The sequence below is a fragment of the Aegilops tauschii genome, chromosome 7, assembly GCF_002575655.3.
Source record: "Aegilops tauschii subsp. strangulata cultivar AL8/78 chromosome 7, Aet v6.0, whole genome shotgun sequence".
NCBI classification, from domain to species: domain Eukaryota; kingdom Viridiplantae; phylum Streptophyta; class Magnoliopsida; order Poales; family Poaceae; genus Aegilops; species Aegilops tauschii.
This window is the reverse complement of record NC_053041.3, coordinates 587,291,309-587,361,326: the sequence shown is the minus strand read 5'-3', so window position 1 is coordinate 587,361,326 and position 70,018 is coordinate 587,291,309. Positions and strand designations below refer to the sequence as shown.

Sequence of the window (70,018 nt, the reverse complement as noted above, 5' to 3'; positions counted from 1 at the left end):
ATAAATCAAATACTAGCACATATATTTTCTACCAAATTACTGAGCTCATAAATTAATCACTATACAAAGCATTGCAAGAGCTAATCTAGCAATGAGAGTTGAAAGGACAAAGTTGCTAACCTTTGTGATCATTTGAATGGATGGGGGCCTTCAAATCTTCACAAATTTTGAGCAAAATGTGTGATGAGCTCGAGAGGAAGCGGGGAAGAACAGAGAGGAGAGGGGAAAGGGGAAGAACAGAGCGAGCTCGGGTGGACGAAGGGCTTATGTAGGACGACCTTTAGCACCGGTTCGTGCCATGAACCGGTACTAAAGGTGCTGGAGGGGCCCCGGACTGACAACATCCTGCCACCACTCACTTTAGTACCAGTCCGTGGCACGAACCGGTGCTAAAGGTCGGCCACGAACCGGTACTAATGAAAGCGGCTGGCTAGCCGTTGGAACCGGCACTAATGCACACATTAGTGCCGGCTCAAAAGCAAACCGGCACTAATGTGCTTGACATTTGACCCTTTTTCTGCTAGTGCACCCCCAACCATCTACACCAGCGAACTCTAGAGAACCTCCCACCGCCACATCGGAAAACCAGCCACAGTCAGGTCCGATCTACCTCTGCACCACGCCGGCGAGGTAGTCGCCACACGCCACCTGAAAATACCCGCATGCAGGAGCACTGGAGTACCTTGCTCGAGCACGCCGGGATGCGCTATGACGCCACCAACACGAGCCATCGGTCGCGGTCCGCCATCACCCACCGCACCCAGCCCCGCCACCAAACGCCTACCCGCACGCGCGACGAGGAACCACCAGCCGCCGAAGCCTGCCCGAGCCACTTGCAACCGCCAGCCAGCCATATCTGGATCGGGCCAAACCTAGACACTGCCAAGTGCAGGTGCTCCAACGCCTCACAACCTCTCACGCAGCTTCCCAGCACCCACAGCCCCGCCGCCACGCCCTGTCTCAGCACACAGCCGCCGCCCGTCGCCCCCAGTCCGCGCTGGACGTCGCCGAGAGGGGAAGAGAAGGCCCCGCCGCCGCCAGCCAGGCTTCGCCCAGCAGCGGCGAGGAAAGGAGAGGGTGGAGAGGAGGGCTAAGTCGATGGCGAGGGATCCCCCTCCCCTCCGGTCGCTCGCAGGAGTTGTTGGTGATCGTAGCAGAATTTTAAAATTTCCTACGCATCACCAAGATCCATCTATGGAGTATACTAGCAACGAGGGGAAAGGAGTGCATCTACATACCCTTGTAGATCGCGAGCGGAAGCGTTCCAATGAACGGGGTTGATGGAGTCGTACTCGCCGTGATCCAAATCACCGATGACCGAGTGCTGAACGGACGGCACCTCCGCGTTCAACACACGTACGGTGCAGCGACGTCTCCTCCTTCTTGATCCAGCAAGGGGGAAGGAGAGGTTGATGGAGATCCAGCAGCACAACGGCGTGGTGGTGGATGTAGCGGGATCTCGGCAGGGCTTCGCCGAGCTTCTGCGAGAGGGAGAGGTGTAGCAGGGGAGTAGGGAGGCGCCCAAGGCTGTTGTGTTGCTGCCCTCCCTCCCCCCCCCCATTTATATAGGCCCCCTGGGAGGGGGGGCGCCGGCCAAGACCCATCTACATGGGGGGGCGGCGGCCAAGGGAAGGGGGGTGGCTTCCCCCCCAAGTCAAGTGGGGCACCCCCCCCCCACCCTAGGGTTTCCAACCCTAGGCGCAGGGGGGAGGCCCATGGGGGGCGCCCCAGCCCACTAAGGGCTGGTTCCCTTCCCACTTCAGCCCATGGGGCCCTCCGGGATAGGTGGCCCCACCCGGTGGACCCCCGGGACCCTTTCGGTGGTCCCGGTACAATACCGATAACCCCCGAAACTTTCCCGGTGGCCAAAATTGGACTTCCTATATATAATTCTTCACCTCCGGACCATTCCGGAACTCCTCGTGACGTCCGGGATCTCATCCGGGACTCCGAACAACTTTCGGGTTTCCGCATACTCATATCTCTACAACCCTAGCGTCACCGAACCTTAAGTATGTAGACCCTACGGGTTCGGGAGACATGCAGACATGACCGAGACGCCTCTCCTGTCAATAACCAACAGCGGGATCTGGATACCCATGTTGGCTCCCACATGTTCCACGATGATCTCATCGGATGAACCACGATGTCGAGGATTCAATCAATCCCGTATACAATTCCCTTTGTCAATCGGTATGTTACTTGCCCGAGATTCGATCGTCGGTATCCCAATACCTCGTTCAATCTCGTTGCCGGCAAGTCTCTTTACTCGTACTGCAATGCATGATCCCGTGACTAACTCCTTAGTCACATTGAGCTCATTATGATGATGCATTACCGAGTGGGCCCAGAGATACCTCTCCGTCATACGGAGGACAAATCCCAGTCTCGATCCGTGCCAACCCAACAGACACTTTCGGAAATACCCGTAGTGCACCTTTATAGTCACCCAGTTACGTTGTGACGTTTGGCACACCCAAAGTACTCCTACGGTATCCGGGAGTTGCATGATCTCATGGTCTAAGGAGAAGATACTTGACATTGGAAAAGCTCTAGCAAACGAGCTACACGATCTTTGAGCTATGCTTAGGATTGGGTCTTGTCCATCACATCATTCTCCTAATGATGTGATCCCGTTATCAATGACATCCAATGTCCATAGTCAGGAAACCCATGACTATCTGTTGATCAACGAGCTAGTCAACTAGAGGTTTACTAGAGACACGTTGTGGTCTATGCATTCACACATGTATTACGATTTCCGGATAATACAATTATAGCATGAGCAATAGACAATTATCATGAACAAAGAAATATAATAATAGCCATTTATTATTGCCTCTAGGGCATATTTCCAACAGGAGCGACGCGGGTGGGGCACTCTGTTCTCGTCTCTCTTGGGAATCGCACCTGAACCAACCTATTGGTGTGTGATATATTGAAGGAAGAAGTATATTTTTCGTCCCTCAACTTTATCGATACTCCCTCCGTCCTTTAAAGAGTGTACTTCCAACTTTGTTAGAAAGTCAAACTTTTTTATGTTTGACCGTATTTATATAATAATAGACCAACATTTATGCCATCAAATTAGTAGCATTAGATTCATGATAAAATATATTTTCGTCATATATCTATTTGGTATCACAAGCATTGACATATTTTTGCACAAACTCGGTCAAACTTTGAGATAGTTTGACCCTCCAACAAAGTTGAAAATACACTCTTTTAAAGACAGAGGGAGTAGTTTAGAAATAGCCTCTCAACTCATAAACCAGCAAAACCTAGTCCTTCAACTGTCAAAACCGGATACTTTTCGTCCCTCCAACTACTCTGAGTGGTTTTGGGCTGACATGGACCGGGTATTGAACTTTGACCTCGCCAAATCAGAGCCATATCACACACACATGGGTCCAAATACCTCGCCACCATACCAGCCTCTAGCCTGCCTACCATACGCGGCGGCGCCAGACCAGCGATGGACATCTTTGCGGCGGCATCCTTCCAGCTTCCGTGCGAGTTCATGCCGGTCGACGAGAATGCCGGTGAGAGCGCCTCTGCCTTCATGGCAGGTGAGAGGTGAGGATCTGGCTCCGGTGCCAACACCGCCGTCGCCGTTGCCGACCGTCACTCCTGCTGCTGCTCGCTGCTATTGCAGATGGAGCTGTTGGCCACTATAATCTTGCTGCCCATCTTCAGTAAGCTAAGCTAGGTGTTGTTTATCTTCAGTTTCGTCAGAGAATAAGTATGCATGCATCATGAGCGTGTTCACATGCATATCCGTATGTAGTTTTTGCTTTCTGCATGTAGTAGTAGCTAGCTCGCCACAGTGCTCGTGGGATGGCACGAGATCATGGCGGACATGGCGGCGTTTAGGCAACGTGGGAGTGTAATTTCGAGTAGCCATGGGATGGCGCAGTCATTAGCTCAAACGTGGCTGGCCTTGTGGCTCTAGCTTGATATGACGGGAACGTCTTGCTGCATGCAGAGGAGTGCAGCTGCAGCTCCGGCGGGACATTGTGGCTGCTCGCTCACATGGCCAGCGAGAGCATGGACCTGTGTGAGCGGCATGGACAACAATAAAAGCTTGGCCACCCGGAATCCACCTCAGCCCAAAACCTCTCAGAGTGGCTTGAGGGACGAAAAGTATCCGGTATTAACAGTTGAGCGACTATGTTTTGCTGGTTTCATAGTTAAGGGACTATTTCTAAACTATCAAGAAAGTCGAGGGACGAGAAATATACTTTTCCCTATATTTAATTTAATCCGAGCCACAGATAGTGCCATCTCCTTAAGTTTCTGGAATATTTATGGAGCTATAACCGATTTAAGATATTTGAATATTCAATGATGCACTTTTCTGGTATTTTAAAGCATGCTAGGTTTGTGTCTCTTCTGGTATTATCCATGGTTTTGTCTCCATTCCTGATAACTGATTAGGTCCATCTAGACAACCCTGGACTGATTCAAAGCCTAAAATCTTCATGAGTGTGACCCATGTTATGGAAGAAGCACAATAGCTGTTCTTGTTATTTTACATGTTCCTCTCGATTATTTTAGGATTTCTCCACTAATAGTTCACCTTCGATGAAGATATTCTTCAGATATTATTCTCTAGCATGCATCAACTTGTAGCAGTACAATAAGCTGTAAGTAACCGACTAACTGGTAATATAACTCTAAATGAGCCCAAGTACACATGCTCCCAGCCATAGATTAAAATCGCGGGAGAAACGATTTCGCGGCGGCCTCTCCCAGCAGCTATAGCGGCCACCATAGCGGGCATTTGCGGCAAATAGCGGAAATTTTTGTGGTGGAAGAGATGATTTCTAAAGGGTTTTGCTCATTGTTGAGCCATTTAGAGGGATTTGTGGAGGATTTTGCAGCAGCAGCCATAGCGTAGCGGCGAGGCTCCCGGGCAGCTATAGCGCAGATATTGCGGCTATGCTCCCAGCTCAGATGAATATTTCTTTCTTTCAAATCAAATTTCACATATGAAAATACAACTTTTGTTTAAAGTTTTGCATTATTTTGGCATGTGCAAAGAAAAATTAGAATCACATAGACCTGCTTTTTTAGCTCCTTGTTGTTGTTACTTCTACATAAACTAGCAATGAGCGCATTTTCACTGAGATGACGCACACAACACTGTCTCTGAACGGTGTGCACTAAATTTCCAAACGTTCTTACCAAATTTGAGAACTCCCAAACCAATGGTGGCGTGCAAGACAAACAAAAGGACTGTGTGGTTGCAACCGAGAAAATGTGAATCACCATTCTCTTAACATCAATGAAGCAGAAGGCTCCAGGCTGGGCAAACGTCACCTTGTGCCAATATTGACAAGCGCAATCAAAGAGCAAGAAAGGTAGACACCAAATCTTGGACCATATAGCACTAAATTACATCCAATTGAAGGTGAAATGCACGCAGTAAGTTGCTCAAACATATATAAATGGACGCAAGTTTTCCTGACAGCGAAAGACATACACAAAGTTTCTACCAGAGCACAAATAAACTAGTACGCATGCATTATGCTATTAATAAATCTCGGACCTTTAGCACCAATGCACCATGGTTATCCTTCAAATCTTTCTACTGCACGCAGCCTTGAGAAGGTCAGTCACCACCGAAGGGCAGCTTGACGCCAGATGCTTATACCCATCCGTCGCCAACACGGCATCAAGAATTGTTGGAGTACTAATGATAAAGTCCACACACTTCGCCTTGAGCTGCAAAGAGCTGTGCTGCTCTGCTAAAGCCAACGTCGTTGCCACCGTGTTGATGCTGATGCCATTAGAAAGCTTATCAGAACATATGAGCTTGAGCATGTCAAGTCCATACCTGTCAGCAGCAGCAAATAGATGTTGCGCCATCAACGTCACATCCTCCTGATTTTCAAATTCCGGCACAATGTCGGTGTAGATGAAACAAAGCAGTGCCTTGAATACCTCAGCCTCCATGTCGTCTATCTTCAGACTTTGTGAGCACTTCTCCTTCATGTCCCCGAAGAACTCAGCCATGAACACCGGAGATCTTGCGGCCAATATGTTTTTATGCACGGCAAAAGACTCGCCGGACACGAGAAATGTGACGTCCGCCCCCGTCCCGCTCTGCAGGAGGTCGCCGAGGTGCTGGTTCAAGGTGTGGGATGGCACGGTCACTTCTTTACCGGGGATGACTGGTTCCGGTAACTCCTTGAGCACAGTGATGGCGCTCTGCACAGTCAAAGTGCCATCCCTGAGATAACCTGACGTTCGCAAATCACCTGTACGCATGAGCCACAAGTAATTTTTACTCTCTTCGGGGCGGTAGAATGCACTCTTTTCTTCCGATGGTTCAAGCTTCCCACTCGGATCTACGAGCCGGCCTGCTAGGCTCGCCCTGCATACGCGGGGCTCACTGAGAAGGTTCAGCTCCAGTATTAGCCACAGATCGGTGGACATCATCTTTGCAGGATAGATTCGGATTTCCCACTCATAGCCACCGACGCTCCATCTCCATGTGGATTTGATGAAATCAGGGAGGAATAGCGGAAGTCTCGCTTCCCCCCTAAAGCCTTCGATCTTGAGCAGCTGCACCAAGCGCACAGCACCAGTGAGGTTTGCGCAGGCACTCTCCATGGCGGAGGTGCACGCTGGAGACTCCGGAGAAGACGATACAGGGCGTGAGATCATACAGACGTACTGAGTTGTTTTGGTGGTGGGAATGGTTGTGGAGAAGGTGGAGGAGCATTGCAATTTATGCTGGCTTGCTTTGGAAACGGGCGATTGCTTAGGGACATTGGAACCAACAAGCGACCAATCGATTCAAGATAATCGACAGTCACAGCACCGGCCGCTAGAGTAATTACGCAACACGTGCGCTTCCGCGCGTGTGAACTGTGCAGAGCCTTCTCTCATAGGCCGCCGCTTGGTCTTCACCCGTTTCGCTCACACTAGTTTCTGTCGTTACCACTGGGAAACTCTCTCGCTCTCGATCAGACTACAGACGAAGAGCAGCTCAAGCACACAGAGACATGGAGTGGTTTTGCGCCGCCAACTGACTTGCGGCTTTTCTGTTTTCTCTTCCTCTTATTCTTTGTGTAACAGCGTCGCCCGATCCATGCGCCACCCCTGCTCTCGACGTGCCATCCCACGTTGAGCGGATCATGACCACGAGCGCGCTGCCACTGGCCCGCCGTGAACGGAGCACGACTCGGCCTCTTATGTTCTACGCAAAGGAAATCAAATGTGACGTTGTGCAAAGCTGTCACGTACACGAAAAACAAAAAGAACTAAACTGTGTCTAAACCTCAGCTAACACGACACAAGTTATTCGTAACAAATCACCCCCTTACTTGCGTCGTCCGGACTGCACCTCCTCGATGCCAATCCTCTTCTTCAGCTCCATGAACTGAATCCTGCCCAGGGACTTGGTGAGAGCGTCCGCTAGCTGATCTTCAGTGCTCACATAATCGATATCAATCTTTCCTGTCTCAACACAATCACGAATGAAGTGATATCTCAAGTCAACGTGCTTGCTGCGGTCGTGGTGCACCGGATTCTTGCTCAGCGCGATCGCCGACTTGTTGTCCACCAGTAGCTTGACACTTCTCGGTTCTGTGCCTTGTATGTCGGCTATCAGTCTGCTCAGCCACACCGCCTGCATAGCCGCTGCGGCCGCCGCCACGTACTCCGCCTCACAGGAGGACATGGCGATGATCTTCTGCTTCTGCGACGCCCAGGTGATCAGGTTTCTGCCAAGGAAGAATACTGACCCACTGGTGCTCTTGCGATCGTCCAGATCGTCACCATGATCGCTGTCACTATATCCTACGAGCTGCGGCTCATCTCCACCGCCTCGCTGGTACTTGCATCCATGATGAACTGTGCCGCTGATGTACCGCAGAAGATGCCTCACCGCGGCCATGTGCTGCGCCGTCGGTGCCTCCATATAGCAGCTGACGATCCCAACCGCGTAGGCGAAGTCAGCTCAAGTGTTTGCCAGGTACCGCAAACTGCCCACCACACTCCTGTAGTAGGTCGCGTCGACCACCGCCGGACTCCCGTCGCTCTTCAATAGCCGCAAGCGATTTTCCATCGGCGTCGAGCACGGCTTGCAGCCTGTCATCCCCGTCTGCTCGAGGATCTTGTGGGCGTAGCTGCTCTTGCATAGTGTGATGGCGTCGCCCTTCTGCTCGACCTCGATCCCGAGATAATAACTCAGGGGGCCGAGATCACTCATGCTGAAAGTGTGCTGCATCTCCGCCTTAAACTCTGCAATCTCGTCGGCGTTTGGCGCCCATGATGATTAGATCATCTACGTACACCCCCACAAGCAGGAGGGTGTCGCCGCTGTCGCGCTTGTACACAGCATGCTCAAGCGGGCTCGGTCGAAGCCAAGAGCCGTGAGCGCACTGTCCAGCTTGATCTTCCAGGCCCGCGACGCCTGCCGCAGCCCGTACAACGCCTTGCGCAGTTTCAGAACAGCTTTCACGTTGTTGTCGCACACTTCACGTCCATGTGATGAACGTGCCAGCAGCTGTGCGCGGCGAGCGCGACGAGCACGCGCACAGTCTCCATCCACGCTACTGGCGCGAACACCTCCTCAAAATCGATGCCTTCCCACTGCGCATATCCTTTAGCAACCAAACGAGCTTTGTGCTTGATCACATTACCATGAGGATCTTTCTTGATTTTGAACACCCATTTCAGCCCAATGGCTCGGTGTCCAGCTGGGAGCTCAGTCAGCTCCCAAGTCTTATTGTCGCGGATGGCGCGCATCTCCTCTTCCATCGCCTTTCTCTAGCACCCTTCAGGGAGTGCGTCATCGACGTTGCCGGGCTCCTCAGCAGCTAGCAGGCACAGCCCACTGTACTCGATCTCAACCGGCTCGACGTGGTCGACCACCTCCACCATCATGCGATAGCGGAGTGCCACCCCTTCCGTGTCGTGTGTCTCTCTAGTCGGGGGCGTCACGAACGGCACCGGAGATGGCTCTGGCGTGCATGGCTCGCTAGGCGCTGAGGGTGCACATGGCGTCGCCGGTGGCGTGTCCAGAGCGCAGTCGATGTCGCCGCCGTGCTCGGTGTTGTCGGCGGAGTACTCGATAGTGAAGGTAGCAGGCGCACTCATGGGCACTGCTGGGTCAGGCGCCGCTTCCCAGTTCCATGGACGATCTTCGTCAAAGACCACGTCGCGGGTGATGTGCAGCTTGCGGGCTGCCGGGTCGTAAACACGGTAGGCCTTGCTGCCGTCCTCGTACCCCAAGAACACCATGGGCACCGCGCGATCCGATAGCTTGGTGATGCCTAGTCCCACCTTCTTCACGTAGGCCGTGCACCCAAAGCTGCGCAGGTAGGCGACGTTCGGGCGCCGGCCGTGCCACGCCTCGTAGGGAGTGACACCGTCCAGAGCACGCGTGGGCGCCCTATTCAGGATGTGTACGGCAGTTTTTGCAGCCTCACCCCGGAACTCATCGTCACTTTCATGGTCTTGAGCAGGCTGCGGGCAATCTCCACCACCGTCTGATTCCGGCGTTCCACGACACCGTTCTGCTGCGGGGAGTGCGGCGCCGTCATGTACCTCTTGACCCATTCTCACCATAGTACGTCTCGAACGCGATGGATTTGAACTCCCCGCCCAGGTCCGTCCTGAAGGCCAGGAGCTTCACGCCGCGCTCGCTCTCGGCAAGCGCCTTCACCTTGCGGAAGAACTTGAACGCCTCGTCCTTCGTTCGCAGCATCTCTACCCACATGTAGCGGCTGTAGTCGTTGACGATGAGGAAGTAGCGGTTGCCACTTGGGGTCGCCGGCATCACCGGTCCGCATAGGTCGCCACGGACAAGCTCCAGTCCACGCTCTGCACGATACGATGACGCGCGTGGGAATGGCGCACAGTGCATCTTGGCAAGTGCGCACCCATCGCAGAGCTGATCCACCCGCGCGATCGGCGGCACCCCAACGACCATGCCCTTGCTGGATAGGTCATGGAGCGCCCTGAAGTGCAGGTGTCCAAAACGTGCGTGCCAGCGCCACGCCGCGTCGTCGGCCTTGGACAGTAGGCACACTGGTCCGGTGATGTCGAGTTGGAGCGTGTACAGGCGGCTCCTGGAGCGCCTCACACGCACAAGCAGCTGTTTCTCCTGGTAGAAGATGCTCATCTCGCCGTCCTCGACCACCGTCTTGCAGCCAGCCTCATCGAGATGGCCTATGCCCACTATACTGCTCCGCAGCCGGGGTATAAAGTACACCCCGGTCAGTGCACGATGCGTCTGATTCCTGCAGTTAAACAGCACTGTGCCGCGCCCATGGATGTAAACAGAGGATCCATCACCAAACTTGACAGTGCCCGTCACCGCCTCGTCGAGCATGGAGAAGACCGCGCGATCGCCGGTCATGTGGTTGCTCGCACCGGTGTCGAGATACCAGGCTTCACGTGACGTCTCCACCGGGATCACCTTCTTCTCGTTGAGGAAGACGTGCTCGTGCACCAGTTTGTCGTCGATCTGGGCGAGCCCGCAGCTCACCGCCAAGAGCAGTGCCGGCTGCTCCTCTTGTGCCTAGTTGAAGTTGGCCTCCTCCTTGTTAGAAGGGAGAGAGAGGGATTGTTGCGGAATATGATGGATGTATTATTGAGCCTCGAGGGCGAGTATATATTGAGTACAAGACTTGGAGGGCAAGACGCCTCTCCTGGAGATAAGGTAGGAGACGGATTACAAATCCTAGACTACCAAATACAAGTATCCCAAATATATTTCTAACATCCCCCCGCAGTCGTAGCGGTAGCGTTGCGAACAACAGGAGCGTCGCGGACGGTCAGACTGGAGTGAATAGCAGCTGACGGACTGACATCCCCCCGCAGTCCTAGCGGGAGCGTCGTGGACGGTGTCGCGTCGCGGACGCATTGACTGTAGAGGAAGCCGACGAGTTTCTCAAGCGGATGATAGCCCTTTGTGCCGATGTCGATGTAGCCGAGAGCGTAGGGTGGTGTAGCCGTGGTCGAGGTAGCCGTGCGAAGAACGCCGTGGTCGATGTCGAGTCGGGGTAGCCGGTGTCGAGGGAGTCGCCGTGGAGCCGCGGGCGCAAGGGGGTGCCGAGTTAGCATGGGCGCAGTGGTGTCGAAGTAGTGGTGCACCTGGAAGAAGATGTAGTTGACGACGCGTCGCGGCGGGTTTGCCAAGCCCGGGGACACATCGTAGTCGAAGGCACGCGTCGGTGTTGCCAGCACCGGGCATGCGTAGACGGTTGAAGACGAAGTTGACGAAGCAACGCACCAGGCTTGCCAGGCCCGGGGACACATCGTGGACGAAGGCACGCGGCGGTGTTGCCAGCACCGGGCATGCGTAGACTGGGACCTGCACGAGTTGTACGCCATGTCGAAGAGGTCGGAGAGGCCAGCAGAGAAGGACTCGACGACGGTTGCGGCGCCAATCGGCGCGGGGCCAATGTCGCCCGCGGTTGTCGGAGTAGATGAAGCGGTCGGGGTAGATGACGGCGACGCTGGCGACGAGCTGGTGCTGGACGAAGACGAAGTGGGGTGGACGGGCGGCGGCGGCAGCTACGGAGGTAGCCGCGGCAGCGGTCAAAGAAGAGCGGCAGCGGCGGCCTGACGGCGGCGGCGGCGGCGGCTAGGTTAGGAGTGCGGCGGCGGTGCTCGAAGTAGGCGAAGAACCCTGACAGCGTGACGAAGACCGACGCGGACGGTGGCGTTCCCGCGCCAAGGGAGACGGTGCGGTGCATACCACGGGAGGTCGACGCGCGGTGACGGCGGAGTGAACCGCGGGCCGCGGCGCTACGGCCCAAGGGGCGACGCAGCGGCGGTAGGCGGGTCGGGGCAACGGCGGGAAGACCTCGGGGCGGCGGCGGGGACCGCGTATCATGACACTATGGCCCGAAGGGGCGACGCAGCGGCGACGCACGAGTCGATGCAGCCGCGAGGAGAACCACGGGGCGGCGGCGCTGCGGCCCGACGGGGCGACGCAGCGGCAGCCCGATGCTCGATCGGTGGAGAGGCGCGCTGAACTCGGGGACGATCTTCACGGGACCTGCGGAGGCGCGCGTAACCGACGGGCCAGGTCGGTCGCGCGGCGTAGATGAGGCGGATCGCGGCGGCGAGCGGATGATCAAGCCGATCGCGCGCGAGGTCGGGGACGCCGCTCGGTGGAGACGTGGTGGCGGCGGAGTCCGAGATGAAGCTGGCAACGACGGACGGCGTGGGACGTCGTGCGGACGAGCTTGTCAGCACCGGCACCCGGGCTGCCAAAGCAACGCCAGCGCTCGGGCAGCGAGGCCCGAGCGACCAACGGAGCAGCGATGCCCAAGTTGAGGCAGACGACGAGCCTGACGCGGCCGTCCCGATGCAGCCGAGGACGAGGCCGGCGAGGTAGACCGCCGGGCCGCCGTGCAGACGCGGCGGAGGCGGATGGCGTGGATCGATTGGCGGGCCGACGCGCGAGCGGCGGCTATGATTGGCCGCCGCATGGTGCGAGGCCGCCGGGTGTAGGCGATGCAGGTCTCCCGGTCGGAGCAGGGCGGTGACGGCGGGCGCAGGGCGACGGGCGGGCCGGCGCGCGGACGACGGCCTTGAGGGCTGCCTGATGCGCGAGGCCGCCGGGTCGGTGAAGTAGCCGGCCAGTCGCGCCGGTGTCGGAGTAGAGGCGCGGGGTGTCGACGGCGGCGGTGGGCGACGCAAACCGATCAAGAATAGATCGGAAAACCACAAAGAAAAACGCCGATCAAAAAATGACCGGCGAGAGAGCGAAAAAATCCGGAGCAAGGGCTCGGGAAAAAGACTCTCTAGGGCAGCCGGCCAACACGGCCGGCGGACGAACCCTAGGTACGGGCGGCGCGGCCCCCGGCGGCGATCATGGAGACCGACCGCCCCGGGGCGGCGCGGAGCGGAAGCGACGGCGCGGCTAGGGTTTGGATCGGTTAGGCTGATACCATGTTAGAAGGGAGAGGGAGGGATTGTTGCGGAATATGATGGATGTCTTATTGAGCCTCGAGGGCGAGTATATATTGAGTACAAGACTTGAAGGGCAAGATGCCTCTCCTGGAGATAAGGTAGGAGACGGATTACAAATCCTAGACTACCAAATACAAGTATCCCAAATATATCTGTAACACTCCTTGCGCTCCAGCTTGGGCTTGGTGTAGTCCCGAGCCATATGGCCCTGGATCCCGCAGTTGTGGCAGCTGCCCTTGAAGCGGTAGCCTCCGCTCCACGGCCCTTGGCCGTCACCCGACGCACCGTCTCTGGGCGCGCCGTCCTTGCCTTTTCGACCACGTCCTCTGTCACGGCCGCCGGCGCGTCCACCGCCACGGCCGCCGTCGCGCGATGAGTCCTCGCCCTGCTCGCGCTGCTTGTAGCGCGCCAGCCACTGCTCCTCAGTGAGCATCAGGCTTCCATCGGCGTGCGCCGAGCCGCCGTGGTCATACCTCTCCTCAGCCGCTTTGAGGCGGCCTGTCAGATCCTCAATGGTCAACGTGTGGAGGTCGACGAGAGTCTCAATGGACAGGGCTATATGCAAGTACCGTGGAGGCCCCACGCGCAGGAATTTTCTTACCGCCTTCTCCTCAATTACCTTGTCGCCGAGGATGTTAAGGTTGGTCACCATGGAACCGGGCCGCATCGCGGAATCGTCCACGGTCTCATCATCGCGGAACTCGATGGTCTCGAAGCCCCGCGCCAGCGAGTCGGCCTTAGCTGCGCGCACACTGTCGCCGCCAATGCGCATGGTGGCGATCGCGTCCCACGCCGCCTTCGCCGTCGGCTTGATGGCCAGCGTGCCCAGCATCTTGGGTGGCACCGCTCCGAGAATGGCCTCCAGCGCCATTCGGTCCTCGTGGAAGTAGACGTCGCCGTGCTTGACAGCATCCCAGTACCTTCGCCTCCAGCTTCACCTTCATCGGGAGCGATCAGTCGTTGTAGTTCGTCTTCGTGAGCATCGGCCAGCTCGCCGATCCAGACTCCCGGATCACCTTTTGCACCACCGGCGCCGCCAGCTCACAGCCACGGATCATGCGACTCCGTCCACGTCGCGGGGGCGGGGGGAGTGGGATGGTGATCATGAATGGCGCGGCGGCAACTTCGAGGATGACTTCGACCCTGACCTGTCGCCCTTCTCCGTCTGCACCGGCTTCTTGCCGCCGGCCATGTCCACCAGATCTCCGACGAGGCTCTGATGCCACTTGTCGTTGCTACTAGGCAACTCTCTCGCTCTGGATCAGACTACAGACGAAGAACAGCTCAAGCACACAGAGACACGGAGTGGTTTTGCGCCGCCAACTGACTTGCGGCTTTTCTGTTTTCTCTTCCTCTTCTTCTTTGTGTAACAGAGTCGCCCGATCCATGCGCCACCCCCGCTCTCGACGTGTCATCCCACGTCGAGCGGATCATGACCACGAGCGCACTGCTACTGGCCCACCATGAACAGAGCACGACTCGGCCTCTTATCTTCTACGCAAAGGAAATCAAATGTGACGTTGTGCAAAGCCGTCACGTACATGAAAAACAGAAAGAACTAAGAGCAACTTCAATGGGCGATCCATTTCGTCCGCGGCCGTCTGTTTAGGTCGGTGCGGACAAAAAAGCCGGCCCAACGCGCCGATCCAAACGGACGCGCGTCCGCTTTCGTCCACCTGCCGGCCCATTTTCGGCCCATTTTTTAGCCTGATTTGCGTCGGCGCGGACACAAGACAGACGCACGCACGCTCGCCCTCTTTCCTCACCGGGCCCGTTGGTCGGTGGCACAGTGGATTCACACCCTCGCCCGCCTGCTATGTCGCCGACGCCGCCGGCCATTTTTTCAGTACATAGATAGTTCTAGCGTACACAGATAAAAGAAAAAGACCACTAGTCGTCGCTTTATGACTCCGACTCGGTAATGTCCTCCTCGGACGTCTTAAGGTAGGCGTCAGCAAGCTGCTCGTCTTCAAAGTCCCAACCCGACGTTTCTCGTAGCTTCAGTTTCAATTGAGCTGCCTGCTTCCGCGAACGCTTGTCCTCCCGATAGGCCGCTCGCTCCCTCCTCCTCGCATCCCTCTCCGATCTCAATTGCTTGTAGAACTGGCGCTCGTCGATGATGTCCTGCAGGTAGCCTCCGCACCACACCACCAAGGCTTTCACGTCCTTCTCTGCGATGGCGAGGCGACGCTGCCGCCTCCGGTGGACACGACGATCCTCGTCGGTGAAAAGCCGCGGGAGAGGCGCCAGATCCTGCGCCCGCTGGCTCGACACGTTGGGAAAATTCATATCCCGACGAGGCCTCAGGAGGCGCCACGCCGCCGCGTCGTGCACGCGGGCCGCCTCCTCTGCGGTGTCGAAGGTGCCGAGGACGAGACGTTTCTCGCGAAACCAGATCTCGGCGGAGAAGGCGCCGGAGCGGCGCTCGCGGACTCCGTGAAAATCCGAAGCGCCCAGGCGGCGGATCGACATGGTGGCGCAGAGGCGGCGAGAGTGGGCGGCCGACAGAGTGTGAAGGGAGCGCCTTCTTTATAGCGAGCGCCGGCCGCGGCGCGCGCGCGAACCTTTCCCACGCGCGTTGGAGCGCCAAAACCAGCACGCGCTAGGCCGCTTCCCCCCCCCCCCCCCCCCCCCCCGGCGCGCTGGAGCGCCAAAACCAGGGCGACGGCATGATGTTAAACGCGCGCGGTCATGAAATAGGTCGGCCCGTTGGGTGCACTGCCGACCCAAAACTAATAGAGGGCTGACGGCGGGCGGGCGGCCGACCCAAACGAACAAAAAGCGGACAAAAACGCCGTCCGTTTGGGTCGGCCCGTTGGAGTTGCTCTAAACTGTGTCTAAACCTCAGCTAACACGACACAAGTAATTCCTAACAGTTTTCCCTTTTTTGAACTATCGGCTGGAGTTCCGTCTTCTCATTGAGAGGAGGAAAATATTGCTGCCATAAACGTAGAAGAAAAAACATTTACTAGGTGCATTTTCAAATCATGTTTTTAAATATTTACTAGGTAAAATATTGCTGCCACAAGCAGATAATCATGTTTTTAAATGGAACATGCTCAAATACCATGACACGGCAAAATGGCTACACTAGGTGCATTTTCTGCTACACACTGGTCAAACGTGCCGATCTGTTATATGTCCTTAGTCACTGAATAACCTCAATATTGGCTAGGCTAGCTCTTCCATGAAAATACATCGGTCACGTTTCTTCCAGGCGTTTCACTTTCACATTACATAGATGATGTTACCATTATGTATATGCTTGAAGTTTTTGTTAGATTGGTATAGCAGGATGTGCCACTTGTGGTTTTTATGCCGTGTATCATCGATTCTCTAGCAGGATTTCTTTTGTTTTCCCTTGTCTTGATATTTTTCTTTTCTTTTGTGTCCTTGTTTTCTTCGTTGTTTCTTTCCTTTTTTTCTCTTGTGGTTTCATTCTTATATATCCTTTATATAGTGTGTTTTATCAATAAACATTATAATGCAATTTTTTAGGGAAATCCAACGCACATAGTATTAAATTTAGCGGTGCACATGCTATTCTGCTTGTACTGAACTATAAGAAAAATGAAATTCCCAAAAATTTAAATAATGTTTTAACACAAGGTTATCATGCTTATTTCTGCAATATGGAGAAAACATTAGTGACCTCACTACATCTTTATCTAAAATAAGGAAGAAGTGGAACATAATGAGAAAAAAAATCCATTCCAAACAGTTTTCTAATCAAATTTTCCAAACATTCTTTTACTAACAGGAACAATTTTCACGTTGTGTGTCAATATTTTATTTCGTATACATTTGCATTTTTCTATTGATGGTGGAACATATTTTTTTAAATAAGTTTCGTAATCAAATGTCGATGAGTCAAGGTCTAAGAAAAACTGGCTTAACCAAAGGTATTTCAAAATAGTTTTAAAAAGAGAGGTCACTTTCTTTGGAAGATATATTTAAAATTTGGTGTATATTGCTACAGAAAGAAAGGCCCAAGGCCTAGTCTGATAAAAAAGGAAAATACAATTGGGCTTTCTACTTAATGGAGCGGCAAAAACGCACAACTTTGAGTTCTCTAATGGCGGATCTAAAAAATGTTCTCTAATGGCATAATATTCCCCTTGTTTTTCTCCCAACACCAGCCATAGAGACGACGCAAGTGGTGGACCTATTTAGCCAAACATAATCCAAAAGACAAGAGCTCACACAAAGAAATAGATACTGAATCATAGACATTTTAGCGTTAAATTACATACACTAAAGGGAAACACAAGTTATTACTACGAGATGATACCCAACACAATGTTGTGGAATTATTTTGCAATATAATTCAGTTGTATTTGATTGTATGTGATATGAATATTCAAAGAAATAATATGATAACTAATACTGAAAATACATATGCTTTATTGTGTTTGATTATTGTATAGTTGTAAAATATCTATTAACTTTCTCATGCATGTTTGCATGTTGAGGAGGCCTATTTGCTATGCATGATTGCATGTTAAGGTGGCCATTTTCCCATCCATGTTGCTTGATGATGTGACATGCTTACATGTTGAGAGAAATAGGTTAATGGGGACTAGTTTTGTTTTTTAAAACAAACTCCAATATATTAATTAATTAAAAGGTTATTACAATTGTTTCTTACAACAACAGCCACACAAGGCGGAAAAGTATTGCAAATAATACCCTCCGACCTATTATCAAAGCTAAATTTTGCAAACTGATGAGCAACTACATTGGCCCTCCGACTGATTTTCTTCAAAAAATTCCGAAGAAGCTAGAGGCAGACTTGTTTAGCAAAACGTATTCCAAAAGATAAGAGCTCACACATAGAAACAAATATCCTATCCTGAACATTTTAGCGCTGAATTACACCACACTACAGGGAAACAAAGTTAATAGTACTATTTGGCAACATCTTTAAATCCTGGGTAGTCCATTCACTACAGGAATCAGCTATTTTGCCGTCTGCCACGGCGGACGGCAAAGGCATGAACGGCGGACGGCAAAGGCCTTTGCCGTCAGCCGCGGACGGCAAAAGGCTCCGGCAAAGTAGGCTACGGTAAACAGCCTCTTTGCCGTCTGCTTCCTGGCGACTGACGGCAAAGGCCCTTTGCCGTCTGCCGCGGACGCCAAAGAGAGCGGACGGCAATAATTGCGCTGTCAGTCCGTTAAGTGGCTAAGGGCAGGCCTTTGCCGTCCGCGGCAGACGGCAAACTTTCTAGTGTCTTTGTCGTCTGCCTTATGATGTCATCTACACGTCACTACATGGCAGGCCGTTGCCGTCCGCCGCTGATGGCAAAATCGTTTACTCTTTGCCGTCTGCCACTGTAGGCAAACTGACCAAATGGGTCAGCTCCCAGGAAGCACAGCTGGATGCCACGTGGCTTCTTTGCCGTCCGCGGCAGACGGCAAAGAGCCCGTTGCCGTCGGTGGCAGACGACAAAGAGCCTGCATATTGGCTCTTTTTTCTTTTTTTTTTAAATCCAACAATTTTCACAGCAAATATATATGACATATATAGATATATTTCACAAGGCAATTACAGAGCAAACATATAAGATATCCAACACATAACTTCATCATACATGCATAGTTCCATCCAACCATACCAAGTTCCATGCATAGTTCCATCATACATAGCAAGTTCAACATAGAGGCATCCAACCATATATATTACAATAGTTTCATCCAACGATACATGCATAGTTCAACGATACAAAAGAAACAGAGAAAGGGATAAGGAGCACTCCATCTATGCAAGCTTTCGTCAAGTGAATGAAATCTGCAAAATGAAAAATAAGAAAGTTAGAAATAGGTGACTAGAATAAGAAGACTAGAACAAGAAGAGTAGAACAAGAAGAAGACTAGAACAAGAAGAGTAGAGCAAGAAGAAGACTAGAACAAGAAGAGTATGTCATTTATGAGCTAACTTACGTGAAATGGATCATATATGAGCTAACTAAGTTGAAATGGGTCATTTATGAGCTAGCTAAGGTGAAATGGATCATTTATGAGCTAACTTAGTTGAAATGGGTCGTTTATGAGCTAACTAAGGTCAAGTGGATTGTTTTTTAGGTAACTAAGGTGAAATGGATCGTTTTTTAGCTAACTTAGGTGAAATGGATCATTTATGAGCTAACTTAGTTGAAATGGATCGTTTTTGAGCTAACTTAGGTGAAATGGATCATTTATGAGCTAATTTAGTTGAAATGGATTTTTTGAGCTAACTTAGGTGAAATGGATCATTTAAGAGCTAATTTAGGTGAAATGGATCGTTTTTTAGCTAACTTGGTGAAATGGATCGTTTATGAGCTAAATTAGTTGAAATGGATCGTTTATGAGATAACCTAGGTAAGATGGGTCATTTTGGAGTTAACCTAGGTGAAATGGGTCATTTTAAAGCTAACGTAGGTAAAATGGATCATTTAGGAGCTAATCTAGGTAAAATGGGTCATTTTTGAGCTAACTTGGATGAACTGGATCATTTATAAGCTAACCTAGGTAAAATGGGTCATTTTAGAGCTAACTTAGGTAAAATGAATCGTTTATGAGCTAACTAAGCTAATTATGCAATTTTTGACATAAGTAAGCTAAGTACAGATCGTTTTAGAGCTAACTTAGGTAGATGGTTTTGGAGGTCAGTAAGCTTATTAAGTCATTTTGGAGGAGAAGAAGCTAAGTCTAGGTCATTATGGTAAGCATTGGAGGAAATAAAGCTAAGTCTAGGTCTTTATGCATGTGTTAAGCAAAACAGTAGATAAACTTACCAAGATCCAGGAGGTGTAGGAGCGGGCTGGCTCGTGTCGGTAGTTGGAGAAGGATCGTGCGATGCTTGTCTGGAGTTACGCTGCACCAAAGATCATTTCCAATGTCTTCTTAGCATGATGACACTCAAATGTTAAGACTAGCAAGTAATGTCCATTCAAATTAAACTCACCGTGGTCCCAGGAGCAATCACTGGCATCGGCGGAGCGGTCTGACCGGTCTTCTCGCACACAGACTGCACATTTGGTTTTGACGACTCAGTCATACTAGTTAGTAATGAGACAAACACTACATGAATGTTTTGGCTAATCTGCAGAAGAAACTTACCACAAGGAGCTCGTACATGGCCCTTGCCTGCATGTCATTCCGTGCCCTCTCCTCCTCCATCATCTTTGTCGTCCTCTCCTCCAACTCCCGCTGCCTCTCCGCCGCCTCCGCCAGAAGTTTCTCCGTTCTATCTCTCTCACTCTGTATAGCAGCCTGCAACACCACTCACATGACCATTTGTAATCATTGATGGAAGCGCACACAATGTAATGGAGAAAGATAACTGAGTACGTATCACTAACCTTGATGGCGAGTTGCACTGGCCGTTCACGAGGCCTTATCTCAGGAGCGGAGCTCGACTGGTGCGCCTTGATCTCCGAGAGAGTGCTAGGACAACGGATAAGTCCATCTCCAATGGCTATGGAGCCATGGGACCTCCCGCCACCAGATATCATCACCAGCTCTGGATCAATGGGACCCTGGCTCGGGTTAAAGTCCTCCCCTTTCCTCGCCTTCCCCTCATCTCTATATCTCACGAGCTTGTTGTGGGAGGAGATGTTGGTGAAGTTGTTTGCATCATCGAGGTCAGACTGAGAGAAAGCCTTGACTTTCTTGAAAGAGGCAGTGTGGGCCATGGCATACAGGTCGTACACCTCTGGCACCTTATCCACCTTATTGTGGCGTGCCTGAAAGAGAGAAACAATGTAAATTAGTAATTAAAGGGCTCAAGCTAGCATGATGAATGAATTGCATGAATCATGAAGCAAACCACATACCCAGTTGCGCCCGAACTGATATAAGTTGGAGCTGCCTTGATGGTGTGGCACACCTTCCATTTGGGCACGTTTGTCCTTGGCCTCGTTGTGGAGGGCTAGCCATTCTTTTGAGCACCACTCATTGACCAACACCTCCCAACAATCCATCCGATCCGCACACCATCTCGGAGGCGCCTAAGTTAGCAAAATAGAAACTTGAGCGCTACGGCTAAGAATTACTAAATGAAGGAACTTAAGTAGAAGGCCTTAAGAATTACCTTCATGTACTGCTCCTTACTCAGGAACTTATCGCGGAACGCCGGCTTGGTCTTCTTGATACCACGCAAGGCGTAGTAGTCTCGAACAGCCTGCACCCGAGCCTCGTGCCGTAAGTTCTGTAGTAGGCGCTTGCAGACGTTCTCGATAACATGTGCCGCGTCCTCCTCGTATCCCTCCTCACACCTGTAGAATGTCTGCAATCAAATGAGACAATATTGATTAGTACAATTAATAACTAGCTAGTTGAAGATTTTTAAATGTGTAAAGGAGAAATTACCCAGAACTTTCTGATCATCATGTCTGCCCTCGTGTTGCACACGACACCGTCGATAATCTCATCTGGCGGGGCCGGGGCAGCCACGTAGTGCTCCCAGCTCAATCCAAGCTCTGGAAGCCGACCCTCACCAGGCAACGTGACAAACCCTGGGAAGTTTTGCCGGCAAAGAACTCCAAGGACGGAGTTGGGCCGGCGGACACTATGATGGTGGTCCCAACCCCTGCAGCATGACAAGGCCAACACATTAGTTATTTGAAGAAACGTGAATGCAGAAGGTACAAAAATATTAAATGCACTTACGTACCTCTCCCCATCAGGGAAAATCAACCACCTCTGCTCGCGGGTCGCCGGCACAGACGGGAGCCGAGTAGCACCACGCTGGTAGACGGTGCCCCCCTCCTCCTCAATATCAGTCTGCTCCCCGCCATCATCAGCATGGCCACTCGGCTCCTCGGGATGATCCGACCAGGTACCCCATCCGGACGTGTGCTCCTCCGGGGTCTCGTGGGACGAACTCTCGTGGGCAAAGGCCAGCCAACCCGAGGCTCGCGGGCCCAAGACCCGTGGACCGGAGGCTCGTGGACCGGAGTCCGTGTAGCCTCCTCCTCGGACGAGTCCACCCTAGCAGTCACGTGCTCGGGTGAAACAGCTGGGGGTGGCGGCGAGGAAGGCGTCGTAGCAGTCACCCTGCCTCCTCTCCCGCGACCACGTGCCCCACCTCCTCTCTTCCTACCTCGTCCCCTGCTGGGCACCGTGGTCGACGAAGAAGGGCCCGGCGGTGTGGCCATACTGTCCAGCAACGCTCGGCGGAGAGGTGCGTCTGGAATGGAAGACCTCAGACCACGCGCCGACGAAGAAGGGGCCTTGGCGCGCTCCCGACCAGCGCCCACCATCTTTCAACACCTGCCATGACAAACAGTAAACGAAATTAGTACAACATAAAAAAAAGACCGACATGAATAATAATATGTGTATCACTTAAGTGTATCATCATCAAGTACAACATAAAAAAAATTAATACCTGACACTACTAATAATCTCGATCAGTATCATCAATAAATGCATAATCATTATCATCACTATAATCAATGATGGGCTCATAGGGTTCAGTGGCATCAACATGTGGAAGGCCACCTTGACGTAATCGGTCAAGCAATGACAGGTCATCCGCAGCAGTAACCTCTTCTTGTTCCGGCTCTTCTTGTTCCTCCTCTGGGGTGATGTCGGATTCACTGTCGCTGTCTACTTCAATGTTTTGGGGTGAAGTATAGCGGTTCTTAAAACGCTTTTTGGAAAGACGTGTCTCTTGGAAGAATTCTCCTTCATATGTGTCTGGGTTAATGTGAGGTTCATAATCCTCTTCCTTTGGGGGAGATAGTCTAGCACGTGGCGGCACTTCATAAACGACATCCCAACCTTTCAGATTTGGATTAGTTTGGCAGGCCCACGGTAGATAGAATACTTGGGTCGCCTGTTGAGCCGTAATATAGACATCAGGAACATCTAAATGGGTGCTTTGGTTGATTTCAACTAGCCCTATATGTTCATGAGTCCTTCTAGTCTCCTTCGGCTGAAACCAATAACATTTGAAGACTACGACATTCGGTGGGTTTTCACCATAGAATAGAAGTTCATAAATTGCTTCAACTCTCCCATAATACTCGGTACCTCCTTCGCCGATAGCAGATACACAACAATTTGTAGACTTTCGGTCGGCCATAGATAGCTCTTTGCCATAGGTACGAAAGCGATACCCGTTGATGTCGTATTTGTCAAATGAACGGACCTTATAGTCAAAACCATTAGCGACTTGTATCAATTCGGCGTCCATAGACTCTGAATTAGCCTACAAGTTTAATATGAAAGGATTGTTGCATTACGCACAAATTAGCGAATGAAATGAAATTGTCTAATAGAAATTACCGTTTGTTTGAACCAAGAGATGAAACCGGGATAGCCGCCTCCTTGCTTTGCGAGAAGCTCATACACATCGACAGAATCCTTTTGGATCACCGCTCCATACGAGAATAAGGCGACGTATCGACTGTATGAAATATCCAGGAATAAGAGCAGTTCAAAGGAAATAGAAGTTGCGAAACTATGTACCGAGAACTTACTCGATGTACGGCCGCACTTCTATCAGGTTGTTGAAGATATACAACGAAATGGTCCGCCATTGTTCGTTATCCAAAGATACTGGATTTGAAACACTGGCTGGTGCGAGATTCCCTTTGAATAGGCTGAGGTTGGATCCACCCTTTTTAGGGTCGTCAGCATTGTACCGAGGCTTCGGATTATGCAAATGACGATTTTTGGCTTCGTAGTGTGCTGTCACGAAGTTTGCCCCCTCCTCGGTGATGAATGCCTTAGCCATCGATGCTTCAATTCTACGTTTATTTTTACATTTTTGTCGAAGCGTCTTTTGCATCCTCTCAGTTGGGTAGCACCAACGATTTTGCACGGGCCCCCCCAATCTTGCCTCGGTCGGGAGATGCAAAATCAAATGTTGCATTGGATTAAAGAAGCCCGGTGGAAAGATCTTCTCTAACTTGCAGATCAACTCCGGCGCCAACTCTTCCATTTCTTCTAGCACGCCAGGCGATAGTTCTTTCGCACAAAGAACACGGAAGAAATAGCTGAGTTCTGCCAGTACTAGCCATTCATCCTCAGGGATGAAGCCACGCAACATCACCGGCATTACCCGCTCAATCCATATGTGCCAATCATGACTCTTGAGACCAAATATCTTCAATTTATCAAGACTGGCTCCCCTCTGTAGATTCGCTGCATACCCATCGGGGAACATCAACTGCATTTTCACCCACAAGATAATTTCCCTCATAGCTGGCCTTCCAAGATTGAACCATGCCTTTGGCTTCGTCCAGTTCTGCTTTCCTTTCGGTTCTTTCATGTTTTGTAACGGCCTATCACATAGCGCCTCCAGATCGACTCTAGCCTTAGTATTATCCTTTGACTTCCCATCTATGCCAAACAATGTACCAAAAAGTGCCTCGGCGATATTCTTCTCAGTGTGCATCACGTCGATGTTGTGTGGGCAAAGGAGGTCTTTGAAGTAAGGCAGATCCCATAAGCATGTTTTGTGAGTCCAGGCGTGCTTAGAATTATACCCCTTGAAGTACCCTGGACGCTCTGGATCTGGCTCGAGAGCGTTTAACTGATCCAGGGTCTGTTGGCCTGTCAATGCAGGTGGTGCAGAGTTTTTGACAACTCTACCTCTGATGAAGTTCTTCTTGTCTTTCCTGAACTTATGGCGAGGATTCAGGAACTGTCTATGCATGTCGAAGCAAGAAAACTTGCGACCGGCCTGAAGCCAACGAAACTCAAGAGCTCCCTTGCATGTGGGGCACGGGAACCTTCCATGCACACACCAGCCAACGAATAGCGCATACGCCGGCAAGTCATGCGTCGAGTACATGTACCAGACACGCATTATGAAGTTCCGTTTGCTATAGGCGTCGTATGTCTTGAACCCATTATCCCAGGCTTCTTGCAATTCGTCCTTAAGCGGCTGCATGTACACATTCATATTTTTCCCCGGATAGTTGGGCCCTGGAATTATCAACGTCAGGAAAATGTTCTTTCTTTGCATAATCTGTCCGGGGGGAGATTGAGTGGAAAGACAAATACGGGCCAACAACTGTATTGGGCTTCCGTCATACCAAACACACTAAACCCATCCGTGCTAATGCCGACTCGAGAATGCCTCGGATCTGCCGCTTTGTCACCATGTAATTCATCAAACTTTTTCCACGCAACACCATCCGATGTGTGTACAATCATCAGATTCCCATCTGCATCTAGTTCGATTCTTTTGCCCGTTTTGTGCCATGTCATCTGTCCGGCCGTCTCTTCGACCATGAAAAGACGTTGAAGCCTTGGTACGATTGGCATATACCGAAGAACACTAACGCGGATTTTGGTCTGTGTCTTCTCACCCATACCGTTGTCTACAACATACCTGGAAGACTTGCAAATGGGACAATAGTTCAAGTCCGCATAGTCAAGCCTAAACAAGACACATCCTTTCTCACAGGCATGTATCTTATCATAGGGCATCTTCAGTGCACGGAGGATTTTGTCCGACTGGTACAGGTTTGCAGGCATTACATGGCCTTTGGGTAGAAAGCATACAAATACTGTCATCATTGCATTGTAGCATTCTCTACCCAAGTTGAACTGAGCCTTCAGAGCCATTACTTGTGAGATGGCATCCAACTGACAAAGCTCAGTGTGCTCATGGAGCGGACGTTTTGAAGACTCCAACATTTCCTTGAAGGCCTTTGCAGATTCCTCCATCTCCTCGTCCGAATCCCGAGCATCATCGAAGTCTTGCACCATGTTTTCCATCCCGGTACCATGCTCGTCGGTGCGACGACGATCCACCTCAGCTCGGTCACGTTGGGCAGACTCACCATGAAATGTCCACACCGTATAATCGGGCGTAAAACCACTCTTCTGCAGGTATTTGCCCATTTCAGCCTCTGTCCTCTTTTCCCAATTGCCGCACCGTAAACAGGGGCACCAGGTTTTCCTCTGGCCATTTGCAAATGCTGCTCGCACAAACCCCTTGGTTTTTGTGAACCATTCAGTGCTCCATTTGTTCTGACCAGTGTGATCGGTGTACATCCACGCACGATCACTCATCTTGACTTTCAGAGCTACTAGACACACAACAAATATATATATATATATATATATAATTCACCATGTATATATTCATCAGTTGATCTACTTTGTCAATTTTATTACGTCCATGCAACCTACACTCTAATAGGTAATGATAGGTCCTAATCCCACCCGAGTATGTTTAGATTGGGTTCATTTTCCCATGCTATGCTCCGGATCCTACGCAAAATTTCGGCAGCACCTCCCCGCTGTTCTCCTGATACACGTCTCTGCAATAAACAGAGAGGATGTGTACCCGGAGAACAACAGGGGAGGCACTGACGAAACTTATGCGTCGGATCCGGAGCAAAGCATATGGGAAAACGAACCCAATCTAAACATACTCGGGCTGTCCATGGATAGCGTTGGACAATTCAAAAGAATCAAGGTTATAAATATGGAAATGCATGCATATTTATAACTATGACGCTTTCGAACGGGAGACACATATTGGTTACGCATACTGATGATTCAAGACACATATATACCTAGCTATCAAGTTTCATCGGAATAGATCAAATAATTAATGGGGGAGGAGGACATGTCATTTGTGTTCACCCACGAACGAAGGGGCAGAGCTCGTCAAACGCACGGCGAGGTCGTCGAACACCAAACCTCGCAGCGATGAAACAACTGCACATTTAAAACTACCCGATCAACACAATTATATATGATGTTTTTCATAACAAAATCGAAAAATATATGACCTAACTAATAATTCACAAATATATGACCCCGTCGGCCTCTGGAAGGCCAAAGAACACCTTTTCGGGAGGTGTCGGGGGTCGGGGTGTCGTGTCGGTGTTGGGGTGCCGTGTCGGGGTCTAGGGGTCGGGGTGTCGTGTCGGGGTGCCGGGTCGGGGTCGGGGTGCCGTGTCGGTGTCGGGGTGCCGTGTCGGGGTCGGGGTCGGGGTCTCGGGGTCGGGGTGCCGGGTCGGGGTCGGGGTGCCGTGTCGGTGTCGGGGTCGGGGTGTCGGGTCAGGCTCGGGGTCGGGGTGTCGGGGTAGAGCTCACCTGGGGCAGGGCCGGTGGAGGAGGTGGCCGGTGGAGGAGGGGGGCGGGGCGGTGGAGGAGGTGGCCGGTGGAGGAGGGGGCGGGGCGGCGCCGGGCCCGGGGCGGTGGGGCGCGGGGGGGCCGGGGCGCCGAGGCGGCGGGGGGCCGGGGCGGGGGGGCGACGGGGCGGCGGGGGGCCGGGGCGGTGGGGCGCGGGGGGGCCGGGGCGCCGGGGCGGCGAGGGGCCGGGGCGGCGGGGGCGACGGGGCGGGGGGCGGTGGGGCGCCGGGTGGTGGGGCGACGGCGCCGGGCGGCAGTGGCGACGGGGCGGGGGCCGGTGGGGCGGCTGGGTGGTGGGGCGACCGGGCGGCGGCGCGCGTGTGAAGAGCAGGGAGAGAAACAGGGCGGGGTGGGGCGCGGCCGTTAGATATGTTAAATCTTTGCCGTCCGCCCCCTTTGCCGTCCGCTTTTTTGCTCTTTGCCGTCTGCTAGCAGACGGCAAAGAGGGGGGCCGTTAAGTTTTTTTTAAGCAGCTCGTCAGTGGAGCCCCCTCCCTCTTTGCCGTCTGCTAGCAGACGGCAAAGAATCTTTGCCGTCAGCTAGCGGACAGCAAAGAACTGGCTGATGGCAAAGAAAGTCTTTGCCATCAGCCAGTTCTTTGCCGTCAGCTTTTGGGTAGCTGATGACAAAGAGCTTCTTTGCCATCTGGCAGATGGCAAAGTAGCTGATTCCAGTAGTGATTGCCATCTATATTGCGTCGTTCGTCACAAACCGGCCTCAATGCTTGGTTGGACACTTCCAAAAAAATATGTTGGTCACGTTTCTTGCAGGCGTTTAACATGACATAGATGATGTTACCATTATGTATATGCTTGAGGTTTATGTTAGATTGGTATAGTAGGATGTGTCACTTGAGGTTCTTATGCCGTGTATCATTGATTCTCTAGCATGATTTCTTTTGTTTTTCCTTGTCCTGATCTTTTTCTTTTCTTTTGTGAACTTGTTTTCTTCATTGATTCTTTCCTTTTTATGTTCTTTCATTCTTATATATGCTTTATATAAAAAATGTGCTTTCTCAATATACATTTTAATGCTATCTTCTTGAAGGAAATCCAATGCACATAGTATTAAATTCAGTGGATGGTACGATTGTTCTTATACAGATCTATATTTTTTTCTTGTGGGAAACTAAAAGAATGTTTTAACACAAGTAAAGTTATCATGTTTATTTGTGCTACAAGGAAACAAAATTAGTGAGTTCACTACATCTTTGTCTAAAATAATGAAGAAGTGGAACATATGACTAAAATATATTTGCATTCCAAACATTTTGTTGAGAAAATATTATAATCATTTTGCCCCAGGGCGAACGTGTTGGAAATATGTCCTAGAGGCAATAATAAAATGATTATTATCATATTTCCTTGTTCATGATAATTGTCTATTGTTCATGCTATAATTGTGTTATCCGGAAATCGTAATACATGTGTGAATACATAGACCACAACATGTCCCTAGTGAGCCTCTAGTTGACTAGCTCGTTGATCAATAGATGGTTACGGTTTCCTAACCATGGACATTGGATGTCATTGATAACGGGATCACATCATTAGGAGAATGATGTGATGGACAAGACCCAATCCTAAGCATAGCACAAGATCGTGTAGTTCGTCTGCTAAAGCTTTTCTAATATCAAGTATCTTTTCCTTAGACCATGAGATTGTGCAACTCCCGGATACTGTAGGAGTACTTTGGGTGTGCCAAACGTCACAACGTAAGTGGGTGGATATAAAGGTACACTACGGGTATCCCCGAAAGTATCTGTTGGGTTGGCACGAATCGAGACTGGGATTTGTCACTCCGTATGACGGAGAGGTATCTCTGGGCCCACTCGGTAAGACATCATCGTAATGAGATCAATGTGACAAAGGGGTTGGTCACAGGATGATGTGTTACGGAACGAGTAAAGAGACTTGTCGTAACGAGATTGAACAAGGTATCGGTATTCCGACGAACGAATCTCGGGCAAGTGCTATACCGGTAGACAAAGGGAATCGTATACGAGATTGATTGAATCCTTGACATCGTGGTTCATCCGATGAGATCATCGTGGAACATGTGGGAGCCAACATGGGTATCCAGATCCCGCTATTGGTTATTGGCCGGAGAGATGTCTCGGTCATGTCTGCATAGTTCCCGAACCCGTCGGGTCTACACACTTAAGGTTCGATGAAGCTAGGGTTATAGGGAATATATGTACATGGTTACCGAATGTTTTTCGGAGTCCCGGATGACATCCCGGACGTCATGAGGAGTTCCGGAATGGTCCGGAGGTAAAGATTTATATATGGGAAGTCCCGTTTTGGACACCGGAAGTGTTTTGGGCGTTATCGGTAACGTACCGGGACCACCGGAAGGGTTCGGGGGTCCACTGGGAGGGGCCACCAGCCCCGGAGGCCTGCGTGGGCCAAGTGTGGGAAGGGATCAGCCCCTAGGTGGGCTGGTGCGCCTCCCACAAGAGGCCCAAGGCGCAGGGAAGGGGAGAAGGGGGAAACCCTAGGCTCAGATGGGCCTAAAGCCCACCTAGGGTGCGCCCCCCTCTCTCCCCCTCTGGCCGCCCCCTAGATGCATCTAGGGCTGGCCGCCACCCCTAAGGGGGAACCCTAGATGGGGGCGCAGCCCCTCCCCTCCCCCTATATATAGTGGGGGTTTTGGGGCTGCCAGAGACACGAGTCTCCCTCTCTCTTGGCGCAGCCCTACCCCTCTCCCTCCTCGTCTCTCGCAGTGCTTGGCGAAGCCCTGCTGGAGTGCCACACTCCTCCACCACCACCACGCCGTCGTGCTGCTGCTGGACGGAGTCTTCCCCAACCTCTCCCTCTCTCCTTGCTGGATCAAGGCGCGGGAGACGTCACCGGGCTGCACGTGTGTTGAACGCGGAGGCACCGTTGTTCGGTGCTTAGATCGGATTCGGCGCGATTTGAATCGCTTCGTGTACGACTCCACCGACTGCGTTCTTGCAACGCTTCCACATCGCGATCTTCAAAGGTATGAAGATGCACTCCCCTCTCGTTGCTAGTAAGCTCCATAGATTGATCTTGGTGATGCGTAGAATTTTTTTTAATTTCTGCAACGATCCCCAACAGTGGCATCATGAGCTAGGTCTATGCGTAGTTTCTATGCACGAGTAGAACACAAGTTGTTGTGGGCGTCGATTTTGTCAATTTACTTGCCGTTACTAGTCTTATCTTGATTCGGCGGCATCGTGGGATGAAGCGGCCCGGACCAACCTTACACGTACGCTTACGTGAGACAGGTTCCACCGACTGACATGCACTAGTTGCATAAGGTGGCTAGCGGGTGTCTATCTCTCCCACTTTAGTCGGATCGGATTCGATGAAAAGGGTCCTTATGAAGGGTAAATAGAAATTGGCATATCACGTTGTGGTTTTGGCGTAGGTAAGAAACGTTCTTGCTAAGAAACCTACAACAGCCACGTAAAAATTTGCAACAACAATTAGAGGACGTCTAACTTGTTTTTGCAGCATATGTCGTGTGATGTGATATGGCCAAAAGGATGTGATGAATGATATATGTGATGTATGAGATTAATCATGTTCTTGTAATAGGAATCACGACTTGCATGTCGATGAGTATGACAACCGGCAGGAGCCATAGGAAGTTGTCTTAATTTATTTATGACTTGCGTGTCAACATAAACGTCATGTAATTACTTTACTTTATTGCTAAACCGTTAGCCGTAGTAGTAGAAGTAGTAGTTGGTGAGACAACTTCATGAAGACACGATGATGGAGATCATGGTGTCATTGCCGGTGACGATGATGATCATGGCGCCCCGAAGATGGAGATCAAAAGGAGCAAAATGATATTGGCCATATCATGTCACTATTTGATTGCATGTGATGTTTATCATGTTTTTACATCTTATTTGCTTGGAACCACGGTAGCATAAATAAGATGATCCCTCATCAAAATATCAAGAATTGTGTTCCCCCTAACTGTGCACCGTTGCTAAGGTCCGTTGTTCCGAAGCACCACATGATGATCGGGTGTGATAGGTTCTAACGTTCGCATACAGCGGGTGTAAGCCAGATTTACACACGCAATACACTTAGGTTGACTTGACGAGCCTAGCATGTACAGACATGGCCTCGGAACACGGAAGACCGAAAGGTCGAACATGAGTCGTATAGAAGATACGATCAACATGAAGATGTTCACCGATGATGACTAGTCCGTCTCATGTGATGATCGGACACGACCTAGTTGACTCGGATCATGTATCGCTTAGACGACTAGAAGGATGTCTATCTGAGTGTGAGTTCATTAAATAATTTGATTAGATGAACTTAATTATCATGAACATAGTCTAAAAACTTTGCAATATGTCTTGTAGATCAAATGGCTCACGCTAATGTTGCCCTCAACTTCAACGCGTTCCTAGAGAAAACCAAGCTGAAAGACGATGGTAGCAACTACACGGACTGGGTCCGTAACCTGAGGATTATCCTCATAGCTGCCAAGAAAGCATATGTCCTTGAAGCACCGCTAGGTGACGCACCTGTTTTCCCAGCAACTCAAGACGTTATGAACGCCTGGCAGCCGCGTAGTGATGATTACTCCCTGGTTCAGTGCAGCATGCTTTACAGGTTAGAACCGGGGCTCCAAAAGCGTTTTGAGCAACACGGAGCATATGAGATGTTCCAAGAGCTGAAAATGGTTTTCCAAGCTCATGCCCGAGTCGAGAGATATGAAGTCTCCGACAAGTTCTACAGTTGTAAGATGGAGGAGAATAGTTCTGTAAGTGAGCACATACTCAAAATGTCCGGGTTGCACAACCGCTTGTCTCAGCTGGGAGTCAATCTCCCAGATGACGCGGTCATTGACAGAATCCTTCAGTCGCTTAAACCTAGCTACAAGAACTTTGTGATGAACTTCAATATGCAGGGGATGGAAAAGACCATTCCTGAGGTATATTCAATGCTGAAATCAGCGGAGGTGGAGATCAAAAAGGAACATCAAGTGTTGATGGTGAATAAAACCACTAAGTTCAAGAAAGGCAAGGGTAAAAAGAACTTCAAGAAGGACGGCAAGGGGGTTGCCGCGCCCGGTAAGCAAGCTGCCGGGAAGAAGCCAAAGAATGGACCCAAGCCTGAGACTGGGTGCTTTTATTGCAAGGGAAACGGTCACTGGAAGCGGAACTGCCCCAAGTACTTAGCGGATAAGAAGGCCGGAAATACCAAAGGTATATGTGATATACATGTTATTGATGTGTACCTAACCAGCGCTCGTAGTAGCTCCTGGGTATTTGATACCGGTGCGGTTGCTCATATTTTTAACTCAAAACAGGAGCTGCGGAATAAGCGGAGACTGGCGAAGGACGAGGTGACGATGCGCGTCGGGAATGGTTCCAAGGTCGATGTGATCGCCGTCGGCACGCTACCTCTACATTTACATACGGGATTAGTTTTAAACCTCAATAATTGTTATTTAGTGCCAGCTTTGAGCATGAACATTGTATCTGGATCTCGCTTAATGCGAGATGGCTACTCATTTAAATCTGAGAATAATGGTTGTTCTATTTATATGAGAGATATGTTTTATGGTCATGCCCCGCTAGTCAATGGTTTATTCTTATTTAATCTCGAACGTGATGTTACACATATTCATAGTGCGAATGCCAAAAGATGTAAGGTTGATAATGATAGTCCCACATACTTGTGGCACTGCCGCCTTGGTCACATTGGTGTCAAACGCATGAAGAAACTCCATGCAGATGGACTTTTGGAGTCTCTTGATTATGAATCATTTGACACGTGTGAACCATGCCTCATGGGCAAAATGACCAAGACTCCGTTCTCCGGAACAATGAAGCGAGCAACCAACTTATTGGAAATCATATATACTGATGTGTGCGGTCCAATGAGCGTTGAGGCTCGCGGTGGTTATCGCTATGTTCTCACCCTAACTGATGACTTAAGTAGATATGGGTATGTCTACTTAATGAAACACAAGTCTGAGACCTTTGAAAAGTTCAAGGAATTTCATAGTGAGGTTGAGAATCAACGTGACAGGAAAATAAAGTTCTTACGATCAGATCGTGGGGGAGAATATTTGAGTCACGAATTTGGCACGCACTTAAGAAAATGTGGAATTGTTTCACAACTCACGCCGCCTGGAACACCTCAGCGTAATGGTGTGTCCGAACGTCGAAATCGCACTCTATTGGATATGGTGCGATCCATGATGTCTCTTACCGACCTACCACTATCATTTTGGGATTATGCTTTAGAGACTGCCGCATTCACTTTAAATAGGGCTCCGTCGAAATCCGTTGAGAAGACACCGTATGAATAATGGTTTGGGAAGAAGCCTAAGTTATCGTTTCTGAAAGTTTGGGGATGCGATGCTTATGTCAAGAAACTTCAACCTGAAAAGCTCGAACCCAAGTCAGAAAAATGCGTCTTCATAGGATACCCTAAGGAAACTATTGGGTATACCTTCTGATGTCTACTACGCAACCTTCTTCTTGTAGACGTTTTTGGGCCTCCAAGTGCAGAGGTTTGTAGGACAGTAGCAAATTTCCCTCAAGTGGATGACCTAAGGTTTATCAATCCGTGGGAGGCGTAGGTTGAAGATGGTCTCTCTCAAACAACCCTGCAACCAAATAACAAAGAGTCTCTTGTGTCCCCAACACACCCAATACAATGGTAAATTGTATAGGTGCACTAGTTCGGCGAAGAGATGGTGATACAAGTGCAATATGGATGGTAGATATAGGTTTTTGTAATATGAAAATATAAAAACAGCAAGGTAGCAAGTGGTAAAGTTGAGCATAAATGGTATTGCAATGATAGGAAACAAGGCCTAGAGTTCATACTTTCACTAGTGCAAGTTCTCTCAACAATAATCACATAATTGGATCATATAACTATCCAGCACATAAAGCATTCTTTTCATGATCTACTTGCATAGAAATTTTATTACTCTCCACATAAGAAAATTTGTTCTCATGAATAGTGGTGGGAGCAACCTCATCAAAATAACTATCATGTGATTGAAAATTAGGATCAAGATGACAAGTTTCATGGTTATCATTATTCTTTATAGCATACATGTCATCACAATAATCATCATAGATAGGGGGCATGCTTTCATCATAGTAAATTTGCTCATCAAAACTTGGGGGACAAAAAATATCATCTTCATCAAACATAGCATCCCCAAGCTGGTGGCTTTGCATATCATTAGCATCATGGATATTCATAGAATCCATACTAACAACATTGCAATCATGCTCATCATTCACATATTTTATGCCAAGCATTCTATGTAATTCTTCTTCTAGTACTTGAGCACAATTTTCCTTCCCATCATTTTCACGAAAGACATTAAAAAGATGAAGCGTATAAGACAAACTCAATTCCAATTTTTTTGTAGTTTTCTTTGATAAACTAAACTAGTGCTAAAACAAGAAACAAAAAGATTCGATTGCAAGATCTAAAGATATACCTTCAAGCACTCACCTCCCCGGCAACGGCGCCAGAAAAGAGCTTAGTTCACGGGGTGTGAGTGCCGCTTACCTAGCCTCCCCGGCAATGGCGCCAGAAAAGAGCTTGCTGTCTACTATGCAACCTTTTTCTTGTAGATGTTGTTGGGCCTCCAAGTGCAAAGGTTTGTAGGACAGTGGCAGATTTCCCTCAAGTGGATGACCTAAGGTTTATCAATCCGTGGGAGGCGTAGGTTGAAGATGGTCTCTCTCAAACAACCCTGCAACCAAATAACAAAGAGTCTCTTGTGTCCCCAACACACCCAATACAATGGTAAATTGTATAGGTGCACTAGTTCGGCAAAGAGATGGTGATACAAGTGCAATATGGATTGTAGATATAGGTTTTTGTAATCTGAAAATATAAAAACAGCAAGATAGCAAGTGGTAAAATTGAGCGTAAACGGTATTGCAATGATAGGAAACAAGGCCTAGGGTTCATACTTTCACTAGTGCAAGTTCTCTCAACAATAATAACATAATTGGATCATATAACTATCCCTCAACATGCAAGAAAGAGTCACTCCAAAGTCACTAATAGCGGAGAACAAACGAAGAGATTATGGTAGGGTACGAAACCACCTCAAAGTTATTCTTTCGGATCGATCTATTCAAGAGTTCGTAGTAAAATAACATGAAGCTATTCTTTCCGTTCAATCTATCATAGAGTTCGTACTAGAATAACACCTTAAGACACAAATCAACCAAAACCCTAATGTCACCTAGATACTCCAATGTCACCTCAAGTATCCGTGGGCATGATTATACGATATGCATCACACAATCTCATATTCATCTATTCAACCAACACAAAGTACTTCAAAGAGTGCCCCAAAGTTTCTACCGGAGAGTCAAGACGAAAACGTGTGCCAACCCCTATGCATAGGTTCATCGGCGGAACCCGCAAGTTGATCACCAAAACATACGTCAAGTGGATCACGTGATATCCCATTGTCACCACAGATAAGCACGGCAAGACATACATCAAGTGTTCTCAAATCCTTAAAGACTCAATCCGATAAGATAACTTCAAAGGGAAAACTCAATCCATTACAAGAGAGTAGAGGGGGAGAAACATCATAAGATCCAACTATAATAGCAAAGCTCGCGATACATCAAGATCGTATCACCTCAAGAACACGAGAGAGAGAGAGAGAGAGAGAGAGATCAAACACATAGCTACTGGTACATACCCTCAGCCCCGAGGGTGAACTACTCCCTCCTCGTCATGGAGAGCTCCGGGATGATGAAGATGGCCACCGGTGAGGGATTCCCCCATCCGGCAGGGTGCCGGAACAGGGTCCCGATTGGTTTTTGGTGGCTACAAAGGCTTGCGGCGGCGGAACTCCCGATCTATTCTGTTCCCCGATGATTTTAGGGTATATGGAGATATATAGGCGAAAGAAGTCAGTAAGGGGAGCCACGAGGGGCCCACGAGGATGGAGGGCGCGCCCAGGGGGGTGGGCGCGCCCCCCTGCCTCGTGCCTTCCTCGTTGCTTCCCTTACGTGCACTCCAAGTCCCCTGGATTGCTTCCGTTCCAAAAATAACTCTCCCGAAGGTTTCATTCCGTTTGGACTCCGTTTGATATTCCTTTTCTGCGAAACACTGAAACAAGGGGAAAACAGAAACTGGCACTGGGCTCTGGGTTAATAGGTTAGTCCCAAAAATAATATAAAAGTGCATAGTAAAGCCCATTAAACATCCAAGATGGATAATATAATAGCATGAATACCTCATAAATTATAGATACGTTGGAGATGTATCACCTTCTACCTCAGATCCGAAGGCAAGATCTTTGTTGCCAAGAATGGATCCTTTCTAGAGAAAGAGTTTCTCTCGAAAGAAGTAAGTGGGAGGAAAGTAGAACTTGATGAAGTACTGCCTCTTGAACCGGAAAGTAGCGCAGCTCAAGAAAATGTTTCTGTGGTGCCTGCACCGACTAGAGAGGAAGTTAATGATGATGATCAAGGAACTTCGGATCAAGTTACTACTGAACTTCGTAGGTCCACAAGGACACGTTCCACACCAGAATGGTATGGCAACCCTGTCCTAGAAATCATGTTGTTAGACAATGGTGAACCTTCGAACTATGAAGAAGCGATGGCGGGCCCGGATTCCGACAAATGGCTTGAAGCCATGAAATCCGAGATAGGATCCATGTATGAAAACAAAGTATGGACTTTGACGGACTTGCCCGATGATCGGCGAGCCATAGAAAATAAATGGATCTTTAAGAAGAAGACAGACGCAGATGGCAATGTGACCATCTATAAAGCTCGGCTTGTCGCTAAGGGTTATCGACAAGTTCAAGGGGTTGACTACGATGAGACCTTCTCACCCGTAGCGAAGCTGAAGTCTGTCCAAATCATGTTAGCAATTGCCGCATTCTATGATTATGAGATATGGCAAATGGACGTCAAAACGACATTCCTTAATGGTTTCCTTAAGGAAGAATTATATATGATGCAGCCGGAAGGTTTTGTCGATCCTAAGAATGCTGACAAGGTATGCAAGCTCCAGCGCTCAATCTATGGGCTGGTGCAAGCATCTCGGAGTTGGAACATTTGCTTTGATGAGATGATCAAAGCGTTCGGGTTTACACAGACTTATGGAGAAGCCTGTGTTTACAAGAAAGTGAGTGGGAGCTCTGTAGCATTTCTCATATTATATATGGATGACATACTATTGATGGGAAATGATATAGAATTCTTGGAAAGCATAAAGGCCTACTTGAATAAGTGTTTTTCAATGAAGGACCTTGGAGAAGCTGCTTATATATTGGGCATCAAGATCTATAGAGATAGATCGAGACGCCTCATTGGTCTTTCACAAAGCACATACCTTGACAAGATATTGAAGAAGTTCAATATGGATCAGTCCAAGAAGGGGTTCTTGCCTGTATTACAAGGTGTGAGATTGAGCACGGCTCAATGCCCGACCACGGCAGAAGATAGAGAAAAGATGAGTGTCATCCTCTATGCCTCGGCCATAGGGTCTATTATGTATGCCATGCTGTGTACCAGACCTGATGTAAACCTTGTCGTAAGTTTGGTAGGAAGGTACCAAAGTAATCCCGGCATGGAACACTGGACAGCGGTCAAGAACATCCTGAAGTACCTGAAAAGGACTAAGGATATGTTTCTCGTTGATGGAGGTGACGAAGAGCTCGTCGTAAAGGGTTACGTCGATGCTAGCTTCGACACAGATCTGGATGACTCCAAGTCACAAACCGGATACGTGTATATTTTGAATGGTGGGGCAATCAGCTGGTGCAGTTGCAAGCAAAGCGTCGTGGCGGGATCTACATGTGAAGCGGAGTACATGGCAGCCTCGGAGGTAGCACATGAAGCAATCTGGATGAAGGAGTTCAGTACCGACCTAGGAGTTATTCCCAATGCGTCGGGCCCGATGACTCTCTTCTATGACAACACTAGAGCTACTGCCCTTGCCAAGGAGCCCAGGTTTCACAAGAAGACCAGGCATATCAAGCGTCGCTTCAACTCCATTCATGAAAATGTTCGAGACATAGAGATTTGTAAAGTGCATACGGACCTGAATGTCGCAGATCCGTTGACTAAACCTCTACCACGCGCAAAACATGATCAACACCAGAACTCTATGGGTGTGCGATTCATCACAATGTAACTAGGTTATTGACTCTAGTGCAAGTGGGAGACTGTTGGAAATATGCCCTAGAGGCAATAATAAAATGGTTATTATCATATTTCCTTGTTCATGATAATTGTCTATTGTTCATGCTATAATTGTGTTACCCGGAAATCGTAATACATGTGTGAATACATAGACCACAAAATGTCCCTAGTGAGCCTCTAGTTGACTAGCTCGCTGATCAATAGATGGTTACGGTTTCCTAACCATGGATATTGGATGTCATTGATAATGGGATCACATCATTAGGAGAATGATGTGATGGACAAGACCCAATCCTAAGCATAGCACAAGATCGTGTAGTTCGTCTGCTAAAGCTTTTCTAATGTCAAGTACCTTTTCCTTAGACCATGAGATTGTGCAACTCCCGGATACCGTAGGAGTACTTTGGGTGTGCCAAACGTCACAACGTAAGTGGGTGGCTATAAAGGTACACTACGGGTATCCCCGAAAGTATCTGTTGGGTTGGCACAAATCGAGACTGGGATTTGTCACTCCGTATGACGGAGAGGGATCTCTGGGCCCACTCGGTAAGACATCATCGTAATGAGCTCAATGTGACAAAGGGGTTGGTCACGGGATGATGTGTTACGGAACGAGTAAAGAGACTTGCCGTAACGAGATTGAACAAGGTATCGGTATACCGACGATCGAATCTCGGGCAAGTGCTATACCGGTAGACAAAGGGAATCGTATACGGGATTGATTGAATCCTTGACATCGTGGTTCATCCGATGAGATCATCGTGGAACATGTGGGAGCCAACATGGGTATCCAGATCCCGCTGTTGGTTATTGGTCGGAGAGATGTCTCGGTCATGTCCGCATAGTTCCCGAACCCGTAGGGTCTACACACTTATATATGGAATAGATGTACGTGGTTACCGAATGTTGTTCGGAGTCCGGGATGAGATCCCGGACGTCATGAGGAGTTCCGGAATGGGCCGGAGGTAAAGATTTATATATGGGAAGTCCCGTTTTGGACACCGGAAGTGTTCTGGGCGTTATCGGTAACGTACCGGGACCACCGGAAGGGTTCGGGGGTCCACCGGGAGGGGCCACCAGCCCCGGAGGCCTGCGTGGGCCAAGTGTGGGAAGGGATCAGCCCCTAGGTGGGCTGGTGCGCCTCCCACAAGAGGCCCAAGGCGCAGGGAAGGGGAGAAGGGGGAAACCCTAGGCTCAGATGGGCCTAAAGCCCACCTAGGGTGCGCCCCCCTCTCTCCCCCTGTGGCCGCCCCCCTAGATGCATCTCGGGCTGGCCGCCACCCCTAAGTGGGGAACCCTAGATGGGGGCGCAGCCCCTCCCCTCCCCCTATATATAGTGGGGGTTTTGGGGCTGCCAGAGACATGAGTCTCCCTCTCTCTTGGCGCAGCCCTACCCCTCTCCCTCCTCGTCTCTCGCAGCTTGGCGAAGCCCTGCTGGAGTGCCACGCTCCTCCACCACCACCACGCCGTCGTGCTGCTGCTGGACGGAGTCTTCCCCAACCTCTCCCTCTCTCCTTGCTGGATCAAGGCGCGGGAGACGTCACCGGGCTGCACGTGTGTTGAACGCGGAGGCACCGTTGTTCGGTGCTTAGATCGGATTCGGCCGCGATCTGAATCGCTTCGTGTACGACTCCACCGACCGCGTTCTTGCAACGCTTCCGCATCGCGATCTTCAAAGGTATGAAGATGCACTCCCCTCTCGTTGCTACTAATCTCCATAAATTGATCTTGGTGATGCGTAGAAAAAAATTTAATTTCTGCAACGATCCCCAACAGAACGAATTTTGCATTTATATTTTATTGGATATAAATTTCCCCTTTTTATTGATGGTGGAACATATTTTTTTTAAATACTTCTCTGAATCTAATGTCGATGATTCGAGGTCTAAGAAAAGTTAACTTAAACAAAGTATTTCAAAGTAGGAGTAGTTTCTAAAAAGAGGTTCACTTTCTTTGCAAGATGTACCTAAAATTTTGGTACGTATTGCTAAAGAAAACGGCCCAAGGCGCGATTTGTTATTATAGGGAAAAAGTAAATGGGCTTTGTTCTTCCTGGAGACGTGGAAACGCACAGCTGAGGACCCTAAATTTTCTTTAAAAACGCTGAGTTCCCTAATGGTGGATCTAAAAGAAAGTGCTCTAATGGTATAATTCTCCCCCTTTTTTTTCTGCCAACACCTGCCGCAGAGACGGCGCAGGAGGCGGAGCTGTTTTATTCCAAAAGAGAAGAACTCACACTGTCACACATAGAAACAGATAGCCAATCCTGAACATTTTAGCGGTAAATTACGTCACACTAATTAAAGGGAAACACAAGTTACTAGTACAAAACATTCATCAGCAACCCATCAATTATTTCTCCCACGCGTAGACTTGAGAAGATCTGCCAGCACAGAAGAACAGCTTGCAGCCTACCCACACAAAAAAACAGCTTGCAGCCAAATCCTTATACCCCTCCGTCTCCAAGACAGCGTCAATAACTTCAGGTGTGCTAACGATGAACTCGACACAGCTGGCCTTGAGACGCAAACAATTGTGCTGCTCCGCCAAGGCTAAAGTCGTCGCCGCCGTGTCAACGGTGATGCCACTGGAGAGCTTGTTTTCACAGAACATCTTGAGCTTGTCCAGTCCATACCTGTCAGCTGCCACAAGAAGATGCTGAGCCATCACCGCCTCGAGCCCTTGCTCAAGCTCGGGCACAGTGTCGGTGTAGATGAAGTGAAGCATGGCCTTGAAGCCTGCCGCCTCTATACCATCAACCTCAACATCTTGAGACACCTTCTCCTTCATCTCTCCAAAGAACTGTGCCTTGAAAACAGGGGATCTCGCGGCAAGTATGTTCTTATGCGCAGCAAAAGACTCATCAGATACGAGAAAAGTGACATCTGCCCCCATCTCGGTCTGCGGGAGATCACCGAGGTTCTTGGGCAAGTTGGACGATGGCACGGGCATCTCTTTCGCCGGAGAAGTCGGCGCCGGCGACTCCTTGAGCACCGTGATGGTGCATTCCACGGTCAAAGCATCGGCAGCGAGATAGCCCTTGTTCTGAACATCACTCACCGAGACGAGGTAAACAAACGGTGTAGAATTCTTGGGACGCCCGAATACTCCCGGCTGTTTCTTCACTGGGGTTTCGTACCACAGATTTGGATTCACCGCCTGGCAGCGTAGATTGGCCCTCACAGCAGGGGTGTTGGGTTTGCTTAGCAAGACAAGGCGCAGCGCCACCCACTTATCGCCATCGGGGCTGCCCGCCGTCCATGCAGGGTATACACATATCTCCCACTCATATCGGCCGACGGCGCACATGCCGGATCGGATGCAGTCGTCGCTGCCTATGGTGACCATCGTGCGGAAACCGTCGCGCAGCATCGGTCATGCTGGCTCCCAATGCCATTGCGAGAGGGTGGACACTGTATTTTTTTCACTAAGAAAGGCTGGAGACGGAAGATCTTTTTGCCGTGTGAGAAGACCGTGGGGTGGTGCAGATTTATAGCACCCGGTTGTGCATGGCCTGGTCGATTAATTACCCATGGAAACGAACAGGTGACGAGGATCAGTCAATGCAGAATACGAAGAAACTATACCTGTTGGCCTTCTCGACGGATGGATGTCGTAATGGCCCGGATTAATTGTTGGGTCGCTTCGGGTCGGGTGAACATGTTGTCAAGCGTTCAAAACGGGAGTACTAGTACCTGTGCTTCCATTGCATGTGTTACATCCAGCTTTTTTTTAAGAAGCCTCAAGCGATCAACGATTTTCTTTTTTGCCTGAAAAACAGAGCAAGCATTGTCAAGGCTTTGCATAGATAAATCTGATACGGAAGAATGACCTAAACATGACACAAGAAACTTTCCACCATCGGCTATGCCTAGATTCTCGCAGGATGCCGTGGGACGTATACAACTGCACAAATCAGACACAGTAGTATGGCGGCTTCGCAGATTCAGGTGTTGGGTGTGGCTGCAGCTGAGCATGTCATGTCTGCACACTCTGAATCATCCTACTCTCAAGTCTTAACATCACTGAAATAGCACAAGTCTCAACCAAGTTGGGCACACGTATTAATCACCTTGTGCCAATATTTGACAAGCAAAGGACACGAATACCGAATCTAGGATAATTTATCCCTGAATTAAATCGAACTGGAGTGCAAACTCGAGCAGTAAGTTGCTCATAAGACTACCCACAGTGGGAGTAACATAGGTAGTAACATCACACATATCTAGATAAAATAGATGATGTGGCAAGCAATAAATGAAGAAATGGAGGAAAGTGGTAACATAGCTAGTTACTAGTAGTATGAGTAACATCACACATATCAAGGCAAAATGAGTCTATAGCCTAATAAATGAAGTGTTGCATGTTACACACATATGTTACTCCCCACTATAGAGGTAGTAACATAGACTAGTAACATGCACATGTTACTAGTCTATGTTACTACCCATTGTGGCTAGTCTGAGTAACATCACACATATCAAGGCAAGATGAGTCTATAGCCTAATAAATAAAGTGTTGCATGTTACCACACATTTGTTACTCCCACTATAGAGGTAGTAACATAGAGTAGTAACATGGGCATGTTACTACTCTATGTTACTACCCATTGTGGCTAGTCTAACATATGTATAGTGGGCATAAGTTTTCGGTTTTACACTTCAACTCTTTCTGCCCCGTGCAGACTTGAGAAGCTCGGGCACCACCATAGGACAGCTTGCCTCCAGATGCTTATATCCGACCGCCACCAACACAGCATCAAGAATTCTGGGAGTTGCGCTGCTCTGCTGAAGCTAGAGTTGTCGCTGCCGTGTTGACGCCGACGCCATCAGAGAGCTTGCCTTCACAAATTTCCTTTCTACAGCTCTCTGCTGCTCAGGCATAAACTAGTTACCTGCTGTCAAGTCAAGGAAATCTGATTTCTCCCAGCTTAGCTGTAGTGTTTTACAGCTAAACACATACTAGTATTAGAATTTGAACCTTCAGTGGTATATAAACAGCAGTGTATCTGAACTGCATTCTGTTTTCTTTCTCCATCAGATAACCCGGCGGCGATGCTAAGGAAAATCGTGCCCATTTCATTTACCGGGAAATACACTACAAGGGTCAAATCTCAAATGTCAGTTTTGTCCTCGGAGCTCCGGTGCCCACATAAGAACCCACACAGCCTCACGCTCTCGCCACAACAGTTCTCTCCTCTGCCTCCCTTGATCCCCGAGAAGGAGAAGAGGCCACAGCTTGCTCGAGGAAGGAGATGAAGGCCAAGAAGTTGAGGGTGGCCGCCATGGCCGCGCTGTGCGTGCTCCTGGTCCTCGTGGAGCAGCAGCAGGTGGCTGCCATGTCCGAGTTCTGCCACTGCTACAGAGACTGCTACTCCGAGTGCAGGCAGGACGCACCGCGCTGCCTCTGCCTCCCATCCTGCGTCAACTACTGCAGCTCCAGCCCCGGCACCAGCCAGGCCACTGTCGGCGCCGACGGCGGCGCGACATGCAGGATGGCCTGCAAGCTGGACCTGAGCGTCTGTGGCTGGTCGGCGGAGCCAGACGGTAAGACGGCATCACATTCCTTTTTCATCTTTTGAATTGACGAATTAAATCTGTGTTTCCTATTCTTTTGAGAAGGATTGTTTCTTCTACTGTTCTGATTATTTCTGTTCTTGTATTGCAATTTTGCAGATGCAGCTGACGCCACGATCTGCATACAAAACTGCAACAGGAAATGGGGCCACAAGGCCAATTGACTTCCAAGAGCTGGCTGCTCCGCTTTTAGAGAAGAGAAAAGAAATTGAAGAGCTAGCTTCTCGATCATGGGATCGTATATAAATGATGTTCAACGTCTGTGATTGTAGCAGCAAGCAATAACATGAGTTTCCGTTGCTGCCATCTATACATAATTATGTTTAATCTGACTTTGATTTGGCCTACCCGTGACTCAATCATAAGAACCAAATTTGTCTGTCTTTTTTGTTGCCACGCAAAGTAAGGAAGAATATGTTTCTCAAGCTAGCTCATAGTGTAGAAGAGTTAAACTTCAAATGTTCACCAACTCATCGAAACCTTGGAGAAAGGAGAAAAATTAACATGACTCAGAAGCAAAGTAGCATCGCTACTGGATTTTAAAACGAACAGCAGTTATGGATGTGTAGAGGCAAATCAAGGCTAATAAGGATTTGCCTTCAGTTTGCCGATCCCTGTCCTCATAAGAATAACTAAATAATTCGCTCAGAAGCAAGTCAGGCTTTTGAGTTTTTGCTAGGAACAAGCGAGTCATTTTATTTCTTCAGGAGCAATTTTGCAAACATATCTATATATATCTGTGGGATAAATATAGATATGTTGAAACCTCTAATTTTTTGTATACTTGAAAATACCGGCTCCCATGGAGGTTGGGAGCCAATTGACAATTTCCAAATAAAATGGACATATTGACAAGGATAATGTGGAATGGTGCTCGGATTCTCTGTTTTCAAGAAAATATGTTTTTTTTCGTCCAAAATAAAATAAAATATTGGCACATGTAGATTACTTATATTGTGTTCAATTTTTTTGTTAAACTCATTACATCATCGTTGGCTGTGGATACAAGATTCTCACAGATATCTAGTTGCTACTACCTCCATTCCAAATTAATAAAAGTTATAGTTTTGTCCTAAGTCAAACTAATTTGTTCCTAATCACTTGCAGTTTCTTGTAGTCGATGCATGATGGCAAGAGTAATTTATGAAGAATGATGTTCTAGCTGCAAATGAGTCACTTATGCATGACAAATAACATTCATGAGATAATATCATAGCAAAAACTGCATGTCCATACCTAGCATAAATTGCATTCCTGGAGATCTTTGGCTTAAGCACTCTAGGCAGTCAAGGCTTGTTCAGAGGGACCTGATCACGAAGAGATCAAACCTGCAGAAAGCATCGAAACAACACACTAAGCTTGCATGCTTTAGTTCATTCGAAAGACAGGGTACAAAACATAAGTTAACTAGACATGGAAACATGACAAACACAAAGAGAGACTATGCAACATCATATTTTGGACATCAAGTCCCACGCGCAGACTAGAGAAGGTCACCCAGCATTGGAAGGTAGCTTGCTGCCAGATGCATATACCCCTCCGTCGCCAAGACAGTTTCAAGAACACTAGGCTGGTTCAGGTGTTGGTTATTGGCCTACAACACAGAAAGCCCCTTACTTTGTAACTAAGACAATCAGATGGTACTTAGTTTCCTGGTGCTGTTCCGAAATCTGATGTGACGATGTGTTCAAAAGAATTCGCGGCACACAACAATACTACAAGGTAAAATAAACATCAGGATTGTGTTGCTGCAGTCTGCAACTGAGGAAATCATGACATCACCGAAACAACAAAGTTTTACCAAGCTGGGCACACATAATCACATATGCATCATTGTGCAAATAATGACAGCACAGAACAAGAGGGCTACCAAAATTTGGACCATTTAGCACTAAATTAGATCAAACTGGAGAGGAAATGCAAGCATTAAGTTGCTCATAACATACGTAGATGGACATAAGTTTTCCAATTTAGGTGAATATAGACACATGTTTCTATTAGACTACAGATGCATGGCGACCATGAACAGAGACTACAACAGATTTAAATCTTGGACCTTTAGCACCCTTACGGTCACCAGTCAACTCTTTCTGCCCCGCGCAGACTTAAGAAGCTCAGGCAACACCATAGGACAGCTTGCTTCCAGATGCTTATATCCATCCGTCGCCAACACAGCATCAAGAATTGCAGGAGTGCTAACGATGAAGTCGACACATTTCACCTTGAGCCGCGGGCAGTTGTGCTGCTCTGCTAATGGCAGAGTAGTTGCTGCTGTGTCGACACTGATGCCATCAGATAGCTTGCCTTCGCAGATCTCCTTGAGCCTGTCCAGTCTATACTTGTCAGCAGCTGCAAGTAAATGCTGAGCCAACATCGTGACTGCCTCATGCTGAAGATCAAAATTCCAGCACAGAGTCGGTGTAGATGAAGTAAAGCAACGACTTGAATACCACCGCATCAATGTCCTTGATCTCCACGCGCTGCGAGAGCTCGTCTCCTTCATGTGGCCAAAGAACTCGGCCATCAGTACAGGGGACCTTGTAGCCAGAATGACCTTGTGTGCAGCGAAGGACTTGCCGGACACGAGAAATGTGACATCCGCTTCCAACCCAGTACGCAGGAGCTCAGCAAGGTGGTTCTGCAGGATCGGTGATGACACAGTCACTTCTTTACCTGGGATTGCTCGTGCTGGCAAATCCTCCTTCAGCACCGTGACGACGCATAGCACGGTAAAAGAATCATTCCTGAGATAACCAGATGATGCTAGGCTGCCCGTCGACATGAGACTAACTGGAAGCGAACAATCTTCACGGACGAAACGCGAGCACATCTGCAGACACCGGGATACCCATGAACGGTCGAATATACATGACACACTCTTTTCTTCAGATGGTCAAAGCACGCTCCTCGGATCAACTAGACGACAGCTTAGGTTCGCCCTCATGATGGACGGGCAGGTCTCGCTGAGGAACACGAGCTTCACCGCCACCCACGGGGTGCCGTCGCGTGCGCGCGGCATCATCGCGGGGTAGATGCAGATCTCCCACTCATACCCACCAATGTTGTAAGTGGACTTGATGCAGTCCTCGTTGCCCATGGTTTTGGTGGCACAGTAGCCGTCGACCTTGAGCAGCTTCATGGAGCGAACCACATTGGTGACGTTTTTGATGGCGGTTTCCTCTTCGGTTCAGATCAAACGTTTCTGCGTGGAACAGTTGCAGTTCAGTGCAGGTGAGACAGGCAGGGTTACAACTTACAAGATCCAGAGCGCGGCTGAGAGCGAGCGAGGAGGCAAAGGCAGCCTGACCGAGCCACCGGAGAAGAAGGGTCCCGAGCCACCGGAGAAGAAGGGTCCCGAGCCACCGGAGAAGAAGGGTCCCGAGCTTCCGGAGAATGGGCCGGCGGAGGAGGCGGTGAAGACAACGTACGGAGGGTTAATCGGGTGGCATCCCGTGAGTCCGGCAAGCAGATCCGAACAGATCCGTGCTACAGCGGCCTGATTTGGGTGCCAACAAGCCGGGTCTGCCGTGTCCAGCCAGCGGAGAGCTGTAGCGGTGGAGGGGGCAGAGGGTGAGGGTGACGGCGGCGCCCCAAGGAGAGGGCGCACGGGGTGGTTACTGGTTCCGACGAGTGAGGTGATGGTGATGGTGGGATAGGGAAAGATGATGGTAGCGAGGGAGGTAGGATGGAGGGCGAGGGAGAAGCCGCCGTCCGGCAAGATGGCCGCGGCGGCGAGTGGCGTTGACGGCGGGTGACTTTCCAGTGGAAAAATGACTGGGAAGTGGGCCCCGTTGGAAAGAAAATTCTCCAGCGCCGAGTAACCTTATTCTAGTCGGAAAAGGAAAAGGAGACGCGCCCTCTACAAAGCCACACCGCCGCTTTGATTAAAAAAAAAACCAGGCCGCCGCCGCTTTGCCGCCGGCGATTGGTTCGTGTTGGTGTTCGTCTTGCTCAGATCGGATCGCCCATTGACGAAACCAAGGCAAGATCCGATGCCTCGCGTGCTGTATCACACAAGGATCCGTCCTTCTCCAGAGCCGAATCCCCACTTCCTCGCCCCGCTTCTGGTCGACAAACGCCAGCGACTGCTCATGGTGACGCCACGCCATTAACGCCTACCACCACCAGCAGCAGCAGCGGTCCTGCGACCCAACCGGTGGTGCCAATTCTCCTTCATCGCCAACCACAAATTGTGGTCAGCCTCTGACTCTGACAGCGATCGGTACAGTCCGGATACCCCCGACCAAGACTGGGTGGACGGGGCTGGTAGTAGCTCTATTGAAGCAGTTGGAGCAACCAGTTAATGTTGCCAGAGTATTAATTGCAAATTAACAAACTTACAAAGGGAAAGTTGTATCTCTACTCCCATTAAACTGTAGTGATATTGTTAGAAAAGTAGTTGTCATTTGTGTTATCTGGTCATGTCCAGTGTTGTCTCGCTAACACTTCAGATAACTTCAAATAAGCATCCATCATAATGTCAGAGCCCATACACGGGCACTCACGAGTCACAATTATTCCTTGAATCTTAGGCCGTAGCATAATCGTTAAATCTATGCTTAGACTAACCTAATGGATCGCATTTTACTATTGTATAAAACAAGCAATAATTTAATGTGTTTTCTGGGAGGAAATTTGAGCTCTCTTGGGTTTGTTAGTAAGAGCCATATCAGAATTAAATTACTGTAACTCTGTTTTCTCAAAAAATAGGATGCCGGCTCATATTTTTGCTTAGTTGCATGGACGCGGGCGGGCTGGAATTTACTCTAAATACATGATATTCAGTTCACCACCATCACAAAAAGACATGAGCTTCTGGACTAGTCAAGTTACTATCCTGATGTTCAGCTCATCACAATCACAATCACAATAATAGCACAAATTACATCAAAGGAAGTGGAAATGTAAGCAAATAGATGCCCAGAGCATATACAGACGTACATAGGAAGGTTTTAAATTTTATTGAAAGACGGCATATGGCAGTATACTAGACTTCAAACAGATACAATACCATGGACTATCAAATCTTGGCCCCACGACTCCAAGATATGCTTCAAGTTTTTCTTCCTCGCGCGGACTTGAGAAGGTCAATCACCACCAGTGGGCAGCTTTCCTCGAGGTGCTTAAACCCCTCCGTCGCCAACACGGCATCAAGAGTGGCAGAGGTTCTGATAATGAAATCAGCACACGTCGCCTTTAGCTCCGGGCAGTTGTGCTGCTCGGCTAAAGCCAAAGCTGTCGCTGCCGTGTCGATGTTGATGCCACCAGAGAGCTCGCGGGCGCAGATGAGCTTGAGCCTGTCCAGTCCATACCTGTCAGCAGCAGCAAGCAGATGCTGAGCCATCACCGTCGCCGCCTCCGCATCCACCTCCTCCTGTTGTTCGAACTCTGGAACAGAGTCAGTGTAGACGGCCTCCGCATCCACCTCCGCCTGATGTCTGAATTCCGGCACAGTGTCGGTGTAGATGAACTTAAGAAGGGCCTTGAACACGTCAGCCTCCATGTCCTCGATCTCCACACTCTGCGAGCACTTCTCCTTCATGTTTCCAAAGAACTCGGCCATGAAGACAGGGGACCTTGCAGCGAGGATGAGCTTGTGCGCAGCGAAGGATTCGCCGGACACGAGAAATGTGACGTCCGCTCCGGTCTCGCTCTGAAGGAGTTGAGCAAATTGCAGGTGCAGGTTACATGATGGCAGATGCAGTTCTTTAAGTGGGGCTGTTGCATCTGGTAGTTCCTTGAGAACGTCAAGGGTGCATTGCACGGTAAAAGAATCATCCTTGACATAACCCGATGCTTCAAACTCATCTTTTTCCATCAGAATCACCGTGTACGAGGTGTCCTGGGGCTTCCTGAATGTTAGAGACCGACGATCTTCTCTAGATGGTTTAAATATTCCTCTCGGATCTACCAAGCAGCAGCGCAGAGTCGTTCTCACAGCCCCCATGCGGGCTTCACTGAGGAAGATAAGATGCAGAGCCACGCATCTTCCGTTGACATGATTGGACTCCCGGGACCTTGGATATATACGGATTTCCCACTCGTACCCATCGACATTCCATCTGGATTTAAAGCAATGGTCGCTGCTGATGTCCCTTGTCAAGCTATAGCCCTTAATCTTGAGCAGCCGCACCGAGCGCACGACATCGGTGAGGTTTGTGCAGGCCTTTTCCATGGCGAAGACCTGAGAGTGGTCACAGTCGAAGCTTCGCCTAAGAGTGAAATCAAATGTGTCTGCGTGGGAATGGTTGTGGATCAGTACAATTTAGCACTTCTCTTCCAATATCAATATAAAAAAAAAAACTCACCGCGCAAGGAGGCGAAGGACGACTCGCTGTGCCACCAGAGCAGAACCAGTCCGCTGGCGACGCGCTTCGTGCCCCTGCTACTTCGGCGGGCCTTGCTTCGGCCTCACGCCAACGACAGAGGAGACGAAGAGAGTGAGGCAGGCTAGCTCTGGACACAGGGGATGGGGGAGTAAAGAGGGAGAAGAGAGAGGTTACAGAGGGAGAAGATAAGAGTGTGCACCCAGCAAGAATAAACAAGACGACACCAGCGACTCGCGTTGATGGTGGGCGACCGAGTGAGTGGAAGGTGACTAGGTGAGATGAGTGGAAACATGAAAATATTCACTCGAGCAGGGCCCCTTGAAATGAGAAAGTATGCAAAGAAAGGGACATTTATTTAACAAATAAAAATTCCCCACCACCTGATCTGACCATTTATTCTGCCTAACTGCTTTCTTTTCTACTACTCTAGTTTTTTTTAGGTACTCTACATTATTATCTTATAATCATCAAGGAAAGCAACAGGAACAGTCAACTATGTAAGGTCTCCTCAATCTCACACGAACTAGCTTACCCGGTGGGATCCAATGGATACACAGGCAGATTAACTGAAGTCGTCGGAGAAGAAAACAGAGGTAAAAACCAGAGCGGAGACATAGGATTTGGCTGAATAATCGGGAGCCTTCCTTTTTTCTTTCTATTCTTTCAGAGTAAATAGTTGGGTATGTTAGGTTGCAGCACGATGCACCTCACCCTTGTTCAACCTTGCTGTCGATGCAGCAGTACCTGGCCATGTCAAGCTACACCACATGCTGACACTTACCCTGTCTCTACTGCTTATCAGGTTGCAGCGCTGTACATGACTGAAAACTACACCGGGTCATGTGCTTATACAAATTGCATCAGGCCCCAGTTTAACAGTGTGCTTAAGATACAAAATAAACAAACTCACCAACTTACAAGGTCAGGTTCTAACAAACTACACTCATGCACAGACTGAAACTCATCTACACCATGACATGACACAAAAACTTATTCGTTTGCAAATCGATCAAAACCATGGCCGACATCGTTGCTCCAGCACTCAGTAGTAAAGAATAGGGCTTTCCATTTTATATACTAGATCAAAGAGAACGACAGCTCTCAAGAAAAGAAGGCCGTGACACACAAACAAATGCCACTGGCACAAAGTCAGATCCATGAGAACACACCTTCAAAAAATCATCGGTGCCTAAACGAATGCCACTGGCACAAAGTCGGGGCCCAAGGGCCTTATTCGCACCCAACATTGTCTCATAGCTGAGACACTACATTCAGAGACAACCTACAAAATGTCTTGGATCCCCACACCTATTATCCTACTTTTCTACCGTCCACGCTGATCGTGGTTGGTGCCACCTTCGGGACGTCGCCTTGAAATAACTTCATGTTATGCAATTTATATATGTACAGCTACAAAACAAATGCAGGCTGGGTAATCCACAAAGCCTGCACAATATACTGCAATTTTCCACTTGAACTTAATATAGAGTCTACTTTAACCATAGTGATATGCATGCTTCGTGTTGCCCACTGGCATCCCCAGTTATGATCTATAGCATAAGAGCATCTCCACTCGTTGGCGCCCCCAGGAGGTCTTTTTTTCGCCGCTTGGGGTCGCGCCGGCGGAATTTTTGGCTTGGGGAGGCAAAATTTCCCAGCTGTCCCCCCACCCAAGATGCATTCCGAGGACGCGTGGCGGCACCCCGCAGCTCGACACCGGCGTACGCCACCGTCTCCAGCACCGTCGAGGACGCCCGCCACCGTCCGCCGCGAGCTCCTTGGCGCGGGCCTCGCCGACAAGGTCGCACTCACGGTGCCCTCCTTCCACGCCGCGGTCCTCCTCGCCCGTTCGCGCCCAGGCCGGCGAGGCCGGAACGCTCGTTGAGGCGGCGCTGCAGGTCGCTTCTCCCCGCACGCCGCGCAGTCAGGCAGCACCGGGTTCATCCACGCGTCCGGGGTGTGGTCGTCGAACGAGTGCCGGTTGGTGACGACGAACTCGCGCACCTCCCGGAACTTGGGCGCCAGCGCGTACACCACGGTCGGCGTGCGGCTGCAGCGCCTGCACCGGCCTCGCCCTCGACGGATGTGACGTCCCATGGCCCATGGGAATGGCGTCGGCGGCCCGTCCGCGGCGGCGCCGAAGTCGGACGGCTGCTCGTTGCTCGGGCGGCGGCGATGGCCGAGGGCGGAGTCGTTGAGGCGGCGGCGGGTGGCGGATGCCGGCTGGGAAGGAGGAGGGGTCGGAGGAGAGGGGCGCCGCGGCTTGGGCGGCAGGGTCGGGGCCTCGTCGGCGCGCTCGAGAGAGAGAGAGGCATGGGAGGGGAGAGAGGAAAAGAGAGGAGAGAGGGTGAGGGCACGTGGGTGGGGCCCAGATGAAAAGAGAGGCGAGAGGGAGGTGGAGGGTGGGCCAACCGCAAAAAAAAAAAGAAACTACCGGCACACCCAGTTGCCCCCCAGGGGGCTGGGTTTGGGGTGGGTTTGCCAGCGTCAGTTTTCTCCAAATCCGGCGAAAAGTGGGGCTTTGGGGGCGCGAGTGGGAGCTTTTTTTTACTGCCGGAGCCCAAAAAGTGGCTTGGGGGAGGGGGGGGGGCGTCTTGGGGGGACGGCTGGAGATGCTCTAAAGGCACCAAAAAAGTAAACAACATAAAAATATGGATTTTTTTTCATAATTAAATTTCTGGCTTCTTGTAATAAGAGTCGATGCATCACATATGTCATTTCTAAAGAAGAATAATACTATAAGCTGTAAATGAGCTGCTTGCACATGACAGATAACATTCATTTGATAAATTCTTAGCATCTACAAATAACAAAGTTGCATGGCTGCCATACCATCAATTATATTCGTGGAGTTTGGAAATCATCGACTTTCGAACAGTCAAGGCTTGTTCAACCGAGTTTTGAATTTCGGCCGAATTTCGGCTATCTCGGCCGGGGGCGAAAAATACCTTCCGGCGAAAAAATGGATTTTTGTCAAAATTTGGTCAAATTTGGGTCAAATTTAGGCCGAACTTTTGAAAATGGCCGAAAATCGGCCATCTCGCTCTGGGGCGAAAAATTTCACAAACCGAAAGTCAAAACCTTCAAGTGGACCTGATCAGGAAGAATCCATACCTGGATAAGGCATCAAAACAAACACTAAACTTGCCCTTTGTCGAAAAAGAAGTCTTAACAACACTGGAAACAAGGTTCTTGCCAAGCCCTGCACACACTGGTTATGTATCAGATAAGCTTATAAGGAGACGGATAATGAAACAATTTGCAACGAGAAAATGTCAGATGCAGATATCAGAGGGAACTATGAATCTGCAACATTTTGTTAGAAAATGCATTGGTTTCTGGTTTGCATAGAATAAACAGGAATGAGCTGAAGAGAATAAACAGGAATGAGCTGAAGAAGCAGCTTTATGAGCTTTCCAAAACCGCTCTTTGGGGCATGAATGACAACGCCAGCCCGGGACCGGATGGCTTAGGCCCTGCCTTCTTTAAAGCCAACTGGGATTTGGTTAAAACTGACCTTCTCAGTCTGCTGCACGGGTTCCACAGCTGCTCCGCGGATCTTAAACGGATCAACAAAGCTTTCATAGTTCTCATCCCCAAGAAAATTGGCGCCAATGAACCAGGGAGCTACCGCCCTGTGTCCCTGCAAAATTGCGCTATAAAAATCACCTCCAAATGCCTCTCTAATCGGACTCAACCTTCCATCAACCATATGATCCACCATGACCAATCTGGTTTTGTCCGGGGTAGAGGGATCGCAGACAATTTCACGCATGCTGCAGATATCGTCCAGTCTTGCTTCAAGCGCAAAAAGGCTGCTATTGTCCAAAAAGCCTTTGACTCAATATCTTGGGAGGCCATCACGGCCGTCTTGCAGGCGAAAGGTTTCCACCCTCTTTGGTGCTCCTGGATAGATCAACTCAACTAAACAGATCGAGCCAATCCTCTGTGCTCCTAAACGGGACCCCTGGGCCCTGGTTTCACTGCAAAAAAGGTCTGCGCCAGGGCGACTCCATGTCCCCGTACCTATTTATCCTCATCGCTGACATTCTTCAGCGTCTTATTCTGCACGCATCGGCTTCGGGGCTCCTTCACCATCCTCTAGACAGCTCTCTCCCATGCCCAGTCCTTCAGTACGCCGATGATACTCTAATTATCCTTCAGGCTAGCTTGGAGCAATTAATTCACCTCAAATCAATTCTACTAGAATTCTCGGCCGCCACCGGGCTTCAGATAAATTTTCACAAGAGCACCTTCGCCCCTATTCATGTGGATGATGCTCTCGCCTCCTCTATGGCTGCGGTGCTGGGCTGCCCTGTGGCCACCTTCCCTCAAAGCTACCTGGGCCTACCTCTCTCCACTCACAAGCTTAACCTATCGGCTTTTTTCTTCATCATAGACAAAGTGGATCGGAGACTCGCTGGTTGGCGGGGTCTGCTGCTTTCCTTAGCCGGCAGGGCCATCCTAGTGCGGGCGGTCCTACGTGCCCTCCCACTCTATGCGATGTCTGCCCTTCTGCTTCCTCTAGGTACAATCCAGGCCATCGATAGTCGCTGCCGGGCTTTCTTCTGGGCAGGACAGGATATGATCTCTGGGGGTCAGTGTAAAGTTGCGTGGGATGCGGTCTGTGCTCCCTTCTCTCGTGGGGGTCTTGGGTTTCTGTCGTTGCATCAGTTCAACCAGTGTCTTCTCCTCAAACAATTGCTCAAAATTCACTCACACTGCATAACCTCCGAGCCAAACCACCTGGCCTCCACCTACGTGTAAACTGATTGAGTACTTTCCTTGATTCCATACAGAGTACAGGTGGGATTACATATAGGAGGGCAGCGCCCAACCGAAAGCAGTACGTGCACGGGGATCGTGCGTAGATCGTGGGCTGAGCACAGTCAGCGGTCTAACACCCCCCCCCCCCCCCCGCAGTGTCAGCGGAGGGCTCGACGACGTTGAGACTGGCTCGAATGTCGAGGAAGGAAGCAGTTGGCAGTCCCTTGGTGAAGATGTCGGCAAATTGCGCGCTGGTGGGGACATGCAGAACACGGACATCCCCTAGAGCGACCTTCTCCCTAACAAAGTGTATGTCTATCTCTATGTGTTTAGTACGACGATGCTGTACAGGGTTACATGACATGTACACAGCGGAGATATTATCACAATAAACGACGGTAGCTTGATGGAGAGGCCGGTGGAGCTCGCTGAGAAGGTGACGAAGCCAGACGGTTTCGGCGACGGCATGGGCGACGGAGCGATATTCAGCTTCAGCGGATGACCTAGAAACAGTGAGCTGTCTCTTCGAAGACCATGAAATCAAGTTATCACCCAGATACACACAATAACCAGAAGTGGATCGACGAGTATCCGGACAGCCAACCCAGTCTGCATCAAAATACGCTGTGAGAGTGGTGGGAGAGGAAGGTGTGATGGAAAGACCATGATCAAGAGTTCCTTCGAGGTAACGCAAAATGCGTTTAACATGATTGTAGTGAGGAATACGCGGGTCATGCATGTATAAACAGGCTTGTTGGACTGCGTAGGTGAGCTCAGGACGAGTTAGAGTCATGTACTGAAGGGCTTCGGTGAGGCTGTGGTAGAGTGTGGGATCAGAGAAGGGCTCGCCATCGCAGGAAAGTTTAGAACCCGTTTCAGCTGGAGTGCGAGAGGGATGGTAGTCGGACATGCCGGCCTTGGAGGGAAGATCGATTGCATATTGACGCTGAGAAAGAAAAAGGCCGGAGGAGGAACGAGAGACCGCAATGCCGAGAAAGTGATGAAGAGGCCTAAGGTCGGTCATGCTGAACTCGTGGCGAAGGGAATGGATGATGGTGGAAAGAAAAGAGTCAGAAGAAGCGGTGAGCACGATGTCATCTACATATAAGAGGAGATATGCAATGTGTGTGTCTGTTTTGAGAATAAAGAGGGAAGAGTTAGAACGAGAAGGTTGAAAACCGATGGTGTGAAGAAATGTGGCAAAACGTTGAAACCAAGCCCGGGGCGCCTGTTTGAGACCGTAGAGCGATTTTTGAAGGTGGCACACATGGTCAGGGAAGGATGGGTTAGTGAATCCAAGAGGCTGACGGCAGAAAACGGTTTTGTTGAGAGTGCCGTGCAAGAAAGCATTCTTCACATCCAATTGGTGAATGGGCCAAGAAGAGGAAACGGCAAGACTAAGAACCACATGAATTGTGCTGGGCTTAACGACAGGCGAGAAAGTTTCGTCGAAGTCAATGCCGGCTTGCTGAGAGTCACCGCGGCAAACCCAACGAGCTTTGTAGCGAGAGAGAGACCCGTCGGAGTTGAAGTTGTGCCGAAAAACCCACTTGCCGGAAACAACATTAGCATCGGCTGGGCGTGCAACAAGAGACCATGTGTTGTTCTGCAGAAGAGCGTCATACTCCTCCTTCATTGCGTGGAACCAGTTGGGGTCAATAAGAGCGGCTTTGTAAGAGTGTGGTATGGGGGAGAGAGAAGTGGATGAAGCGGTGAGGTTGAGGCGTTTAGCTAGTTGGCGGAATCCTGATTTGGCGCGAGTATGCATGGTGTGATCATTAGTGGTAATAGGTACTGGTACGGCAGCGGGTGGTAATGGATGGTGTGGCTGGGACGTAGAAGATGGAGGAGAAGGCGGGACGTGTGGATGCGGTGGTGACGAGCAATCAGAGTGCGTAGGAGAGGTTGCATGGGTGGGGGACAAAGTTGCATGCATGGATGTAGTGGCGGGCCCAGGCGAATCTGTGGAGGGAGAGGTGGCAGGAGAATCTGGGGAGGAGGGGGCGGATTGGCCAGTGGATGCCATGGGAAGACGGTCATTGGAGGGAGGCGGGGTGGATCCCGGAGAGGATGGCCTCCTGGGCGCGAAAGCAGTGGAGGGGGCACGGGGATCGATAGAGATAGTGGGGGCTGGTAGGGACGGCGATGTGACCACGTGAACAGGGCCATGCAGGCCATGCATGGAGGCCGAGTTGGGGTTGGAGGATGTAGTGATTGGAGCAGAAAAATCTGGCGGGGTGTGGAACACAAAGGGAAAGATGGTTTCGTCGAATGTGACATGGCGAGAAATATAAACGCGACCAGTTTGTATGTCAAGACAACGACATCCTTTGTGCGAATCAGAGTAACCGAGGAATACGCAGGGCAAGGAACGAGGGGAGAGCTTGTGGGAGGCTGTGGAGCTAATGTTTGGAAAACAGAGGCAGCCAAAATTGCGTAGGCTGTTGTAGGAGGGTGGGGCTAGAAATAAGGATTCGTACGGGGAAGACTTGGGGCTGGTGGTGGTGGGGCGAATGTTAAGAAGATATGTGGCGTGACGAAGCGCTTCGGCCCAAAAATGAGGCGGCATGGAGGCCTGGATGAGAAGAGTGCGCAGGATGTCGTTAATGGTACGAAGGGATAGCTCCGCTTTTCCGTTTTGAGATGAAGTGTATGGGCAAGAACAGCGAAGGAGAATGCCATGTTGTAAGAAGAATTCTCTGTTGCGAGTGTTGTCAAATTCTTTATCATTGTCACATTGCAAAAAGCGAATGGGAAGGGAGAAGTGTGTATAAACATAGCGCTGAAAATTTACAAAGAGTGGGTGAACATCAGATTTAGAGCGAATGGGAAAGGTCCAAATATAGTGAGAATGATCATCCACGATTACAAGATAGTACTTAAAACCAGACACACTAGGGATAGGCGAGGTCCATAAGTCACAATGCAACAACTCAAAAGGAAAAGTGCTAGTAGTAGTAGATGTACTAAAGGGCAAGCGAACATGTTTGCCCAACTGACACGCGTGACAGAGAGATGCGTCATGAGAGCCTCGATCATGCGGGAGTTGGAACTCTTGAAGAAGCTTTGTAGTGGTGGTGGCGTTGGGATGACCGAAACGGCGATGCCATAGAGTGACGGAGGCATGCATGGCTTGAGGTGAGGGATGGAGTGGATGCGCCGTTGATGGTGTAGAGATCGCCAGAGCTATTGAACCGAGCTATCACCGCCTTGCTGTGGAGATCCTTCACAGACAACCCAAAGGGATCAAACTCAACAGAAACTTGGTTATCTATGGTAAAACGACGGACAGAGATCAGGTTTTTAATTAAAGCAGGAGCGACCAGAACCTCACGAATAAGAAGGGGTGAGCGAGAAAATGAAAGAGAGGTGGTGCCGACGCATGAAACGGGTACAGTAGAGCCATCACCAATGGTGATAGAGGGAAATAGAATGGAGGGATGGATGGATGACAGCGTACTAGATGATGCAGACATATGCGAAGATGCACCGGAATCAAAAATCCACTCCGTACCTGTGTCCTGGGTGGTAAGTGAGTTCAGGGCGGCGATGAGAGCAGCTTGATCCCAGGTTGGTGGTGCCGAAGTTGTAGCAGGGGGCGCCAGCTGGTGGGGAGATGCAGACGGCGACGCCAATGGACCAGCAAGATCCCAACCTGTTGTAGGAGCGCCGTAGAGGTACGGAGGTGGTGCTGATGGAGGCGCCGAAGATTGGTACAGAGGGGCATAGGCCGTGTACGCATGCGGCGGTGGCCGGGAGCCAAGAAGGCCGGGAGCCCCGACGGAGGGACGCATGCCGGGCGCCCAGGCTCCACTGTATGCAGGAGGAGCACCGTAGGGGGAAGGCACGGTCCAGGGCATCGGCCATGCCTGAACGAGCCCCGTCCAGGGATCAGCAGTAGGCCGCCATGTTGAAGAAGCCGGGGGCGCCGGTGGCGTTGGCGCCGATGGAGGCGCCAGCGGTGGAGGCGCGGATGACGACGAGGAAGCCGACGAGTGCTGCTTGGGCGGTCGATAGACCGGGTTTTTGCCCTTGTAATTTGGACTTGGACGCCATCCGGGAGGCGGCTGCGGGGTGGGCGGCGCCGAGGATGATGCTGGTGGCGACGGAGCAGGATTGGCGGCGGTGTGGAAGAGACGCGGAGCTCCGATCTTGCGCGCCGGGTTTGCTCCTCGAGCTGCAGCATCGACCTCGCCTCGGACAGAGACGGAAGGGGGCGAAGCAGAGGAATCAGCGACGCCTGCTGCGCGAACTGCTCGTCCAGCGTGCCCATGAGAGCGTGAAGAAGAGAGCGATCGGCAACGGTTTCCCCGAGTTCCCGGAGTTCATCGCCAATCGCCTTGATCTGTTGACAGAAGACGCCAACAGGACGATCGCCCTGGGTGATGGTGCGGAGCTCGACGTTGAGGGCCGAGATGCGGGCGTCGCGGTTGTCCTGAAAGAGACGCCGGAGCTCTATCCAGATGTCACGTGCGGTGGCGCCGTCCTTACGACGAGGTTGAACAGCTCGGTGGAGATGCGCGTGTAAAGCCACTGGATTATGGCGAGATCGTCTTTGAGCCAGCGAGGATTGTGCGGCTCGGGAGGAGAGGCGTCGGAGATGTGGTGAAGCAGCGAGCAGTGGCCGAGGTGGATCTCGAACAAGTGGCGCCAGTGGTAGTAGTTCCTGCTATGGAGATCAAGAACAATGGGGATGAAGGGAGTCACATCGGTGATTGTGTCGCTGAAGGAGAGAGAGGGGATAGTGAGGGTAGTAGTGGAGGAGGTCGCCGGAATAGTGTGGCTGCCGGCGGCCGGTTGGGAGGGATTGCCGGCGCCGGGGTTGGTCATGGCGCTGGAGTTTAGGAGAGGATCGTGGGAGACTTATCTGATACCATGTAAACTGATTGAGTACTTTCCTTGATTCCATACAGAGTACAGGTGGGATTACATATAGGAGGGCAGCGCCCAACTGAAAGCAGTACGTGCACCGGGATCGTGCGTAGATCGTGGGCTGAGCACAGTCAGCGGTCTAACACTACGGATGGAGCCACCGCCGTGACCTCGGCGACCCAGCGCGTCTTGACACTGTCATCTGGCGCGACATAGCAAAGGGTCTTCCTCTGCTCCGTGCCATCACCAGGGTAATCCCTGGCGATGGTCGCTCCACGGCATTCTGGCTAGACTTATGGATCCCTAATCACACCACCACTCTAGCGGTTCAGTTCCCGGCCATTTTTTCCCACACTCTTAGACCTAATGCTTCCGTTCCAGCTGTTCTAGCCCACCCACAACTAAACACCTACCTCGCCCCTCGACTCTCGCATGCTGCAGAGAGAGACCTCGAATCTATCCGCTCTATCCTTGCCATGTTTTCCTTGAATGAACAGGTACCTGACCGGAGAATCAGCAGGCTCGAAGGTAAACCTCTGACCACGTCCTTAGCTTACGGGGCTCTATATATGGATGGACCGGCCGATGGACCCGATGGCGCCTGCAATCTGGAAGAACTATGCCCCAAACAAGTGCCGGCTGTTCCTATGGCTAGCGCACAAAGACAGGCTCTACACCAACGAACGAAGATTCAGGAGGGGCATTGCGACCACGGCCTCTTGCCCCTTCTGTAACAACTCCGAGTCTATCAACCACCTGCTTTTCACGTGTGCTCAAACTCGTCAGATTTGGGCTGAGCTCAACTCTCTCTGCCATACTACGCCCAACTCCATTGCAACATGCTGTGGCTCATTGATGAATGACAAAGTCCGATCTACAGTGATCATCGCTATCCTGTGGAATATCTGGAAGCGAAGAAATGCTAAAGTGTTCAGAGCTGAAACACAGGATGCGTACAAGCTGCTCCGCGCCTGCGCGGACGATCTCATGTTATGGTCTAATAGATGCTCCTCCGAGCTAAAGAAGTCTCTTCTCCTAGAGTGGAGATCAATGGTGTTGCTCTTAGCTGGGAGAATGTAACTTTTCTGTTTTTTCCCCATCACCTTCCCCCCCCCCCCCCCCCCCCCCCCCCCCCCCTCTCTCACCTTGTACCTCCTCTTCACCTGGTTGTAAGTTCACGTTGATTTAATATATTCGTTCAGGCCGGCGTAAGCCCGCCGTTGCAGCATCAAAAAAATATATTTTGACTTTCTTAAAGGATGAAAAATATTTGTGTGAGCCGGGAGCATGTGCTGTATGCCCGGACTTACCACAGATCTGGCAGCGCACGCCATCCGGACGAGACTTGCTGGATCCGCCGCGGAGACCTGGATTGTGTGGCTGCGGCTGTGCAAATCATGTACAAAACTATACACGCTCTGGATCATCCAACTTTATTTATCACCTTGTACTAATTTGGACAAGCATTCAACCAAATCTTGGACGACGTTATACTAAATTACATCTAAACTGGAGGAGCAATGAAAGCGTTAAGTTGCTTATAACATAACATATATAGATGCACACAAGTTTTCCATTTTACGTAAATGCAGACATAAGCTTTACTACACCACACATGGATGCAAGCACAAAAAGAGACTATGCACTATGCTACCCTTCAACTCTTACTCACATGGACAGACTTGAGAAGCTCGGTGAGGACCAAAGGGCAGCTTTCTTCAAGGTGCTTATACCCATTTGTCGCCAGCACAGCCTCAAGAACAGCAGGCGTGCTGACGATAAACTCGAGACATTTGGCCTTGAGCTTCAAGCGACTGTGCTGCTCCGCCAAAGCAAGAGTGGTCGCTGCGGCGTCGACAGTGATGCCACCAGAGAGCTTTATTTCACAAATCAGCTTGAGCCTCTCAAGCCCATACATGTCAGCGGCCACAAGCAAATGTTGAGCCATCGTCGTCACCTCCTCGAGCGGTCGGTCAAGATCAGGCACCGTGTCAGTGTAGATGAAGTGCAGCATGGCGCTGAATGCCGCCGCCTCCATGTCCTTGATCTCCACGCGTGCTGAGCACTTGTCCTTCATGTCTCCGAAGAACCGGGCCTTGAAAACCGGAGACCTTGTGGCAAGTATGTACTTGTGTGCAGCAAACGACTCGTCGCACGCAAGAAAAGTGACATCGGCTCCCATCTCGCTCTGCAGGAGTTCGCCGAGGTGCTGGTGCAAGTTGGTGGATGGTGGTGCGACCACTTCTTCAGCTGGGATGGTTGGCACTGGTAACTCCTTGAGTACCGTGATCGCGCATCGCAGAGTCAGCATATCATCCTTGATATAACCGGATGGTATCTTATTTCTGTCCATGAAGACCAGTGCCCCGAAGTCTTGGGGGTGATGGAAGGTTTCTGACACACCGTACTCATGATACGGTTCAAGCTCCCTGCTGAGATCCACCAGCTGACAGGCCATGCTCGCCCTCACGCCCCACTGTGTGCGGGCTTCGCTGAGGAAGACGAGTTTCAGAGCCACCCATGTGGTGCCCGGATAGATAAGGACTTCCAGCTCGTACCCATCGACAGTCCATGACGACTTGAGGCAGTAGTCGCCGCCCATGCCTGCGGTCAGGCTGAAGCCGTCGATGTTGAGCAGCCGCGCCGAGCGGGCCACCTGGTTGAGGCTTGTGCAGGCATTTTCCATGGCGAAAGACCGGAGAGTGATTGCAGCTGAAATTTCTTCTCTGCTGGAGATGGAACGTTTCTGCGTGGGAACAATTGCAGGTTAGAGCATCTCTACCAGATCCCGTATACCGCTGTCCTGCAAATGTCGTTTACAGTATCCTGTAAACAAAATTTGCGGGACGGCGGATGGATCGGCAAAACAGATCTCGTAAACTTTGCCGGATTTCCAACTCGATTTAAAACATATAGTCCGCGCTATCTAGTTCTTCTTAAAACTACTAGGATAGTTCATACATAGCATAGGCTAGTTCATACAAGCAAATTTAAAACAACTAGATAGATAGTTCAAGAGTTAGGCCGTCTAATGGAGGCGGCAAGGGATGACTCACCGCGCCAGTGGTGTAGATGCCTCCGCTGGGCGTGCTTCTGGTCGCGGCCTTGCTTGCGAGTCGCGCCGACGGAGGAGGCAGCGAGGGCAACGGCTAGCCTCCCAGCGTGCGCGAGGTCGATAGGTTGGTCTTCCGGCGTCAGCTAAGAGGACCAATCCGGGCTGTTCCGTGCTCCGGCGGCCGGATTTGGGCCCCGACGAGCCGGACCCTGCTTATCCTATCCAGTGGAAGCGGCGGCCGGGGAGAGGGACTAGGGGTAGGACGGCGCCGCGGTCAAAAAGAAGAGGGAGGTGGTACCTGGGGAGTAGGTGCGGTCCGTGCGGAGGTGGAGGCCGACGCGGCGGGAGGAAGGGAATGGTCGCGCGCTCGCGCCGGCGATTGGCGTTCAGCCGTTCACGGCGGAAGACCGGGGGTAGTGGGAAGTGAGGGGCATGGAAAAGGACCGGCTTGACCGGCGAACGTTCGTTGGATGGCAATTGCGAACGATTTTGATGGCAAATTGTGTTGGTCAAGGATGACAAATTTAATTAGACAACGCTTCGGTTCAGTTTTTGTCAGGATTTGTGGTGCTTACAAATTAAAATTTACATCCTCGCAAAATATAAGTTACTCCGCTCCGTTTCAAAATAGATGACTCAACTTTGTACTAGCTTTAAGGAAGTATCTCATAAAAAATGTTTGATTTGTCATCCCTCTCAACGAACGTCAGCCGAATAGCATTGTCGCATGGAAAATTGATTTACTCAATGAGAGGGTATATTGATAGCTTCAAGATGAAGGCATTTTCCATGTGTAAGCCACAGTTTCACCATCTTATTTTTCTGGACCAGAAAAAGTATTTTAAAGGACCTTTTTGAAAAGGAGGATGATCACCGGCCTCTATATATGGGCGATGCATGCAACAATTTTATTAATTATTCACAAAAACTTTATAAAGTAATATATCAGTAAGTATGAAGCCACCGGCTTGGCAACATCTGTCGCTACTCTTATCCACTTGATGAAGGGGTGCCGATTGTCCGAGCCGAATACTAAACAGACCTTGCACTAAAGCCTAACATCTAATGCCGGAGGCCCCAACCAAGCCCCATGCCAGGTTTGGGACACACACTGGTCTGATGCACTCTCAGAGGTTGTCGCCGCCGTCTTCCACCTATCCATCTTCAGAGCAAGTACTGACGCATCGACTTTGCCAGGCCTGTCGTCGACGCCCCACCGCTTCAGAGAACGCCTCCTCCCTACGCGCGTCCACCATCACACATCCGTCGCAGAGACCCTGCCGCCGAGACTCCAAGTCGTCGATGCGTCACATTGAATGCTGCTCCATGATACGTCTCCAACGTATCTATAATTTTTTATTGTTTCATGCTATTATATTATCCATCTAGGATGTTTTATATGCATTTATATGCTATTTTATATGATTTTTGGGACTAACCAATTAACCTAGAGCCCAGTGTCAGTTTCTGTGTTTCCCTTGTTTTTAAGTATCGCAGAAAAGGAATACCAAACGGAGTCCAATTGACCTGAAATTTCACGGAGATCATTTTTGGACCTGAAGAAGCCCACGGAGCATCGGAGATGGACCAGAAGAGTCCCGAGGCCACCACGAGGGTGGGGGCGCCCCCCCTACCTCGTGGCCGCCCCGGAGACCCCCCTGACTTGTTCCCGACGCCAACACCTCTTATATATACCAAAACTTCCAGAACATAACCTAGATCGGGAGTTCCGCCGCCGCAAGCCTCTGTAGCCACCAAAAACTAATCGGGACCCTGTTCCGGCACCTTGCCGGAGGGGGGAATCCCTCTCCGGTGGCCATCTTCATCATCCCGGCGCTCTCCATGACGAGGAGGGAGTAGTTCATCCTCGGGGTTGAGGGTATGTACCAGTAGCTATGTGTTTGATCTCTCTCTCTCGTGTTCTTGATTTGCCACGATCTTGATGTATCGCGAGCTTTGCTATTATAGTTGGATCATATGATGTTTCTCCCCCTCTACTCTCTTGTAATGGATTGAGTTTTCCCTTTGAAGTTATCTTATCGGATTGAGTCTTTAAGGATTTGAGAACACTTGATGTATGTCTTGTGATACGTCTCCGTCGTATCTATAATTGTTGATTGTTTCATGCCAATATTCTACAACTTTCATATACTTTTGGCAACTTTTTATATTATTTTTGGGACTAACATATTGATCCAGTGCCCAGTGCCAGTTCCTGTTTGTTGCATGTTTTATGTTTCGCAGAAAACCCATATCAAACGGAGTCCAAACGGGATAAAAACGGACGGAGAATATTTTTGGAATATTTGTGAAATATGGGAAGAAGAATCAACGCGAGACGGTGCCCGAGGGGGCCACGAGGTAGGGCGCGCGCTTGCCCCCCTAGGCGCGCCCCTGACCCTCGTGGGCACCCCGTAAGGCGGTTGCTGCTCTTCTTTGGCCGCAAGAAAGTTAATTTTCGGAAAAAAATCTTGGCGAAGGTTTCAATCCAACCGGAGTTACGAATCTCCGGATATATACGAAACGGTGAAAGGGCAGAAACCAGGAGCGCAGAAATAGAGAGAGACAGAGAGACAGATCCAATCTTGGAGGGGCTCTCGCCCCTCCCACGCCATGGAGACCATGGACCAGAGGGGAAACCCTTCTCCCACCTAGGGAGAAGGTCAAGGAAGAAGAAGAAGGAGGGGGGCTCTCTCCCCCTCGCTTCCGGTGGCACCGGAGTGCCGCCGGGGCCATCATCGTCACCGCAATCTACACCAACAACTTCACGCCGTCATCACCAACTCTTCCCCCCTCTATGCAGCGGTGTATCCCCTCTTTTGCCCGTTGTAATCTCTAATTAAACATGGTGCTCAACGCTATATATTATTTCCCAATGATGTATGGCTATCCTATGATGTTTGAGTAGATCCGTTTTGTCCTATGTGTTAATTGATGATCGTGATTGGTTTGAGTTGCATGTTTTATTATTGGTGCTGTCCTATGGTGCTCTCCGTGTCGCGCAAGCGTGAGGGATCCCCGCTGTAGGGTTTGCAATATGTTCATGATTTGCTTATGGTGGGTGGCGTGAGTGACAGAAGCACATACCAGAGTAAGTAGGTTGTTTGCGTATGGGAGTAAAGAGGACTTGATGCCTTATAATGATATGGTTGGGTTTTACCTTAATGATCTTTAGTAGTTGCGGACGCTTGCTAGAGTTCCAATCATAAGTGCATATGATCCAAGTAGAAAAAGTATGTTAGCTTATGCCTCTCCCTCTAATAAAATTGCAATAACGATTACCGGTCTAGTTATCGATTGCCTAGGGACAAATAACTTTCTCGTGACAAAAAGCTCTCTACTAAAACTAATTTAGTTGTGTCTTTATCTAAACAGCCCCTACTTTTTATTTACGCGCTCTTTATTATCTTGCAAACTTATCCAAAAACACCTACAAAGCACTTCTAGTTTCATACTTGTTCTAGGTAAAGCGAACGTCAAGCGTGCGTAGAGTTGTATCGGTGGTCGATAGAACTTGAGGGGATATTTGTTCTACCTTTAGCTCCTCGTTGGGTTCGACACCCTTACTTATCGAAAGAGGCTACAATTGATCCCCTATACTTGTGGGTTATCATCTTGCATGTGCTTATCTGTGGTGATAATGGGATATTCATGTGATCTACTTGATGTATGTTTTGGTGATCAACTTGCGAGTTCAGTGACCTTGTGAACTTATGCATAGGGGTTGGCACACGTTTTCGTCTTGACTCTCCGGTAGAAACTTTGGGGCACTCTTTGAAGTTCTTTGTGTTGGTTGAATAGATGAATCTGAGATTGTGTGATGCATATCGTATAATCATACCCACGGATACTTGAGGTGACATTGGAGTATCTAGGTGACATTAGGGTTTTGGTTGATTTGTGTCTTAAGGTGTTATTCTAGTACGAACTCTAGGATAGATTGAACGGAAAAAATAGCTTCTTGTTATTTTGCTACGGACTCTTGAATAGATTGATCAGAAAGGATAACTTTAAGGTGGTTTCGTACCCTACAATAATCTCTTCGTTTGTTCTCCGCTATTAGTGACTTTGGAGTGACTCTTTGTTGCATGTTGAGGGATAGTTATATGATCCAGTTATGTTATTATTGTTGAGAGAACTTGCACTAGTGAAAGTATGAACCCTAGGCCTTGTTTCCTAGCATTGCAATACCGTTTTCGCTCACTTTTATCATTAGTTACCTTGCTGTTTTTATATTTTTAGATTACAAAAACCTATATCTATCATCCATATTGCACTTGTATCACCATCTCTTCGCCGAACTAGTGCACCTATAAAATTGGCATTGTATTGGGTGTGTTGGGGACACAAGAGACTCTTTGTTATTTGGTTGCAGGGTTGTTTGAGGGAGACCATCTTCGTCCTACACCTCCCACGGATTGATAAACCTTAGGTCATCCACTTGAGGGAAATTTGTTACTGTCCTACAAACCTCTGCACTTGGAGGCCCAACAACGTCTACAAGAAGAAGGTTGCGTAGTAGACATCAAGCTCTTTTCTGGCGCCGTTGCCGGGGAGGTGAGTGCTTGAAGGTATATCTTTAGATCTTGCAATTGAATCTTTTAGTTTCTTGTTTTATCACTAGTTTAGTTTATAAAAAAAATTACAAAAAAATGGAATTAAGGGTGCCTCATATGCTTCATCTTTTTAATGTCTTTCGTGAAAATGATGGGAAGGAAAATTGTACTCAAGTACTAGAAGAAGAATTACATAGAATGCTTGGCATAAAATATGTGAATGATGAGCATGATTGCAATGTTGTTAGTATGAATTCTTTGAATACCTATGATGCTAATGATATGCAAAGCCACAAGCTTGGGGAAGCTATGTTTGATGAAGATGATATTTTTTGTCCCCCAAGTTTTGATGAGCAAATTTATTATGATGAAAGCATGCCTCCTATTTATGATGATTATCGTGATGACACGTATGCCATAAAGAATAAACATAACCATGAAACTTGTTATCATGATTTTAATTTTCAATTGGACTATGGTTCACATGATAGTTATTTTGTTGAGTTTGCTTCCACTACTATTCATGAGAAGAAATTTGCTTATGTGGAGAGTAATAAAATTTGTATGCTTGTAGATCATGAAAGAATGATTTATGTGATAGTTATATTGTTGAATTCATTCATGATACTACTGAAAATTATTATGAGGGAGGAATATATGCTTGTAGGAATTGCAATAATACCAAGTTTCCTCTCTATGTGCTTAAAGTTTTAAAGTTATGCTTGTTTTGCCTTCCTATGCTAGTTGATTATTGTTCCCATAAGTTGTTTGCTCACAAAATCCCTATGCATAGGAAGTGGGTTAGACTTAAACGTGTTAGTAATATGCTTCATGATGCTCTCTTTATGTTTCAATTCTTATCTTTTATGCGAGCATCATTGAAATTATCATGCCTAGCTAAAATGCATTAAAGAAAAGCGCTTGTTGGGAGACAACCCAATATTTGCCATTACTGTTTTTGTGTTTTCACATGATTATGCTACTGTAGTAATCATGTTTTATAGCTTTTGTTCCAATAAAGTGCCAAGTAAGACCTTTAGGATAGCTTACGGTGATAGTTGTGTTGATCCTGCTGAAAATCAGAAACTTTTGCGCCCAGTAAATTAGTTTTGATAGTTCACAGAAACGTGCTTCTGATCTGATTCTTTTTGCTCTGGATTGGTACACAAATTGCTCAGGTTTTCCTAATTTGGTAGGATTTTTGGGGTTACAGAAGTATTCGAGAGTTACAGATTACTACAGACCGTTCTGTTTTTGACACATTCTGTTTTCTATGTGTTGTTTGCTTATTTTGATGAATCTATGAGTAGTATCGGAGGGTATAAACCATAGAGAAGTTGGAATACAGTAGATATTACCCCAATATGAATTTAGAATGAGTTCACAACAGTACCAAAAGTGGTGATTTATTTTCTTATACTAACGGAGCTTACGAGTTTTCTATTGAGTTTTGTGTTGTGAAGTTTTCAAGTTTTGGGTAAAGATTCGATGGACTATGGAATAAGAAGTGGCAAGAGCCTAAGCTTGGGGATGCCCAAGGCACAACAAGGTAATATTCAAGGACAACAATTACCTAAGCTTGGGGATGCCCTGGATGGCATCCCCTCTTTCGTCTTCGTTCATCGGTAACTTTACTTGAAGCTATATTTTTATTCACCACATGATATGTGTTTTGCTTGGAGTGTCATTTTATTTTGCTAGGATTTGCTTGCTGTTATTTAGAATAATTTTTTGCATCTTTATTTTCAATAAAAATGTCAAGGATAGCCCTTACCATGCTTATTTTGCAAGTATACATGTTGCTGTTTCAAAACAGAAAGTTTACCGCTGTTGCAAAAATTCCCTAGAAAAGTCAGAAAATGATAAAATGTTGAAACTTTTTGAATATTGAGCTCTGATAAATTTTCTACAGTGTTACCGACTTCAATAATTTTTGGAGTTAGGGAAGTATGATGAATCTTGCATTCTTTACAGACTGTACTGTTTTGGCAGATTGCTGTTATGTTTGCATTGTTTGCATATGTTTGCTTGCTTAATGATTCTATTTGAGGATAGGAGTATTAAATATGCAGAGGCATTTAGTATGCAATGTTGAATAATAATTTTTGTGATTTGCTACAGTAGAGAATGATAAGGTTTTTGCATTGGTTTATACTAACTTATCTCACGAGTTCTTGTTGAGTTTGGTGTGGATGAAGCTTTCGAGATTTAGGAAACCGTGATATGAGAGGAATGATAACCCACAAGTATAGGGGATCGCAACAGTTTTCGAAGGTAGAGTATTCAACCCAAATTTATTGATTCGACACAAGGGGAGCCAAAGAATATTCTCAAGTATTAGCAGTTGAGTTGTCAATTCAACCACACCTGGATAACTTAATATCTGCAGCAAAGTATTTAGTAGCAAAGTAATATGGAAATAACGGTAAAGGTGGCAATGGTAACAGTAGCAGCTTTGTAGTAATTGTAACAGTGGCAACGGTAAAGTAGCTAAACAAAGGACAGTATGTGAAAAGCTCGTAGGCATTGGATCAGCGATGGATAATTATGTCGGATGCGGTTCATCATGTAACAACCATAACATTGATACGTCTCCAACGTATCTATAATTTTTGATTGCTCCATGCTATATTATATTCTGTTTTGGACATTATTGGGCTTTATTATACACT

General features: G+C 49.3%; 8 protein-coding genes, 1 long non-coding RNA gene and 1 pseudogene across 10 annotated transcripts in view; 2 read left to right on the top strand and 8 right to left on the bottom strand.

Annotated features, from left to right (window-relative positions):
* LOC141026454 (uncharacterized) overlaps positions 1–315 on the bottom strand; it is a 977-nt gene extending 662 nt beyond the window's left edge. The window contains exon 1 of one of the 2 annotated variants that reach the window (XR_012188626.1): positions 121–315. This is a non-coding gene — a long non-coding RNA (uncharacterized lncRNA). The other variant, XR_012188625.1, reaches the window with a different exon arrangement.
* Positions 316–5,340: 5,025 nt separating this feature from the next.
* LOC109747907 (BTB/POZ and MATH domain-containing protein 1-like) lies at positions 5,341–6,618 on the bottom strand. The gene has a single exon (XM_020306955.3). It carries the CDS (start codon positions 6,616–6,618, stop codon positions 5,581–5,583), a length of 1,038 nt encoding a protein of 345 aa, XP_020162544.1. The 3' UTR covers positions 5,341–5,580.
* A 6,448-nt stretch (positions 6,619–13,066) lies between these two features.
* On the bottom strand, positions 13,067–13,813 carry LOC141027448 (uncharacterized). The gene has a single exon (XM_073504479.1). It carries the CDS (start codon positions 13,811–13,813, stop codon positions 13,067–13,069), a length of 747 nt encoding a protein of 248 aa, XP_073360580.1.
* A 1,031-nt stretch (positions 13,814–14,844) lies between these two features.
* LOC109747894 (uncharacterized) lies at positions 14,845–15,414 on the bottom strand. The gene has a single exon (XM_020306939.1). It carries the CDS (start codon positions 15,412–15,414, stop codon positions 14,845–14,847), a length of 570 nt encoding a protein of 189 aa, XP_020162528.1.
* Positions 15,415–40,401: 24,987 nt separating this feature from the next.
* On the bottom strand, positions 40,402–45,910 carry LOC109747893 (BTB/POZ and MATH domain-containing protein 1-like). The gene is made up of 3 exons (XM_073505299.1): positions 45,824–45,910; positions 45,004–45,095; positions 40,402–41,961 (listed from the first exon to the last, which is right to left on the bottom strand). The coding sequence occupies exon 3, from the start codon at positions 41,561–41,563 to the stop codon at positions 40,544–40,546; it is 1,020 nt and encodes a 339-aa protein (XP_073361400.1). The 5' UTR covers positions 41,564–41,961; positions 45,004–45,095; positions 45,824–45,910; the 3' UTR covers positions 40,402–40,543.
* LOC109747904 (uncharacterized) lies at positions 42,554–45,009 on the top strand. Its single transcript, XM_073505300.1, has 2 exons — positions 42,554–43,737; positions 43,867–45,009. Exons 1-2 carry the CDS (start codon positions 43,446–43,448, stop codon positions 43,929–43,931), a joined length of 357 nt encoding a protein of 118 aa, XP_073361401.1. The 5' UTR covers positions 42,554–43,445; the 3' UTR covers positions 43,932–45,009.
* LOC141020641 (BTB/POZ and MATH domain-containing protein 1-like) lies at positions 45,003–46,951 on the bottom strand (annotated as a pseudogene).
* A 1,637-nt stretch (positions 46,952–48,588) lies between these two features.
* Positions 48,589–50,344, bottom strand: LOC109747905 (BTB/POZ and MATH domain-containing protein 1). The gene is made up of 2 exons (XM_020306953.3): positions 50,076–50,344; positions 48,589–50,001 (listed from the first exon to the last, which is right to left on the bottom strand). Exon 2 carries the CDS (start codon positions 49,940–49,942, stop codon positions 48,821–48,823), a length of 1,122 nt encoding a protein of 373 aa, XP_020162542.1. The 5' UTR covers positions 49,943–50,001; positions 50,076–50,344; the 3' UTR covers positions 48,589–48,820.
* A 9,976-nt stretch (positions 50,345–60,320) lies between these two features.
* On the top strand, positions 60,321–60,815 carry LOC141027447 (uncharacterized). The gene has a single exon (XM_073504478.1). The coding sequence runs from the start codon at positions 60,321–60,323 to the stop codon at positions 60,813–60,815; it is 495 nt and encodes a 164-aa protein (XP_073360579.1).
* A 332-nt stretch (positions 60,816–61,147) lies between these two features.
* LOC109747906 (BTB/POZ and MATH domain-containing protein 1) lies at positions 61,148–63,222 on the bottom strand. The gene is made up of 2 exons (XM_020306954.3): positions 62,792–63,222; positions 61,148–62,481 (listed from the first exon to the last, which is right to left on the bottom strand). The coding sequence occupies exon 2, from the start codon at positions 62,419–62,421 to the stop codon at positions 61,393–61,395; it is 1,029 nt and encodes a 342-aa protein (XP_020162543.1). The 5' UTR covers positions 62,422–62,481; positions 62,792–63,222; the 3' UTR covers positions 61,148–61,392.
* Positions 63,223–70,018: the final 6,796 nt, after the last annotated feature.

Coding starts and splice junctions, on each gene's coding strand:
- LOC109747904 (XM_073505300.1), top strand. CDS start 43,446: ATGAAGGCCAAGAAGTTGAGGGTGGCCGCCATGGCCGCGCTGTGCGTG. Junction 43,738..43,866: donor CTGGTCGGCGGAGCCAGACG/GTAAGACGGCAT, acceptor GCAATTTTGCAG/ATGCAGCTGACGCCACGATC.
- LOC109747905 (XM_020306953.3), bottom strand. CDS start 49,942: ATGGAAAAGGCCTGCACAAACCTCACCGATGTCGTGCGCTCGGTGCGG.
- LOC109747894 (XM_020306939.1), bottom strand. CDS start 15,414: ATGTCGATCCGCCGCCTGGGCGCTTCGGATTTTCACGGAGTCCGCGAG.
- LOC141027447 (XM_073504478.1), top strand. CDS start 60,321: ATGGACCCGATGGCGCCTGCAATCTGGAAGAACTATGCCCCAAACAAG.
- LOC109747906 (XM_020306954.3), bottom strand. CDS start 62,421: ATGGAAAATGCCTGCACAAGCCTCAACCAGGTGGCCCGCTCGGCGCGG.
- LOC109747893 (XM_073505299.1), bottom strand. CDS start 41,563: ATGCTGCGCGACGGTTTCCGCACGATGGTCACCATAGGCAGCGACGAC.
- LOC109747907 (XM_020306955.3), bottom strand. CDS start 6,618: ATGGAGAGTGCCTGCGCAAACCTCACTGGTGCTGTGCGCTTGGTGCAG.
- LOC141027448 (XM_073504479.1), bottom strand. CDS start 13,813: ATGGCGCTGGAGGCCATTCTCGGAGCGGTGCCACCCAAGATGCTGGGC.